The 52,700-nt window shown below is 35.4% G+C and overlaps 2 long non-coding RNA genes across 3 annotated transcripts; both read right to left on the reverse strand.

Annotated features, from left to right (window-relative positions):
- Positions 1–756: 756 nt before the first annotated feature.
- Positions 757–1,735, reverse strand: LOC145550567 (uncharacterized). The gene is made up of 2 exons (XR_014086446.1): positions 1,652–1,735; positions 757–1,583 (listed from the first exon to the last, which is right to left on the reverse strand). It is a non-coding gene; the product is annotated as an uncharacterized LOC145550567 (long non-coding RNA).
- A 4,129-nt stretch (positions 1,736–5,864) lies between these two features.
- Positions 5,865–25,740, reverse strand: LOC145550566 (uncharacterized). Of its 2 annotated transcripts, XR_014086445.1 has the most exons (4): positions 25,674–25,740; positions 14,697–20,173; positions 12,671–14,628; positions 5,865–7,074 (listed from the first exon to the last, which is right to left on the reverse strand). It is a non-coding gene; the product is annotated as an uncharacterized LOC145550566 (long non-coding RNA). The 2 variants fall into 2 exon arrangements; XR_014086444.1 differs by having other exon boundaries at positions 12,671–20,173.
- Between the last annotated feature and the right edge of the window lie 26,960 nt (positions 25,741–52,700).

Raw genomic sequence — 52,700 nt, forward strand, 5'->3', positions numbered from 1 at the left:
TTAAGGTCTGCTCACAGGTGTGTCACACAAGACTCTCTGCTTCTATTGTTCTATTGTCTACATTTATACATTCACATGAGCTCATGCTCGCCACCTAGTGGACATAAACATAATTCATTCAATCATGACACTCCTAAAATAAATAAAAATACTACAAAAAAACTACATACTCTGACGATCTCTGAAACAACTCTCTAATATCTAGCGTATTTTTATTCCTACTTAACTCTCTCTTTCCCGTACATATTTGTTGCATTCTAGGAAGATCGCAGCTGCAGGTGGTGGTGAACTTTTAAATTTTTCTCATTTGTCATTGTAAGGATTTATAGTTACACTGGGTTTCAAAGAATAATGTCTTTTTAAATGATCACACGCACAAAAAAAGAAATAAGTGAATGAAACTCTCAGTATGTTGTTACTTTACCAGATTGAATAAGTTAAATTCTGCTAAGATTCTCGTCAAGCACTTTTCACCAGGAAGAGGCAAATGCAGGCGGAAAAAAGATAAAACTGAGATTGTTTGGGTTTTTTCATCAACTGCCTCTTGTTTACATGCATAAGATCCTGCTAATAAGGTTTGTTTCTAAAGTGTTTCGGTCAAAACAGGTGTAACCCACAAGAAGGGTTACTTTAAATACCTTTTAATAGTAGATGGCAATACCAACACTACAAAAGTATAAGTAAGTTGGGCCTGATCAGGAGATTCTAAATTCGGGGGAGCCTAGGTGTGAACAACACAGGAGAGCACACAATGTATATAAAAAAGTAGAATTTAATTTTAAAAAAGTAGAATTTAATATAAACATTTGTGGATCCACATTGTACAAATAAACAAAAAATTGCACGCTTTAAAAAAAAATTAAATAAAAAAATAACCCAGTCTTTTATGTGTCTGTCAAATGTTCTTTCAAAGTTTGTTTAGTCTTTCCAATATGTCTGTGAAATATTTTTTTTATGTTTCACGGCTGGTGACCAGTCGGGTCACTGTCTACCAGTTCACTTGGTCCTCTGGGCTGGGGCTCGCCATCCAAGTTCTTGTAAGGTTGATCTTGATGTATCTGGCGCAATGTTTCAAAAGTGCACCATAAGAAAAAAAAACCTGACCTGGAAGAAGGTCACAGTAAAGCATCTTAAAACTCAGGATGCTAATATCAACAAAGCAATTCAACAATTCAAATTTCAATCTAAAAGTGCCAAAGTACATCTATAACATTAAATCTATATTCAAAATGTGGATTAGAAACCCGCATTAGCTCTGACCTACAGAGAACAGAAAGTTCCTAAGTAATAAGAACACATCACAGCACCATCACATTAACAACGTTGAAATATTAAAACATGTACTAATAGAAGAAGAAGTAAATTTACATGGAAAAAATACAACATACACAATAATAATGATATAAAATTTATAATACACTTTTATTTTTTATTAAATTTGAACAGTTATTAGGTATTTTAGCCAATTTTTTGTGAATTTACTGGGCCAACGGCTGAGCGCGTGCGATTACTCACCGATGCTTCAATGCTATATAACTACCAGGGATTTTTCCGGACGTCAGCTGTTAGAAGCTTTTGGAGATCTAATTTAAAAAACAGATTCACTATTTTGAATTATGAATTCTGAGATAATAATTTAACATTGTCTTACCAATTTCCAGGATTCTTCGTAGAATTTAACAGAATCTTACAGGGGATTCACGGAACAACCGTCAGCTCTCACGGGAGTTAGACGGAAGCTAAATCTCAGAGCTGCAGTTAAAAGGGCGGAACAATCAACCTGATTGGCTGAAGTGAAATCAGACGGTGCCAGTTATTGGTTGTTTAAAATGTCACTAAAAGCAATCATTAAAGGGATATTTCACAGGTTTAAAAGATTTTTAGCACTTTTTTATCAATATTTAAGAACATATTTACAAACATTATTATTTTTTTTAACTTAAATACTTTTTAATCTCGTTGTGGAATGAGATATTAAATCAACATCTATTCATTTTACTTGTGTTTTTAACACTGGGTTACACTGGTCTTTAATAGAGTGGTGGTAATATTTTAAATTGTATAAAAATATAATTTGAGGGACAAATTGCTTTGCACGTTTGTAGAGCTGTAATTAGACCTTCTCTGACTGGGTTTCTGCCAAATGTTTATATTTTGTTGGCACTGAGTATGCAGAGTAAATATAAATATTTCTGACCCTGAGAGATAATAATGAGTTTTCCAAAGCAGCTGTCATAGAACGTCAAAGAACATTAGCTCATATTTGTACACATTGCATTGCTTTTTTAATTTCAAGAAGCATTTGTTTACATTTCCAAAACACTATGTTTATATTAATGTCCGTCTGAAACCGTTGCGTTTTGTGCAAAGAGTGTAAGCACTGAAAGGAAATATTGCTGTACATCACAGACGGCTGATGATGCAGATGTTTTTCTGAACAGCAGCTAATAATTCAGTGCTACGTCAGAGATCTGATGTTGGTGCAATCTTAGATATTTGTTTTCCTGTAATTCTGGTCATTTTTATATTAAAATGTCTTCTGGGGGACTTTTTCCAGGGACTGACTTGGGTTATGTAATAAATGGTAAACACAAGCTATCCAAGAAATTATTAAAGTAAAAGTAAAACACTATAAAGAAAATCTGCTTGGTTTTTCAGTAACAAATCATTACGTTTTATTTCATTTAAAAATTATGTCATCAAACAAACAAAACTATAAACTTATGAACAAATTCTGACATTTTAAAGACTAATATGAAAGTAACATAATTACAATTTTAAGAACAAGAAAGACTTTTAGATCAAATGTTTTATGGTTAAAATGTATAAAACCAATATTTACAGTCAGCGCTTGATCTCCAAATACAACAGGCAATGAAAATTAGTACAAGGTTTGTGTATAGATAAAAAGTCTCGTTTTAGCATAAACTCAATGTGTCATTTTGGTAAAAACATGTTTATTCCTCTGATAGAGATTTTTTGGTATTATCATTTTGTTGTTACTTTAGTTCATATTCAGTCTAATGTTAGTCAGTTTAAAGTGTTCTCTTCTTTAGTGTGTGTATGAACTGACCTGGAGGTCACAACTGCCTGTTCATCTTCATGTGAAACAGTTTGACCGAGATTTGAACCGGGCTCAGACCGTAGATCAGAGATCACATCTGGAACTGGGTTGCTAGTTGTTTAGGTAAATTGTTTTACGACCTTTGCTGTGTTTAGGTAAATGTTTTACGACCTCTGCTGTCTATCTTGCCTATCCTCCCTCTTTGAAGTTTGATAATAAAAGACAAGCTGTACCCAAAGATCTTCAGAACGCTCTGTGAACAGTTGGAGCAGTTGACAGAGTTTTCTCCTTTTGCAACAGCTTCGTCATAAAATTCATATACGTTGTCTGTGGTTCTTTTATGTAGGTTCTAGAAAAATACCTATCATCTTCATTTAGTGAAGTAACTCAAAGTGTGTAGTAAGTAGCCAGAAATATTTAAGAAAGAGTAACAGTATTCATAATATTACTCAGGTAAAAAAAAAAATTCTCTGTAGTATTTTTTTTCAACTAAATGTAACTGAGCAAATGTAATAGTCACAGCCTAAAAACATAACATCTTTTTATAGTCATAATAGAAGACAGCTGCAGCTGTAAAGAAAAAAATACAACAAAGACAAAAGACACCAAATTATTGAAGACAATAATAATCAACCATGCATTCTTACATTTTCCATAAACTTATTAATTCACAAAACTTTTACATAGGGAGAGTTAAAGTGGTTAATATAATCTGAAACAAATAACAGCATCATTTACAAGGTCATTTTGTTTTGAAGAGAAACCTTAGAGATTTTTGTTGTATGTTGATTTCATTTCATTTATTTATTTATTTCGAACAGACATTAAAAACAGTCAAAAAAAGAACAAGAAAACCAAATAGAATGAGACAAACTTAAGAAATAAAATGTGAAACAAATTATTTTGCCCATCTGACATGCAATTTTATATTTTCTGTTCGAAAAAGAGCAGGTAGAAGATACATCTTATAATATCCTGCCCCTTTCATACTTGTCAATGTATTATCAATTAACTTTCAGAACATCAACAAGAGACAACTTGTTTCCATTTTTCATTATGTTTAACTATGTACAATTATTTTAAGTACTATTTATATAATCATTTACATTATAAACTATTAAACATGTTATGTAGCATATTTTGAAATGAGTTCTGCTTTAATCGATTTTTTAAATTGGTTTACATTTGTAATTTTTTAAATCTCATCATTCAATCCATTCCAAACATTTACTCCACACACAGATAAACAAAAACTCTTCCTGGTTGTTCTGTTGTTTTTTAAAATACCCTTCACCTCTTAAATCATAACCACCCTCTCTGTCACCAAACATTTCCTGTATATTGTGTGGAAGTTTTTGATTTCGGACCTTAAACATGAATTGTGTAGTTTTAAATTTGACCAGGTCCCAGAATTTCAGTGTATTTGATTTGATAAATAACTGGTTTGTGTGTTCCCAGTATCCCACTTTATGTAGTATACGGATTGATTTTTTTTGTAAGACGTATAATGGCTGTAAATTTGTTTTGTATGTATTCCCCCAAACGTCCACACAATATGTTAACTGTGGCACAATGAGTGTATTATATAGAATAAACAAAGAGTTATAGTCCAGGACGAAACAAATTTTTCTTATAACAGCTACACTTTTGGCTATTTTAGATTTTACTAGGCTGATCTGTGGTTTCCAGTTGAATTTGTCGTCAAACATGACACACAAGAATTTTCCTTCATGTACTTGTTCTAAATAAACACTTTCAATTGATATTTTAATTTGATTATTTTCCCTGTTTTTTATTGTTTCCGAATATCATGAATTTAGTCTTATCTAAATTTACAGCTACTTTATTATTTTTGAGCCAGTGCTGTAATTTTTCCATTTCTGTGTTGACCACTTCTGAAAGTTGTTGAATGTTTTCTCCAGCACAGAAGATACTGATGTCGTCTGCAAATATAATGTATTTTATAAGGTGTGATATGTTGATATATCTGAGAATGCACAATAGTGCATAACAGCACATTGTATTTTTTATTATAAGTGTATTGAGGTCAATAACACCCACCCACTCTTTCTCTATACAGGATAGAATAATACAAATCAATCCCTCAAGTCCAATCTTGTGAGAATGTTCTGGAAGGGAGTCCATGTCCGGTCAAACTCTGTTAGTGCATGAAATAGTCAGTGGGCTCCAAAGCCACTCCAGCTATCAGCATCAGTAATGGCTCTCCTCAGGGCTGTGTGCTGAGCCCTCTGCTCTTCACATTGTACAGAAACAGAATGCTAATACAGTAACAGAGTTTATCAGTATTGTTTTTTGATACAGAAAATGCCAGGAAAAAAACCCCCAAGCATCTCTGAAGAAAAATGTGTCGTGGTTGCACATCTCCAAAAATCCAAATGTGAAGATACAAATGATCAGATTTAACAAATACAACAACTTTCAGCTTTATAGACATGAAACCCCTTGCAGTCTTTCATTCTAGTGTTAAACCAGATCAACTGAATAGTGAACTTCAACAGAGGACATGTATGGAAAATACTTCTATGGCTTTTCACCTGTGTGATGCCTCATGTGGTGAGTTAAACTAACTTTGTGACGAAAACTTTTTCCACAGCTCCCACATGAAAACGGCTTTTCAACAAGGTGAATCATCATGTGCCGAGCTAAATGCTGTTTTTTAATAAAACTTTTTCCACAGCTCCCACAAGAAAACGGCTTTTCACCAGTGTGAATCATCATGTGCTGAGTTAAATTCTGTTTTCGATAAAAACTTTTTCCACAGCTCCACAAGAAAACGGCTTTTCACAGTGTGAATCATCATGTGCTGAGTTAAATTCTGTTTTCGATAAAAACTTTTTCCACAGCTCCCACAAGAAAACGGCTTTTCACCAGTGTGAATCATCATGTGCAGAGTTAAATTCTGTTTTCCCCTAAAACTTTTTCCACAGCTTCCACACGAAATGGCTTTTCACCAGTGTGAATCATCAAGTGATGAGTTAAACTAACGTTGTTACAAAAACTTTTTCCACAACTCACACATGAAAACGGTTTTTCACTAGTGTGAATCATCATGTGCTGAGTTAATTCCCGTTTTCCCCTAAACTTTTCCACAGCTTACACACGAAAATGGCTTTTCACCAGTGTGAATCATCATGTGCTGAGTTAAATGCATTTTTTGAATAAAACTTTTTCCACAACTCCACATGAAAACGGATTTTCACCAGTGTGAATCATCATGTGCTGAGTTAAATTCTCTTTTCGACTAAAACTATTTCCACAGCTCCCACATGAAAACGGCTTTTCACCAGTGTGAATCATCATGTGCCGAGTTAAACTCTGTTTTCGACTAAAACTATTTCCACAGCTCACACATGAAAACGGATTTTCACCAGTGTGAATCATCATGTGCAGAGTTAAATTCTCTTTTCGACTAAAACTATTTCCACAGCTCCCACATGAAAACGGCTTTTCACCAGTGTGAATCATCATGTGTCTAGTTAAATTCTCTTTTCGACTAAAACTATTTCCACAGCTCCCACATGAAAACGGCTTTTCACCAGTGTGAATCATCATGTGCCGAGTTAAATGTTTTTTTTGACTAAAACTTTTTCCACAGCTCACACATGAAAACAGATTTTGAAACGTATGAGTTCTCATGTGAGCATCAAAAACTGATTTTAAAGTGAAACACTTTTTACAGATGACACATGAGAAAGGTTTTCTTCTTTCCTGATTTTGCTTCTCAGCTTCAGCAGCTTCCTTTAAGAGGACTTGGTTCCTGTTTGGTTCTGATTCAGTTTGGTGTGTTTGCTCATCAACAGGAACCAACATGCAGGTATACGTCTCCTGTTTTAGTTCAATCTGTTCTTCACCCTGACTGCAGTAAACTTCTTTCTCTTCCACTTTTATCTGATGATCTTCTTTCTCTTCCTGGTCTTGTTTTCCCTGCAGAGGTTCTAACTCCTCCTGGTCCAGAGTGGATCTTCTCTCTTGGTTACACTGCAGGGAACCTGGAGAAGAAAACAGAGAAAAAGAGTTATTGTTAACTTTATTGAAGTAAGTAGGAGAAATCTTTCATCGTTTAAACAGAAATCAACAAAAAAACACTTGAAAATTCAAAAGAGTAGACAGAGATGCAGATCAGTCGTCACATCCAGCTGACATTTGGAGAATTCTCAAATAAACTGATTTAAAAAATATTTTTTATCACACATTAATTGTAGTAGGGATTATTGTTGATATTTAACAGTAAATAGCATTATGTCAAGATGTCATTTATATTACTCTGAATTATATAAAAAATAAATTTTAGTCCACTTTATATCTTTGGGGTTTCATTTACAAAAATGAGTTTATTTCTAGGTTAATAGTTTAGTTTTTGTTCCTTTGTTATTTATTTTTCTAAGTTAAACAGGAAGAACTGTGGGTCCATTTTCCGTCAGTATAGGTACTGGTATCGGACCAGCATGCACTGGATTGGGCCTGTAGGTTTTGACCAGAGCAGCAGAGGAACAATGAAAAGTAGTGATGAGATGAAGCTTCATGAAGCCCTGAGGAACTCCATCCAATCACTGGACTCATGAGCCGATGCACCGCGGTGCTTCAAATGCTCCACTGTGACATCAAGTAGACAATATATGTGAAATAGGCAAAACAACATGAAGCCTTACAATGAATAAACAAGTAAAAAATGTTTGTGATTCTGATACATAAATTCTGATTAATCTGGTTGTATGAAACAATGGCTGGATCAAAAGAAAACGGGAAAAACAGGAGAGAGGGTTGTGATTGGCTTGTTATTCGCTATGTCAACAGAGACAACAATTTATGACAAAACAATAAAAACTAACTGCTCGGGTTTGGGTGAGTTCTTCATTTTTCGTGCTTCATAAAAATGATCCTGGATTATTCGACACACCACTAATGAAAAGTTTGACCTTTTTTATTTGCTTGTCAAACAAAAAACAGCAGGCGCAAATCGTGACACCGCACCTACTGTGGCACTGGAAGTGACACCTACTGTGGCACTCACGGCTGCCACTGTTTTCGGAGCTAGCTGTCAGTGTTGCCACTGACTTCGGCTGACTTCGACACCTCATACTGGCACTTCCGCTGACACCTGCCATTATGCGTCACAAGTGCCACTGTTTTCGGGGCTGGCTGTCAGTGTTGCCACTGATTTCTACAGATTTCTACAAACTTCAGCACCTTTCAAGGGTTGCCACGACCTCATACTGGCACCACTTACGCCTCACGGACCGCTCCCCTATTGTCGCTGACGAGATTTAGAGTGGCCATCTTAGAGCGGTCGACCGCTCCACTCAACGATATACGTTTGGCAGGCACAATGACGTATTTGCGCATTTAATCTTTCATAACACGCTGTTTTGTTACTAGAAACCTTATACAAACAGCTACATTTATAAACAATTGTATTTTTAAAGTATTTTTTAATTGTATAGTTCAGCATATTTAAATATGCTTAGTGGGGAAAACAATAGAATAGGAATAGAATATTCTTTGGTGACATCTTCAGTGTCAGATTTACTATGAATGAATTTATAATTCAAAAAAACACCGGTGGATGTGGCACAAAGTATTGCATTTCCTGTTAAGTGTTGTGTTCCCTCAAAAAAGCAAATACGTCCTGGTCTATTTTGGATACAGTCTCAAATTTCAGCTTCCAATAAAGAGCCTCAGTGAAAACATGTTGACATCTGCCGTAAGGTGCCACTTGTGCCACCTTACTCTGAGGTTAGGTGGCACACTTACTTCTATCTGTTTGAACTAAAGTTATTCATATGCTACATTCTATCCGAGACAGATAGAATGAGGTCACAACAGCCCGTGGCACCCATGGCCACCAGCTGTTGTGCCACCTTACCTGGTGCCGCCTTACTACCGGATAAAGTGGCACAAGTAAGGTGGCACAAGTGGCCATGGGTGCCACGGGCTGCTGTGACCTCATTCTGTCTGTTTCAGACAGAATGTAGCATATGAATAACTTTAGTTCAAACGAATATTAATAAAATATATCTTAATTAAAACATAATTCTCATACATATTTAAATATACAGCCGGTGTTCCGACTTAGCAGAGAAAGACAACACCTGCACTGAATGCATGTCAGATGGGACCTCTTCTGCAACAGCTGATAATAGCTACCACTAGGTGCCACTACGACTGACACTAGGTGGCCATGGTAAGTCAGTGCTGACAAGCTCCTGTCAGTTCCGGATTATAATTATTTTCATACAATTACCTTAATATAATGCTATTGATTATAAAACCGGGTAAGTTCACTAATATTGACTTATTAGTTAATATTAGTGACAGTGGCAACATGAGATATTGACAATTCCAGAGTGACATTATGTTCGGCATGGTTCCATGACAGCTCACAGGATGTCATAAGTTCCCAAAAAAGTAATAGACCAGGCAGCCACTATAACTTTAAGAGTTTTTTTAAGATAACATGTTTTCCAAAAACTTTGCATTATCATAATTTTCCAAAATTGCCTGTTAACCAGTTATTATTTAATAAATTTAATATCTGCTATTTTTCACTAATTGTGAAGTTCATTCCAGATTTGTGCACCATAAATGAAGGTTGCTTCTCCATGTTTGTTTCTGGTTCTGGACATTGTCTTTAAAGTTTTCTTATTCAAAGATGAGACAATGAATAAAATCTGAACTACAAAATGCATTTCAATAGCATTTTCAAGGCAGCAGCAGGACTTTCACTTTAAAGTTAAACCACCATAAATTTTTTTACACTGAAGTAAAACAAAACAAAGTATGTACACCTCAAGAACTTTGACAAAAGGGGGAATCCTAAGCAGCATTAAGAACAAGATTGTTACATATTTTTGGAAATAAAAATTACTTTGGGTTATACTTAAGATACAAATGCTTTTTTAAATGAAAATTGTGCTGTTTACATATTTTATTTGGTAGATATGTTTCAATAAGTTTAAACATGCAAAGTATATGCATAGTAATTGATTTGTCAATATTTATTGGCCATTATATGTAAATACTTTAAATAGCAATAACATATCATTTAAGTTTTCAATGGTCAAGAACTAAAATCTTTGTGTATTATAAAATCCCTCTTTGAAATCATTTGAAGTCTTCTGTAAAATTCATGCTTAGTCAACATGTGAATTTACTACATCAGGATCAAATAACATATTATTCCTCCATGAGAAATTATAATATTTCATTACGTAAAAAAGAAAATTTTTCAAACTTTATTAATTTCTACAATATACGTTTTACACAACTACTACGTATTTTCCATCTTGGCCAAAAGCCTATCTGGCAACCCAACGGGGTTCCTAGGTTCCACTGTAGTAGTGACACTTAGTGGTAGATTCAATTACTTTGGCCATCTTCCTTCAATTAAATTAAGTCAAAAATATTCAAGGTGTTAAACGGATAATTAACCAATACAATTACCATTGAAAAAAAATATTATAAACAAGCAATATAACTAACACGTTTTCCAAAAACTGGCATTGCCATCCCCCAAAACATCGATCGGCACCAGTTGTGACAGCTCTGAAACATTCTGGACACCTAACGGCAGCTCTAGTGGAAGCCAGACTCAGCTGCTGCAAAGGTGCCGAAACCAATGGCATCCCTGATACCTGTTGTGTATTCGATTAATTCAAAGACGAAAGGAGTCGGCTGAATTATTCAGATGAACTTTTGTGAATAAATAGGACGAACGAATCATACATAATAATATACGAAAAAGTGTAGGAATTCAGCTAACATAAGTCTTTCTGCGAAAGAAAACCCTATAAAATTATTTCTTCTTCTGTCTTCAAGTTCTTCTTCTACTAGTTATAAAGCATCATGGGATATGTAGTCCATATCCCGAAGTCATTGACAACGCTGACAGCTAGCCCCGAAAACAGTGGCAGTTGTATCGCCTAATGACAAGAGGTGGTGAGGTATTTCCGTTTGAATTTATGCCACATAGATTGGTTCCTGGTCCTGCTTGCTCCTATTGTTCTTGGCCAAAGCTGCAAGACTTGTACCATGAAAAAGACGCAAAACTTAAAATATCTGTGAGCTACTGGTACAACAATCGAGTTTTGTGGTGTGCCGTTGTGTCCAGTAATTAGCCGGTACCATCCAGTGCTTAGTTTTTTCATTTTCCTGCTGATATCAAGGCGACAGCGGAATGTAGCCAAAACTTAGCTACTACAGCTAACACATGGTTTGTAGCTGCCTGCTATTTTAAATCTTGAGGATGTTGAAGCTCCAGCTTCAGAAATGGGAAGACGGAGGTTAAAAGGAAGCTGTACGTGCTTCGTTCACTGCAATAATTTGTTGGAGGAAAATAATGCCGGAGGAAATCCACTGCTATGGGAACAGGCTGAGAACAGAGGCAGCGATTCGGAACAAGTTTGCGTTTGTGTTATACAGAGTATGAAATTATTTTTAGGCAACTCCTTAGTTTTTGTTTATATGACAATTATATAAAAATACATTTAACATGCAGTCGGAGCGACGAGACCCTCAAATACCGAGCAGGTAATTTAAGAACAGCCGAGAGCAGCAACGCTTCAGCCCGATCCGAACCACACAAGTTGTCAGTCAGATTAAGGTCCAAAACCTTCGCTTTACAGCCGTTTAAGTGGCACCGACCCACATAAAAACCCCACAGAACAAATGGTACAAATCACGTATTTCCCGAAAATATGACATCTACCTTTGCTCTTTCATAATTATAATCCACGTTAGAGTGAATTTTTCCACTTGGCTGCTATAATCTGTTCTTGCGTTACACAACGTAATTTCTCTTTTTTTCACTCTGAGATTCTGCTTAGAAAGAGGTTATGAAGTTACATCCTCCCACTGCTTTTTGTTTTTAAAATGGTAAATTTAGGTTTGCCTCGACTTTTATAAACTAATGCCTCTTATATGCATTATTTTTTGTATTACTGTTGGTGCAAATATTAGGCGAACACTGTGCTTTGCCTGCTAGTAGTTAAATTAATTTCAGCTGCACACTTTCAAAAGAGTATTCAGATTTTAACATGCATTTTCTAAGTAGTAAATATTTAAGTTCACTCTTTACTGAGTAACTTCAGTGTTTTTACACCTCTGAAACATTTTTGCAGTTTGTGATACCAGAACTATTTCACTTAAACATTAAATTTTCTGAGATATTGTCAATTTATCTTCAAGCAAAACTCTCAAAAAGAGCTGAGGATTTATTAGTTTTGATTACGTTGTGCAGCTAAATATGGACGCTTATTAGTTTGTTTTTTAATTTTTCAGGTTTGCATCGTAATACAATTTTACAGCTACCAACACTGCTATTAATATTTTATATTGCTTGCTTTACTAACCTTGCGCTGCATTGGTCACATTTTTCCTGTTTTCTGAAGTAAGTCTCAGTAGTTAAAGGAGAGGCCTAAAAAAGGTCATTTTCTCTCTACATAAAAATGCCATTGTCACAGCGTAATTGTGACGTCTGCGTTCATTTACCTGTTAACAAAATATTTATACGGGAAAGAAAAGAACATAATGATCCTCATACAGAAAGGTCCAGACATTAACCTTCGTCCAAACGCTGCTGTTTCCTACCTAATCGGTGTAAGATTATAGGGGGGGTCCGGGAGAAATCCAGCAGTCTGCGCTGATCATCCATCTCTTCCTCTGACTTGACGATTATTTCTTTAATCTCTGAATGTTGCTTCAGCAGCAGATAGTTTTCAAAGAAACACTCAAACATTCAACACAACAGACCACATGCAGTCCTTAGTCGTCGTCTTCTTCTTCCTCTTCTTCTATGGCGGTTGACAAACAACTTTTAGGCGCATTACCGCCACCTTCCAGGTTTGAGTATGGATCAGATGCTTATAATCTTCCCATAATACCCGTTCTCCTTGTTATATTCGTGCTTGATAAAGACCAGACATTGAGTAATGCTCAGATACTTTTATTGAAGCATCTTTTCTAAGGTCTGCTCACAGGTGTGTCACACAAGACTCTCTGCTTCTATTGTTCTATTCTCTACATTTATACATTCACATGAGCTCATGCTCGCCACCTAGTGGACATAAACAATTCATTCAATCATGACACTCCTAAAATAAACAAAAATACTACAAAAAAACTACATACTCTGACGATCTCTGAAACAACTCTCTAATATCTAGCGTATTTTTATTCCTACTTAACTCTCTGAGTAATACCTCTCTTTCCCGTACATATTTGTTGCATTCTAGGAAGATCGCAGCTGCAGGTGGTGGGGAACTTTTACATTTTTTTCTCATTTGTCATTGTCAGGATTTATAGTTACACTGGGTTTCAAAGAATAATGTCTTTTTAAATGATCACACGCACAAAAAAAGAAATAAATAAGTGAATAAAATTCTCAGTATGTTGTTACTTTACCAGATTGAATAAGTTAAATTCTGCTAAGATTCTCGTCAAGCACTTTTCACCAGGAAGAGGCAAATGCAGGCGGAAAAAAGATAAAACTGAGATTGTTTGGGTTTTTTCATCAACTGCCTCTAATATCCTGCTAATAAGGTTTGTTTCTAAAGTGTTTCGGTCAAAACAGGTGTAACCCACAAGAAGGGTTACTTTAAATACCTTTTAATAGTAGATGGCAATACCAACACTACAAAAGTATAAGTAAGTTGGGCCTGATCAGGAGATTCTAAATTCGGGGGAGCCTAGGTGTGAACAACACAGGAGAGCACACAATGTATATAAAAAAGTAGAATTTAATTTTAAAAAAGTAGAATTTAATATAAACATTTGTGGATCCACATTGTACAAATAAACAAAAAATTGCACGCTTTAAAAAAAAATTTAAATAAAAAAATAACCCAGTCTTTTATGTGTCTGTCAAATGTTCTTTCAAAGTTTGTTTAGTCTTTCCAATATGTCTGTGAAATATTTTTTTTTATGTTTCACGGCTGGTGACCAGTCGGGTCACTGTCTACCAGTTCACTTGGTCCTCTGGGCTGGGGCTCGCCATCCAAGTTCTTGTAAGGTTGATCTTGATGTATCTGGCGCAATGTTTCAAAAGTGCACCATAAGAAAAAAAAACCTGACCTGGAAGAAGGTCACAGTAAAGCATCTTAAAACTCAGGATGCTAATATCAACAAAGCAATTCAACAATTCAAATTTCAATCTAAAAGTGCCAAAGTACATCTATAACATTAAATCTATATTCAAAATGTGGATTAGAAACCCGCATTAGCTCTGACCTACAGAGAACAGAAAGTTCCTAAGTAATAAGAACACATCACAGCACCATCACATTAACAACGTTGAAATATTAAAACATGTACTAATAGAAGAAGTAAATTTACATGGAAAAAATACAACATACACAATAATAATGATATAAAATTTATAATACACTTTTATTTTTTATTAAATTTGAACAGTTATTAGGTATTTTAGCCAATTTTTTGTGAATTTACTGGGCCAACGGCTGAGCGCGTGCGATTACTCACCGATGCTTCAATGCTATATAACTACCAGGGATTTTTCCGGACGTCAGCTGTTAGAAGCTTTTGGAGATCTAATTTAAAAAACAGATTCACTATTTTGAATTATGAATTCTGAGATACTAATTTAACATTGTCTTACCAATTTCCAGGATTCTTCGTAGAATTTAACAGAATCTTACAGGGGATTCACGGAACAACCGTCAGCTCTCACGGGAGTTAGACGGGAAGCTAAATCTCAGAGCTGCAGTTAAAAGGGCGGAACAATCAACCTGATTGGCTGAAGTGAAATCAGACGGTGCCAGTTATTGGTTGTTTAAAATGTCACTAAAAGCAATCATTAAAGGGATATTTCACAGGTTTAAAATATTTTTAGCACTTTTTTTTATCAATATTTAAGAACATATTTACAAACATTATTATTTTTTTTAACTTAAATACTTTTTAATCTCGTTGTGGAATGAGATATTAAATCAACATCTATTCATTTTACTTGTGTTTTTAACACTGGGTTTCACTGGTCTTTAATAGAGTGGTGGTAATATTTTAAATTGTATAAAAATATAATTTGAGGGAGAAAATTGCTTTGCACGTTTGTAGAGCTGTAATTAGACCTTCTCTGACTGGGTTTCTGCCAAATGTTTATATTTTGTTGGCACTGATTATGCAGAGTAAATATAAATATTTCTGACCCTGAGAGATAATAATGAGTTTTCCAAAGCAGCTGTCATAGAACGTCAAAGAACATTAGCTCATATTTGTACACATTGCATTGCTTTTTTAATTTCAAGAAGCATTTGTTTACATTTCCAAAACACTATGTTTATATTAATGTCCGTCTGAAACCGTTGCGTTTTGTGCAAAGAGTGTAAGCACTGAAAGGAAATATTGCTGTACATCACAGACGGCTGATGATGCAGATGTTTTTCTGAACAGCAGCTAATAATTCAGTGCTACGTCAGAGATCTGATGTTGGTGCAATCTTAGATATTTGTTTTCCTGTAATTCTGGTCATTTTTATATTAAAATGTCTTCTGGGGGACTTTTTCCAGGGACTGACTTGGGTTATGTATTAAATGGTAAACACAAGCTGTCCAAGAAATTATTAAAGTAAGAGTAAAACACTATATAAAGAGAAAATCTGCTTGGTTTTTCAGTAACAAATCATTACGTTTTATTTCATTTAAAAATTATGTCATCAAACAAACAAAACTATAAACTTATGAACAAATTCTGACATTTTAAAGACTAATATGAAAGTAACATAATTACAATTTTAAGAATAAGAAAGACTTTTAGATCAAATGTTTTATGGTTAAAATGTATAAAACCAATATTTACAGTCAGCGCTTGATCTCCAAATACAACAGGCAATGAAAATTAGTACAAGGTTTGTGTATAGATAAAAAGTCTCGTTTTAGCATAAACTCAATGTGTCATTTTGGTAAAAACATGTTTATTCCTCTGATAGAGATTTTTTTGGTATTATCATTTTGTTGTTACTTTAGTTCATATTCAGTCTAATGTTAGTCAGTTTAAAGTGTTATCTTCTTTAGTGTGTGTATGAACTGACCTGGAGGTCACAACTGCCTGTTCATCTTCATGTGAAACAGTTTGACCGAGATTTGAACCGGGCTCAGACCGTAGATCAGAGATCACATCTGGAACTGGGTTGCTAGTTGTTTAGGTAAATTGTTTTACGACCTCTGCTGTTTTTTCTCTGCTGTCTATCTTGCCTATCCTCCCTCTTTGAAGTTTGATAATAAAAGACAAGCTGTACCCAAAGATCTTCAGAACGCTCTGTGAACAGTTGGAGCAGTTGACAGAGTTTTCTCCTTTTGCAACAGCTTCGTCATAAAATTCATATACGTTGTCTGTGGTTCTTTTATGTAGGTTCTAGAAAAATACCTATCATCTTCATTTAGTGAAGTAACTCAAAGTGTGTAGTAAGTAGCCAGAAATATTTAAGAAAGAGTAACAGTATTCATAATATTACTCAGGTAAAAAAAAAAATTCTCTGTAGTATTTTTTTTCAACTAAATGTAACTGAGCAAATGTAATAGTCACAGCCTAAAAACATAACATCTTTTTATAGTCATAATAGAAGACAGCTGCAGCTGTAAAGAAAAAAATACAACAAAGACAAAAGACACCAAATTATTGAAGACAATAATAATCAACCATGCATTCTTACATTTTCCATAAACTTATTTATTCACAAAACCTTTACATAGGGAGAGTTAAAGTGGTTAATATAATCTGAAACAAATAACAGCATCATTTACAAGGTCATTTTGTTTTGAAGAGAAACCTTAGAGATTTTTGTTGTATGTAGATTTCATTTCATTTATTTATTTATTTCGAACAGACATTAAAAACAGTCAAAAAAAGAACAAGAAAACAAAATAGAATGAGAAAGGCACGGCCTCCATGAGCTCCACGTGCCTTTCCGCCACCCCAAGTACAAGACTGAGCTTTGTCGCAACTACCACACCACAGGCTACTGCTTCTATCTTATTTCTATCTTATTTCTTTGTCTTATTTCTTAAGACAAACTTAAGAAATAAAATGTAAAACAAATTATTTTGCCCATGTGACATGCAATTTTATATTTTCTGTTCGAAAAGGAGCAGGTAGAAGATACATCTTATAATATCCTGCCCCTTTCATACTTGTCAATGTATTATCAATTAACTTTCAGAACATCAACAAGAGACAACTTGTTTCCATTTTTCATTATGTTTAACTATGTACAATTATTTTAAGTACTATTTATATAATCATTTACATTATAAACTATTAAACATGTTATGTAGCATATTTTGAAATGAGTTCTGCTTTAATCGATTTTTTAAATTGGTTTACATTTGTAATTTTTTTAATCTCATCATTCAATCCATTCCAAACATTTACTCCACACACAGATAAACAAAAACTCTTCCTGGTTGTTCTAATATGTTGTTTTTTAAAATACCCTTCACCTCTTAAATCATAACCACCCTCTCTGTCACCAAACATTTCCTGTATATTGTGTGGAAGTTTTTGATTTCGGACCTTAAACATGAATTGTGTAGTTTTAAATTTGACCAGGTCCCAGAATTTCAGTGTATTTGATTTGATAAATAACTGGTTTGTGTGTTCCCAGTATCCCACTTTATGTAGTATACGGATTGATTTTTTTTGTAAGACGTATAATGGCTGTAAATTTGTTTTGTATGTATTCCCCCAAACTTCCACACAATATGTTAACTGTGGTACAATGAGTGTATTATATAGAATAAACAAAGAGTTATAGTCCAGGACGAAACTAATTTTTCTTAGAACAGCTACACTTTTGGCTATTTTAGATTTTACTAGGCTGATCTGTGGTTTCCAGTTGAATTTATCGTCTAACATGACACCCAAGAATTTTCCTTTATGTACTTGTTCTAAATAAACACTTTCAATTGATATTTTAATTTGATTATTTTCCTGTTTTTTATTGTTTCCGAATATCATGAATTTAGTCTTATCTAAATTTACAGCTACTTTATTATTTTTGAGCCAGTGCTGTAATTTTTCCATTTCTGTGTTGACCACTTCTGAAAGTTGTTGAATGTTCTCTCCAGCACAGAAGATACTGATGTCGTCTGCAAATATAATGTATTTTATAAGGTGTGATATGTTGATATATCTGAGAATGCACAATTAGTGCATAAGAGCACATTGTATTTTTTATTATAAGTGTATTGAGGTCAATAACACCCACCCACTCTTTCTCTATACAGGATAGAATAATACAAATCAATCCCTCAAGTCCAATCTTGTGAGAATGTTCTGGAAGGGAGTCCATGTCCGGTCAAACTCTGTTAGTGCATGAAATAGTCAGTGGGCTCCAAAGCCACTCCAGCTATCAGCATCAGTAATGGCTCTCCTCAGGGCTGTGTGCTGAGCCCTCTGCTCTTCACATTGTACAGAAACAGAATGTTAATACAGTAACAGAGTTTATCAGTATTGTTTTTTGATACAGAAAATGCCAGGAAAAAAAAAACCCAAGCATCTCTGAAGAAAAATGTGTCGTGTTTGCACATCTACAAAAATCCAAATGTGAAAATACAAATGATCAGATTTAACAAATACAACAACTTTCAGCTTTATAGACATGAAACCCCTGCAGTCTTTCATTCTAGTGTTAAACCAGATCAACTGAATAGTGAACCTCAACAGAGGACATGTATGGAAAATACTTCTACTGCTTTTCATCTGTGTGATGCCTCATGTGGTGAGTTAAACTAACTTTGTGACGAAAACTTTTTCCACAGCTCCCACATGAAAACGGCTTTTCACCTGTGTGAATCATCATGTGCTGAGTTAAAAACTGTTTTTGACGAAAACATTTTGAACAGCTCCCACATGAAAACGGCTTTTCACCAGTGTGAATCATCATGTGCCGAGTTAACTCCCGTTTTCCACTAAAACTTGTTCCACAGCTCCCACATGAAAACGGCTTTTCACCAGTGTGAATCATCATGTGCAGAGTTAAATTCTGTTTTCGACTAAAACTTTTTCCACAGCTCCCACATGAAAACGGTTTTTCACCAGTGTGAATCATCATGTGCTGAGTTAAATTTTTTTTTTGACTAAAACTTTTTCCACAGCTCCCACATGAAAACGGCTTTTCACCAGTGTGAATCATCATGTGCTGAGTTAAATTTTTTTTTTGACTAAAACTTTTTCCACAGCTCCCACATGAAAACGGCTTTTCACCAGTGTGAATCATCATGTGCCGAGTTAAATTCTGTTTTCCCCTAAAACTTTTTCCACATCTTCCACACGAAAATGGTTTTTCACCAGTGTGAATCATCAAGTGATGAGTTAAACTAACGTTGTTACAAAAACTTTTTCCACAGCTCACACCTGAAAACGGTTTTTCACCAGTGTGAATCAACATGTGCCGAGTTAATTCCCGTTTTCCCCTAAAACTTTTTCCACAGCTTACACACGAAAATGGCTTTTCACCACTGTGAATCATCATGTGCTGAGTTAAATGCATTTTTTGACTAAAACTATTTCCACAGCTCACACATGAAAACGGCTTTTCACCAGTGTGAATCATCATGTGCTGAGTTAAACTCTGTTTTCGACTAAAACTATTTCCACAGCTCACACATGAAAACGGCTTTTCACCAGTGTGAATCATCATGTGCTGAGTTAAATTCTGTTTTCGACTAAAACTTTTTCCACAGCTCACACATGAAAACAGGTTTTGAAACGTATGAGTTCTCATGTGAGCATCAAAAACTGATTTTAAAGCGAAACACTTTTTACAGATGACACATGAGAAAGGTTTTCTTCTTTCCTGATTTTGCTTCTCAGCTTCAGCAGCTTCCTTTAAGAGGACTTGGTTCCTGTTTGGTTCTGATTCAGTTTGGTGTGTTTGCTCATCAACAGGAACCAACATGCAGGTATACGTCTCCTGTTTTAGTTCAATCTGTTCTTCACCCTGACTGCAGTAAATTTCTTTCTCTTCCACTTTTATCTGATGATCTTCTTTCTCTTCCTGGTCTTGTTTTCCCTGCAGAGGTTCTAACTCCTCCTGGTCCGGAGAGGATCTTCTCTCTTGGTTACACTGCAGGGAACCTGGAGAAGAAAACAGAGAAAAAGAGTTATTGTTAACTTTATTGAAGTAAGTAGGAGAAATCTTTCATCGTTTAAAACAGAAATCAACAAAAAAACACTTGAAAATTCAAGAGTAGACAGAGATGCAGATCAGTCGTCACATCCAGCTGACATTTGGAGAATTCTCAAATAAACTGATTTAAAAAATATTTTTTATCACACAATTAATTGTAGTAGGGATTATTGTTGATATTTAACAGTAAATAGCATTATGTCAAGATGTCATTTATATTACTCTGAATTATATAAAAAATAAATTTTAGTCCACTTTATATCTTTGGGGTTTCATTTACAAAAATGAGTTTATTTCTAGGTTAATAGTTTAGTTTTTGTTCCTTTGTTATTTACTTTTCTAAGTTAAACAGGAAGAACTGTGGGTCCATTTTCCGTCAGTATAGGTACTGGTATCGGACCAGCATGCACTGGGTTGGGCCTGTAGGTTTTGACCAGAGCAGCAGAGGAAACAATGAAAAGTAGTGATGAGATGAAGCTTCATGAAGCCCTGAGGAACTCCATCCAATCACTGGACTCATGAGCCGATGCACCGCGGTGCTTCAAATGCTCCACTGTGACATCAAGTAGACAATATATGTGAAATAGGCAAAACAAAAGTTTTGCCTTACAATGAATAAACAAGCAAAAAAAAAATGTGATTCTGATACATAAATTCTGATTAATCTGGTTGTATGAAACAATGGCTGGATCAAAAAGAAAACGGGAAAAACAGGAGAGAGGGTTGTGATTGGCTTGTTATTCGCTATGTCAACAGAGACAACAATTTATGACAAAACAATAAAAACTAACTGCTCGGGTTTGGGTGAGTTCTTCATTTTACGTGCTTCATAAAAATTATCCTGGATTATTCGACACACCACTAATGAAAAGTTTGACCTTTTTTATTTGCTTGTCAAACAAGAAACAGCAGGCACAAATCGTGACACCGCACCTACTGTGGCACTGGAAGTGGCACCTACTGTGGCACTCACGGCTGCCACTGTTTTCGGGGCTAGCTGTCAGTGTTGCCACTGATTTCTACAGACTTCGGCACCTTCCAAGGGTTGCCACGACCTCATACTGGCACCACTTACGCCTCACGGACCGCTCCCCTATTGTCGCTGACGAGATTTAGGGTGGCCATCTTAGAGCGGTCGACCGCTCCACTCAGCGTTATACGTTTGGCAGGCACAATGACGTATTTGCGTATTTAATCTTTCATAACACGCTGTTTTGTTACTAGAGACCTTATACAAACAGCTACATTTATAAACAATTGTATTTTTAAAGTATTTTTTAATTGTATAGTTCAGCATATTTAAATATGCTTATTGGGGAAAACAATAGAATAGGAATAGAATATTCTTTGGTGACAGCTTCAGTGTCAGATTTACTATGAATGAATTTATAATAAATAAAAAAACCGGTGGATGTGGCACAAAGTATTGCATTTCCTGTTAAGTGTTGTGTTCCCTCAAAAAAGCAAATACGTCCAGGTCTATTTTGGATACAGTCTCAAATTTCAGCTTCCAATAAAGAGCCTCAGTGAAAACATGTTGACATCTGCCATAAGGTGCCACTTGTGCCACGAGCTTCCGGGTAAGGTGCCACTTGTGCCACCTTACTCTGAGGTTAGGTGGCACACTTACTTCTATCTGTTTGAACTAAAGTTATTCATATGCTACATTCTATCCGAGACAGATAGAATGAGGTCACAACAGCCCGTGGCACCCATGGCCACGAGCTGTTGTGCCACCTTACCTGGTGCCGCCTTACTACCGGGTAAGGTGGCACAAGTAAGGTGGCACAAAAGGCCATGGGTGCCACGGGCTGCTGTGACCTCATTCTATCTGTCTCAGATAGAATGTAGCATATGAATAACTTTAGTTCAAACGAATATTAATAAAATATATCTTAATTAAAACATAATTCTCATACATATTTAAATATACAGCCGGTGTTCCGACTTAGCAGAGAAAGACAACACCTGCACTGAATGCATGTCAGATGGGACCTTTCTGCAACAGCTGATAATAGCTACCACTAGGTGCCACTACGACTGACACTAGGTGGCCATGGTAAGTCAGTGCTGACAAGCTCCTGTCAGTTCCGGATTATAATTATTTTCATACAATTACCTTAATATAATGCTATTGATTATAAAACCGGGTAAGTTCACTAATATTGACTTATTAGTTAATATTAGTGACAGTGGCAACATGAGATATTGACAATTCCAGAGTGACATTATGTTCGGCATGGTTCCATGACAGCTCACAGGATGTCATAAGTTCCCAAAAAAGTAATAGACCAGGCAGCCACTATAACTTTAAGAGTTTTTTTAAGATAACATGTTTTCCAAAAACTTTGCATTATCATAATTTTCCAAAATTGCCTGTTAACCAGTTATTATTTAATAAATTTAATATCTGCTATTTTTCACTAATTGTGAAGTTCATTCCAGATTTGTGCACCATAAATGAAGGTTGCTTCTCCATGTTTGTTTCTGGTTCTGGACATTGTCTTTAAAGTTTTCTTATTCAAAGATGAGACAATGAATAAAATCTGAACTACAAAATGCATTTCAATAGCATTTTCAAGGCAGCAGGAGGACTTTCACTTTCAAGTTAAACCACCATCAAATTTTTTACACTGAAGTAAAACAAAACAAAGTATGTACACCTCAAGACCTTTGACAAAAGGGGGAATCCTAAGCAGCATTAAGAACAAGATTGTTACATATTTTTGGAAATAAAAATTACTTTGGGTTATACTTAAGATACAAATGCTTTTTTAAATGAAAATTGTGCTGTTTACATATTTTATTTGGTAGATATGTTTCAATAAGTTTAAACATGCAAAGTATATGCATAGTAATTGATTTGTCAATATTTATTGGCCATTATATGTAAATACTTTAAATAGCAATAACATATCATTTAAGTTTTCAATGGTCAAGAACTAAAATCTTTGTGTATTATAAAATCCCTCTTTGAAATCATTTGAAGTCTTCTGTAAAATTCATGCTTAGTCAACGTGTGAATTTACTACATCAGGATCAAATAACATATTATTCCTCCATGAGAAATTATAATATTTCATTACGTAAAAAATAAACTTTTTCAAACTTTATTAATTTCTACAATATACGTTTTACACAACTACTACGTATTTCCATCTTGGCCAAAAGCCTATCTGGCAACCCAACGGGGTTCCCAGGTTCCACTGTAGTAGTGACACTTAGTGGTAGATTCAATTACTTTGGCCATCTTCCTTCAATTAAATTAAGTCAAAAATATTCAAGGTGTTAAACGGATAATTAACCAATACAATTACCATTGAAAAAAAGATATTATAAACAAGCAATATAAGTAACACGTTTTCCAAAAACTGGCATTGCCATCCCAAAACATCGGCACCAGTTGTGACAGCTCTGAAACATTCTAGACACCTAACGGGAGCTCTAGTGGAAGCCAGACTCAGTTGTTGCAAAGGTGAAGAAACCAATGACATCCCTGATACCTGTTGCGTATTCGATTAATTCAAAGACGAAAGGAGTCGGCTGAATTATTCAGATGAACTTTTGTGAATAAATAGAATGAACGAATCATACATAATAATATACGAAAAAGTGTAGAAATTCAGCTAACATAAGTCTTTCTGCGAAAGAAAACCCTACAAAATTATTTCTTCTTCTGTCTTCAAGTTCTTCTTCTCCTAGTTATAAAGCATCATGGGATATGTAGTCCATTTTCCGAAGTCATTGATAACGCTGACAGCTAGCCCCGAAAACAGTGGCAGTTGTATCGCCTAATGACAAGAGGTGGTGAGGTATTTCCGTTTGAATTTATGCCACATAGATTGGTTCCTGGTCCTGCTTGCTCCTATTGTTCTTGGCCAAAGCTGCAAGACTTGTACCATGAAAAAGACGCAAAACTTAAAATATCTGTGAGCTACTGGTACAACAATCGAGTTTTGTGGTGTGCCGTTGTGTCCAGTAATTAGCCGGTACCATCCAGTGCTTAGTTTTTCATTTCCTGCTGATATCAAGGCGACAGCGGAATGTAGCCAAAACTTAGCTACTACAGCTAACACATGGTTTGTAGCTGCCTGCTATTTTAAAGCTTGAGGATGTTGAAGCTCCAGCTTCAGAAATGGGAAGACGGAGGTTAAAAGGAAGCTGTACGTGCTTCGTTCACTGCAATAATTTGTTGGAGGAAAATAATGCCGGAGGAAATCCACTGCTATGGGAACAGGCTGAGAACAGAGGCAGCGATTCGGAACAAGTTTGCGTTTGTGTTATACAGAGTATGAAATTATTTTTAGGCAACTCCTTAGTTTTTGTTTATATGACAATTATATAAAAATACATTTAACATGCAGTCGGAGCGACGAGACCCTCAAATACCGAGCAGGTAATTTAAGAACAGCCGAGAGCAGCAACGCTTCAGCCCGATCCGAACCACACAAGTTGTCAGTCAGATTAAGGTCCAAAACCTTCGCTTTACAGCCGTTTAAGTGGCACCGACCCACATAAAAACCCCACAGAACAAATGGTACAAATCACGTATTTCCCGAAAATATGACATCTACCTTTGCTCTTTCATAATTATAATCCACGTTAGAGTGAATTTTTCCACTTGGCTGCTATAATCTGTTCTTGCGTTACACAACGTAATTTCTCTTTTTTTCCCTCTGAGATTCTGCTTAGAAAGAGGTTATGAAGTTACATCCTCCCACTGCTTTTTGTTTTTAAAATGGTACATTTAGGTTGCCTCGACTTTTATAAACTAATGCCTCTAATATGCATTATTTTTGTATTACTGTTGGTGCAGATATTAGGCGAACACTGTGCTTTGTCTGCTAGTAGTTAAATTAATTTCAGCTGCACTTTCAAAAGAGTATTCAGATTTTAACATGCATTTTCTAAGTAGTAAATATTTAAGTTCACTCTTTACTGAGTAACTTCAGTGTTGTTACACCTCTGAAATATTTTTTGCAGTTTGTGATACCAGAACTATTTCACTTAAACATTAAATTTTCTGAGATATTGTCAATTTATCTTCAAGCAAAACTCTCAAAAAAGAGCTGAGGATTTATTAGTTTTGATTACGTTGTGCAGCTAAATATGGACGCTTATTAGTTTGTTTTTAATTTTCAGGTTTGCATCGTAATACAATTTTACAGCTACCAACACTGCTATTAATATTTTATATTGCTTGCTTTACTAACCTTGCGCTGCATTGGTCACATTTTTCCTGTTTTCTGTCGTAAGTCTCAGTAGTTAAAGGAGAGGCCTAAAAAAGGTCATTTCTCTCTACATAAAAATGCCATTGTCACAGCGTAATTGTGACGTCTGCGTTCATTTACCTGTTAACAAATATTTATACGGGAAAGAAAAGAACATAATGATCCTCATACAGAAAGGTCCAGACATTAACCTTCGTCCAAACGCTGCTGTTCCTACCTAATCGGTGTAAGATTATCGGGGGGTCCGGGAGAAATCCAGCAGTCTGCGCTGATCATCCATCTCTTCCTCTGACTTGACGATTATTCTTTAATCTCTGAATGTTGCTTCAGCAGCAGATAGTTTCAAAGAAACACTCAAACATTCAACACAACAGACCACATGCAGTCCTTAGTCGTCGTCTTCTTCTTCCTCTTCTTCTATGGCGGTTGACAAACAACTTTAGGCGCATTACCGCCACCTTCCAGGTTGAGTATGGATCAGATGCTTATAATCTTCCCATAATACCCGTTCTCCTTGTTATATTCATGCTTGATAAAGACCAGACGTTGAGTAATGCTCAGATACTTTTATTGAAGCATCTTTTCTAAGGTCTGCTCACAGGTGTGTCACACAAGACTCTCTGCTTCTATTGTTCTATTGTCTACATTTATACATTCACATGAGCTCATGCTCGCCACCTAGTGGACATAAACATAATTCATTCAATCATGACACTCCTAAAATAAATAAAAATACTACAAAAAAACTACATACTCTGACGATCTCTGAAACAACTCTCTAATATCTAGCGTATTTTTATTCCTACTTAACTCTCTCTTTCCCGTACATATTTGTTGCATTCTAGGAAGATCGCAGCTGCAGGTGGTGGTGAACTTTTACATCACCCTATGTTTCTCATTTGTCATTGTCAGGATTTATAGTTACACTGGGTTTCAAAGAATAATGTCTTTTTAAATGATCACACGCACAAAAAAAGAAATAAATAAGTGAATAAAATTCTCAGTATGTTGTTACTTTACCAGATTGAATAAGTTAAATTCTGCTAAGATTCTCGTCAAGCACTTTTCACCAGGAAGAGAAGCAAATGCAGGCGGAGAAAAGATAAAACTGAGATTGTTTGGGTTTTTTCATCAACTGCCTCTTGTTTACATGCATAAGATCCTGCTAATAAGGTTTGTTTCTAAAGTGTTTCGGTCAAAACAGGTGTAACCCACAAGAAGGGTTACTTTAAATACCTTTTAATAGTAGATGGCAATACCAACACTACAAAAGTATAAGTAAGTTGGGCCTGATCAGGAGATTCTAAATTCGGGGGAGCCTAGGTGTGAACAACACAGGAGAGCACACAATGTATATAAAAAAGTAGAATTTAATATAAACATTTGTGGATCCACATTGTACAAATAAACAAAAAATTGCACGCTTTAAAAAAAAAATTAAATAAAAAATTAACCCAGTCTTTTATGTGTCTGTCAAATGTTCTTTCAAAGTTTGTTTAGTCTTTCCAATATGTCTGTGAAATATTTTTTTTATGTTTCACGGCTGGTGACCAGTCGGGTCACTGTCTACCAGTTCACTTGGTCCTCTGGGCTGGGGCTCGCCATCCAAGTTCTTGTAAGGTTGATCTTGATGTATCTGGCGCAATGTTTCAAAAGTGCACCATAAGAAAAAAAAACCTGACCTGGAAGAAGGTCACAGTAAAGCATCTTAAAACTCAGGATGCTAATATCAACAAAGCAATTCAACAATTCAAATTTCAATCTAAAAGTGCCAAAGTACATCTATAACATTAAATCTATATTCAAAATGTGGATTAGAAACCCGCATTAGCTCTGACCTACAGAGAACAGAAAGTTCCTAAGTAATAAGAACACATCACAGCACCATCACATTAACAACGTTGAAATATTAAAACATGTACTAATAGAAGAAGAAGTAAATTTACATGGAAAAAATACAACATACACAATAATAATGATATAAAATTTATAATACACTTTTATTTTTATTAAATTTGAACAGTTATTAGGTATTTAGCCAATTTTTGTGAATTTACTGGGCCAACGGCTGAGCGCGTGCGATTACTCACCGATGCTTCAATGCTATATAACTACCAGGGATTTTTCCGGACGTCAGCTGTTAGAAGCTTTGGAGATCTAATTTAAAAAACAGATTCACTATTTTGAATTATGAATTCTGAGATAATAATTTAACATTGTCTTACCAATTTCCAGGATTCTTCGTAGAATTAACAGAATCTTACAGGGGATTCACGGAACAACCGTCAGCTCTCACGGGAGTTAGACGCGAAGCTGAATCTCAGAGCTGCAGTTAAAAGGGCGGAACAATCAACCTGATTGGCTGAAGTGAAATCAGACGGTGCCAGTTATTGGTTGTTTAAAATGTCACTAAAAGCAATCATTAAAGGGATATTTCACAGGTTTAAAATATTTTAGCACTTTTTTTATCAATATTTAAGAACATATTTACAAACATTATTATTTTTTTAACTTAAATACTTTTTAATCTCGTTGTGGAATGAGATATTAAATCAACATCTATTCATTTTACTTGTGTTTTAACACTGGGTTACACTGGTCTTTAATAGAGTGGTGGTAATATTTAAATTGTATAAAAATATAATTGAGGGAGAAAATTGCTTTGCACGTTTGTAGAGCTGTAATTAGACCTTCTCTGACTGGGTTTCTGCCAAATGTTTATATTTGTTGGCACTGATTATGCAGAGTAAATATAAATATTTCTGACCCTGAGAGATAATAATGAGTTTTCCAAAGCAGCTGTCATAGAACGTCAAAGAACATTAGCTCATATTTGTACACATTGCATTGCTTTTTAATTTCAAGAAGCATTTGTTTACATTCCAAAACACTATGTTTATATTAATGTCCGTCTGAAACCGTTGCGTTTGTGCAAAGAGTGTAAGCACTGAAAGGAAATATTGCTGTACATCACAGACGGCTGATGATGCAGATGTTTTCTGAACAGCAGCTAATAATTCAGTGCTACGTCAGAGATCTGATGTTGGTGCAATCTTAGATATTTGTTTCCTGTAATTCTGGTCATTTTTATATTAAAATGTCTTCTGGGGACTTTTTCCAGGGACTGACTTGGGTTATGTATTAAATGGTAAACACAAGCTGTCCAAGAAATTATTAAAGTAAGAGTAAAACACTATATAAAGAGAAAATCTGCTTGGTTTTTCAGTAACAAATCATTACGTTTATTTCATTTAAAAATTATGTCATCAAACAAACAAAACTATAAACTTATGAACAAATTCTGACATTTAAAGACTAATATGAAAGTAACATAATTACAATTTAAGAATAAGAAAGACTTTTAGATCAAATGTTTTATGGTTAAAATGTATAAAACCAATATTTACAGTCAGCGCTTGATCTCCAAATACAACAGGCAATGAAAATTAGTACAAGGTTTGTGTATAGATAAAAAGTCTCGTTTTAGCATAAACTCAATGTGTCATTTTGGTAAAAACATGTTTATTCCTCTGATAGAGATTTTTTTGGTATTATCATTTTGTTGTTACTTTAGTTCATATTCAGTCTAATGTTAGTCAGTTTAAAGTGTTCTCTTCTTTAGTGTGTGTATGAACTGACCTGGAGGTCACAACTGCCTGCTCATCTTCATGTGAAACAGTTTGACCGAGATTTGAACCGGGCTCAGACCGTAGATCAGATATCACATCTGGAACTGGGTTGCTAGTTGTTTAGGTAAAATGTTTTACGACCTCTGCTGTTTTTTCTCTGCTGTCTATCTTGCCTATCCTCCCTCTTTGAAGTTTGATAATAAAAGACAAGCTGTACCCAAAGATCTTCAGAACGCTCTGTGAACGGCTCGGAGGAGCAGTTGACAGAGTTTTCTCCTTTTGCAACAGCTTCGTCATAAAATTCATATACGTTGTCTGTGGTTCTTTTATGTAGGTTCTAGAAAAATACCTATCATCTTCATTTAGTGAAGTAACTCAAAGTGTGTAGTAAGTAGCCAGAAATATTTAAGAAAGAGTAACAGTATTCATAATATTACTCAGGTAAAAAAAAAAAAATTCTCTGTAGTATTTTTTTTTCAACTAAATGTAACTGAGCAAATGTAATAGTCACAGCCTAAAAACATAACATCTTTTTATAGTCATAATAGAAGACAGCTGCAGCTGTAAAGAAAAAAATACAACAAAGACAAAAGACACCAAATTATTGAAGACAATAATAATCAACCATGCATTCTTACATTTTCCATAAACTTATTAATTCACAAAACTTTTACATAGGGAGAGTTAAAGTGGTTAATATAATCTGAAACAAATAACAGCATCATTTACAAGGTCATTTTGTTTTGAAGAGAAACCTTAGAGATTTTTGTTGTATGTTGATTTCATTTCATTTATTTATTTATTTCGAACAGACATTAAAAACAGTCAAAAAAGAACAAAAAAACAAAATAGAATGAGACAAACTTAAGAAATAAAATATAAAACAAATTATTTGCCCATGTGACATGCAATTTAATATTTTCTGTTCGAAAAGGAGCAGGTAGAAGATACATCTTATAATATCCTGCCCCTTTCATACTTGTCAATGTATTATCAATTAACTTTCAGAACATCAACAAGAGACAACTTGTTTCCATTTTTCCTTATGTTTAACTATGTACAATTATTTTAAGTACTATTTATTAATAATTTACATTATAAACTATAAACATGTTATGTAGCATATTTTGAAATGAGTTCTGCTTAATCGATTTTTTAAATTGGTTTACATTTGTAATTTTTAATCTCATCATTCAATCCATTCCAAACATTTACTCCACACACAGATAAACAAAAACTCTTCCTGGTTGTTCTGTTGTTTTTTAAAATACCCTTCACCTCTTAAATCATAACCACCCTCTCTGTCACCAAACATTTCCTGTATATTGTGTGGAAGTTTTGATTTCGGACCTTAAACATGAATTGTGTAGTTTTAAATTTGACCAGGTCCCAGAATTTCAGTGTATTTGATTTGATAAATAACTGGTTTGTGTGTTCCCAGTATCCCACTTTATGTAGTATACGGATTGATTTTTTTGTAAGACGTATAATGGCTGTAAATTTGTTTTGTATGTATTCCCCAAACTTCCACACAATATGTTAACTGTGGTACAATGAGTGTATTATATAGAATAAACAAAGAGTTATAGTCCAGGACGAAACTAATTTTTCTTATAACAGCTACACTTTTGGCTATTTTAGATTTTACTAGGCTGATCTGTGGTTTCCAGTTGAATTTATCGTCTAACATGACACCCAAGAATTTTCCTTCATGTACTTGTTCTAAATAAACACTTTCAATTGATATTTTAATTTGATTATTTCCTGTTTTTATTGTTTCCGAATATCATGAATTTAGTCTTATCTAAATTTACAGCTACTTTATTATTTTTGAGCCAGTGCTGTAATTTTTCCATTCTGTGTTGACCACTTCTGAAAGTTGTTGAATGTTTTCTCCAGCACAGAAGATACTGATGTCGTCTGCAAATATAATGTATTTTATAAGGTGTGATATGTTGATATATCTGAGAATGCACAATTAGTGCATAACAGCACATTGTATTTTTTATTATAAGTGTATTGAGGTCAATAACACCCACCCACTCTTTCTCTATACAGGATAGAATAATACAAATCAATCCCTCAAGTCCAATCTTGTGAGAATGTTCTGGAAGGGAGTCCATGTCCGGTCAAACTCTGTTAGTGCATGAAATAGTCAGTGGGATCCAAAGCCACTCCAGCTATCAGCATCAGTAATGGCTCTCCTCAGGGCTGTGTGCTGAGCCCTCTGCTCTTCACATTGTACAGAAACAGAATGTTAATACAGTAACAGAGTTTATCAGTATTGTTTTTTGATACAGAAAATGCCAGGAAAAAAAAAACCAAGCATCTCTGAAGAAAAATGTGTCGTGTTTGCACATCTACAAAAATCCAAATGTGAAAATACAAATGATCAGATTTAACAAATACAACAACTTTCAGCTTTATAGACATGAAACCCCTTGCAGTCTTTCAGTCTAGTGTTAAACCAGATCAACTGAATAGTGAACTTCAACAGAGGACATGTATGGAAAATACTTCTACTGCTTTCATCTGTGTGATGCCTCATGTGGTGAGTTAAACTAACGTTGTGACGAAAACTTTTTCCACAGCTCACACATGAAAACGGCTTTTCACCAGTGTGAATCAACATGTGCTGAGTTAAAAACTGTTTTTGACGAAAACATTTGAACAGCTCCCACATGAAAACGGCTTTTCACCAGTGTGAATCATCATGTGTCGAGTTAAATCCCGTTTTCCACTAAAACTTGTTCCACAGCTCCCACATGAAAACGGCTTTTCACCAGTGTGAATCATCATGTGCTGAGTTAAATTCTGTTTTCGATCAAAACTTTTTCCACAGCTCCCACATGAAAACGGCTTTTCACCAGTGTGAATCATCATGTGCCGAGTTAAATTCTGTTTTCCCCTAAAACTTTTTCCACAGCTTCCACACGAAAATGGTTTTTCACCAGTGTGAATCATCAAGTGATGAGTTAAACTAACGTTGTTACAAAAACTTTTTCCACAGCTCACACATGAAAACGGTTTTTCACCAGTGTGAATCAACATGTGCTGAGTTAATTCCCGTTTTCCCCTAAAACTTTTTCCACAGCTTACACACGAAAATGGCTTTTCACCAGTGTGAATCATCATGTGCTGAGTTAAATGCATTTTTTGAATAAAACTTTTTCCACAACTCCTACATGAAAATGGCTTTTCACCACTGTGAATCATCATGTGCTGAGTTAAATGGTGTTTTCGACTAAAACTATTTCCACAGCTCCCACATGAAAACGGCTTTTCACCAGTGTGAATCATCATGTGCTGAGTTAAATGCATTTTTTGACTAAAACTATTTCCACAGCTCACACATGAAAACGGCTTTTCACCAGTGTGAATCATCATGTGCTGAGTTAAATTCTGTTTTCGACTAAAACTTTTCCACAGCTCACACATGAAAACAGGTTTTGAAACGTATGAGTTCTCATGTGAGCATCAAAAACTGATTTTAAAGCGAAACACTTTTTACAGATGACACATGAGAAAGGTTTTCTTCTTTCCTGATTTTGCTTCTCAGCTTCAGCAGCTTCCTTTAAGAGGACTTGGTTCCTGTTTGGTTCTGATTCAGTTTGGTGTGTTTGCTCGTCAACAGGAACCAACATGCAGGTATCAGTCTCCTGTTTTAGTTCAATCTGTTCTTCACCCTGACTACAGTAAACTTCTTTCTCTTCCACTTTTATCTGATGATCTTCTTTCTCTTCCTGGTCTTGTTTTCCCTGCAGAGGTTCTAACTCCTCCTGGTCCGGAGAGGATCTTCTCTCTTGGTTACACTGCAGGGAACCTGGAGAAGAAAACAGAGAAAAAGAGTTATTGTTAACTTTATTGAAGTAAGTAGGAGAAATCTTTCATCGTTTAAAACAGAAATCAACAAAAAAACACTTGAAAATTCAAAAGAGTAGACAGAGATGCAGATCAGTCGTCACATCCAGCTGACATTTGGAGAATTCTCAAATAAACTGATTTAAAAAATATTTTTTATCACACAATTAATTGTAGTAGGGATTATTGTTGATATTTAACAGTAAATAGCATTATGTCAAGATGTCATTTATATTACTCTGAATTATATAAAAAATAAATTTTAGTCCACTTTATATCTTTGGGGTTTCATTTACAAAAATGAGTTTATTTCTAGGTTAATAGTTTAGTTTTTGTTCCTTTGTTATTTATTTTTCTAAGTTAAACAGGAAGAACTGTGGGTCCATTTTCCGTCAGTATAGGTACTGGTATCGGACCAGCATGCACTGGATTGGGCCTGTAGGTTTTGACCAGAGCAGCAGAGGAAACAATGAAAAGTAGTGATGAGATGAAGCTTCATGAAGCCCTGAGGAACTCCATCCAATCACTGGACTCATGAGCCGATGCACCGCGGTGCTTCAAATGCTCCACTGTGACATCAAGTAGACAATATATATCCGAAATAGGCAAAACAAAAGTTTTGCCTTACAATGAATAAACAAGCAAAAAAAAAATGTGATTCTGATACATAAATTCTGATTAATCTGGTTGTATGAAACAATGGCTGGATCAAAAAGAAAACGGGAAAAACAGGAGAGAGGGTTGTGATTGGCTTGTTATTCGCTATGTCAACAGAGACAACAATTTATGACAAAACAATAAAAACTAACTGCTCGGGTTTGGGTGAGTTCTTCATTTTTCGTGCTTCATAAAAATGATCCTGGATTATTCGACACACCACTAATGAAAAGTTTGACCTTTTTTATTTGCTTGTCAAACAAGAAACAGCAGGCGCAAATCGTGACACCGCACCTACTGTGGCACTGGAAGTGACACCTACTGTGGCACTCACGGCTGCCACTGTTTTCGGGCTAGCTGTCAGTGTTGCCACTGATTTCTACAGACTTCGGCACCTTCCAAGGGTTGCCACGACCTCATACTGGCACCACTTACGCCTCACGGACCGCTCCCCTATTGTCGCTGACGAGATTTAGGGTGGCCATCTTAGAGCGGTCGACCGCTCCACTCAGCGTTATACGTTTGGCAGGCACAATGACGTATTTGCGTATTTAATCTTTCATAACACGCTGTTTTGTTACTAGAGACCTTATACAAACAGCTACATTTATAAACAATTGTATTTTTAAAGTATTTTTTAATTGTATAGTTCAGCATATTTAAATATGCTTATTGGGGAAAACAATAGAATAGGAATAGAATATTCTTTGGTGACAGCTTCAGTGTTAGATTTACTATGAATGAATTTATAATTCAAAAAAACACCGGTGGATGTGGCACAAAGTATTGCATTTCCTGTTAAGTGTTGTGTTCCCTCAAAAAAGCAAATACGTCCTGGTCTATTTTGGATACAGTCTCAAATTTCAGCTTCCAATAAAGAGCCTCAGTGAAAACATGTTGACATCTGCCATAAGGTGCCACTTGTGCCACGAGCTTCCGGGTAAGGTGCCACTTGTGCCACCTTACTCTGAGGTTAGGTGGCACACTTACTTCTATCTGTTTGAACTAAAGTTATTCATATGCTACATTCTATCTGAGACAGATAGAATGAGGTCACAACAGCCCGTGGCACCCATGGCCACGAGCTGTTGTGCCACCTTACCTGGTGCCGCCTTACTACCGGGTAAGGTGGCACAAGTAAGGTGGCACAAGTGGCCATGGGTGCCACGGGCTGCTGTGACCTCATTCTATCTGTCTCAGATAGAATGTAGCATATGAATAACTTTAGTTCAAACGAATATTAATAAAATATATCTTAATTAAAACATAATTCTCATACATATTTAAATATACAGCCGGTGTTCCGACTTAGCAGAGAAAGACAACACCTGCACTGAATGCATGTCAGATGGGACCTCTTCTGCAACAGCTGATAATAGCTACCACTAGGTGCCACTACGACTGACACTAGGTGGCCATGGTAAGTCAGTGCTGACAAGCTCCTGTCAGTTCCGGATTATAATTATTTTCATACAATTACCTTAATATAATGCTATTGATTATTAAACCGGGTAAGTTCACTAATATTGACTTATTAGTTAATATTAGTGACAGTGGCAACATGAGATATTGACAATTCCAGAGTGACATTATGTTCGGCATGGTTCCATGACAGCTCACAGGATGTCATAAGTTCCCAAAAAAGTAATAGACCAGGCAGCCACTATAACTTTAAGAGTTTTTTTAAGATAACATGTTTCCAAAACTTTGCATTATCATAATTTTCCAAAAATGCCTGTTAACCAGTTATTATTTAATAAATTTAATATCTGCTATTTTTCACTAATTGTGAAGTTCATTCCAGATTTGTGCGCCATAAAAGAAGGTTGCTTCTCCATGTTTGTTTCTGGTTCTGGACATTGTCTTTAAAGTTTTCTTATTCAAAGATGAGACAATGAATAAAATCTGAACTACAAAATGCATTTCAATAGCATTTTCAAGGCAGCAGCAGGACTTTCACTTTAAAGTTAAACCACCATAAATTTTTTTACACTGAAGTAAAACAAAACAAAGTATGTACACCTCAAGACCTTTGACAAAAGGGGGAATCCTAAGCAGCATTAAGAACAAGATTGTTACATATTTTTGGAAATAAAAATTACTTTGGGTTATACTTAAGATACAAATGCTTTTTTAAATGAAAATTGTGCTGTTTACATATTTTATTTGGTAGATATGTTTCAATAAGTTTAAACATGCAAAGTATATGCATAGTAATTGATTTGTCAATATTTATTGGCCATTATATGTAAATACTTTAAATAGCAATAACATATCATTTAAGTTTTCAATGGTCAAGAACTAAAATCTTTGTGTATTATAAAATCCCTCTTTGAAATCATTTGAAGTCTTCTGTAAAATTCATGCTTAGTCAACATGTGAATTTACTACATCAGGATCAAATAACATATTATTCCTCCATGAGAAATTATAATATTTCATTACGTAAAAAAGAAAATTTTTCAAACTTTATTAATTTCTACAATATACGTTTTACACAACTACTACGTATTTTCCATCTTGGCCAAAAGCCTATCTGGCAACCCAACGGGGTTCCTAGGTTCCACTGTAGTAGTGACACTTAGTGGTAGATTCAATTACTTTGGCCATCTTCCTTCAATTAAATTAAGTCAAAAATATTCAAGGTGTTAAACGGATAATTAACCAATACAATTACCATTGAAAAAAAAATATTATAAACAAGCAATATAACTAACACGTTTTCCAAAAACTGGCATTGCCATCCCCCAAAACATCGATCGGCACCAGTTGTGACAGCTCTGAAACATTCTGGACACCTAACGGCAGCTCTAGTGGAAGCCAGACTCAGCTGCTGCAAAGGTGCCGAAACCAATGGCATCCCTGATACCTGTTATGTATTCGATTAATTCAAAGACGAAAGGAGTCGGCTGAATTATTCAGATGAACTTTTGTGAATAAATAGAATGAACGAATCATACATAATAATATACGAAAAAGTGTAGGAATTCAGCTAACATAAGTCTTTCTGCGAAAGAAAACCCTACAAAATTATTTCTTCTTCTGTCTTCAAGTTCTTCTTCTCCTAGTTATAAAGCATCATGGGATATGTAGTCCATTTTCCGAAGTCATTGATAACGCTGATAGCTAGCCCCGAAAACAGTGGCAGTTGTATCGCCTAATGACAAGAGGTGGTGAGGTATTTCCGTTTGAATTTATGCCACATAGATTGGTTCCTGGTCCTGCTTGCTCCTATTGTTCTTGGCCAAAGCATTGGCCAAGAACAATGCTTGGCCAATGCATTGTGAGCTACCAGTAGCTCACAATATCTGTGAGCTACTGGTACAACAATCGAGTTTTGTGGTGTGCCGTTGTGTCCAGTAATTAGCCGGTACCATCCAGTGCTTAGTTTTTTCATTTTCCTGCTGATATCAAGGCGACAGCGGAATGTAGCCAAAACTTAGCTACTACAGCTAACACATGGTTTGTAGCTGCCTGCTATTTTAAAGCTTGAGGATGTTGAAGCTCCAGCTTCAGAAATGGGAAGACGGAGGTTAAAAGGAAGCTGTACGTGCTTCGTTCACTGCAATAATTTGTTGGAGGAAAATAATGCCGGAGGAAATCCACTGCTATGGGAACAGGCTGAGAACAGAGGCAGCGATTCGGAACAAGTTTGCGTTTGTGTTATACAGAGTATGAAATTATTTTTAGGCAACTCCTTAGTTTTTGTTTATATGACAATTATATAAAAATACATTTAACATGCAGTCGGAGCGACGAGCCCCTCAAATACCGAGAAGGTAATTTAAGAACAGCCGAGAGCAGCAACGCTTCAGTCCGATCCGAACCACACAAGTTGTCAGTCAGATTAAGGTCCAAAACCTTCGCTTTACAGCCGTTTAAGTGGCACCGACCCACATAAAAACCCCACAGAACAAATGGTACAAATCACGTATTTCCCGAAAATATGACATCTACCTTTGCTCTTTCATAATTATAATCCACGTTAGAGTGAATTTTTCCACTTGGCTGCTATAATCTGTTCTTGCGTTACACAACGTAATTTCTCTTTTTTTCCCTCTGAGATTCTGCTTAGAAAGAGGTTATGAAGTTACATCCTCCCACTGCTTTTTGTTTTTAAAATGGTAAATTTAGGTTTGCCTCGACTTTTATAAACTAATGCCTCTTATATGCATTATTTTTTGTATTACTGTTGGTGCAAATATTAGGCGAACACTGTGCTTTGCCTGCTAGTAGTTAAATTAATTTTAGCTGCACACTTTCAAAAGAGTATTCAGATTTTAACATGCATTTTCTAAGTAGTAAATATTTAAGTTCACTCTTTACTGAGTAACTTCAGTGTTTTTACACCTCTGAAACATTTTTGCAGTTTGTGATACCAGAACTATTTCACTTAAACATTAAATTTTCTGAGATATTGTCAATTTATCTTCAAGCAAAACTCTCAAAAAGAGCCGAGGATTTATTAGTTTTGATTACGTTGTGCAGCTAAATATGGACGCTTATTAGTTTGTTTTTTAATTTTCAGGTTTGCATCGTAATACAATTTTACAGCTACCAACACTGCTATTAATATTTTATATTGCTTGCTTTACTAACCTTGCGCTGCATTGGTCACATTTTTCCTGTTTTCTGAAGTAAGTCTCAGTAGTTAAAGGAGAGGCATAAAAAAGGTCATTTTCTCTCTACATAAAAATGCCATTGTCACAGCGTAATTGTGACGTCTGCGTTCATTTACCTGTTAACAAAATATTTATACGGGAAAGAAAAGAACATAATGATCCTCATACAGAAAGGTCCAGACATTAACCTTCGTCCAAACGCTGCTGTTTCCTACCTAATCGGTGTAAGATTATAGGGGGGGTCCGGGAGAAATCCAGCAGTCTGCGCTGATCATCCATCTCTTCCTCTGACTTGACGATTATTTCTTTAATCTCTGAATGTTGCTTCAGCAGCAGATAGTTTTCAAAGAAACACTCAAACATTCAACACAACAGACCACATGCAGTCCTTAGTCGTCGTCTTCTTCTTCCTCTTCTTCTATGGCGGTTGACAAACAACTTTTAGGCGCATTACCGCCACCTTCCAGGTTTGAGTATGGATCAGATGCTTATAATCTTCCCATAATACCCGTTCTCCTTGTTATATTCGTGCTTGATAAAGACCAGACGTTGAGTAATGCTCAGATACTTTTATTGAAGCATCTTTCTAAGGTCTGCTCACAGGTGTGTCACACAAGACTCTCTGCTTCTATTGTTCTATTCTCTACATTTATACATTCACATGAGCTCATGCTCGCCACCTAGTGGACATAACATAATTCATTCAATCATGACACTCCTAAAATAAATAAAAATACTACAAAAAACTACATACTCTGACGATCTCTGAAACAACTCTCTAATATCTAGCGTATTTTTATTCCTACTTAACTCTCTGAGTAATACCTCTCTTTCCCGTACATATTTGTTGCATTCTAGGAAGATCGCAGCTGCAGGTGGTGGTGAACTTTACATCACCCTATGTTTCTCATTTGTCATTGTCAGGATTTATAGTTACACTGGGTTTCAAAGAATAATGTCTTTTAAATGATCACACGCACAAAAAAAGAAATAAATAAGTGAATAAAATTCTCAGTATGTTGTTACTTTACCAGATTGAATAAGTTAAATTCTGCTAAGATTCTCGTCAAGCACTTTTCACCAGGAAGAGGCAAATGCAGGCGGAGAAAAGATAAAACTGAGATTGTTTGGGTTTTTCATCAACTGCCTCTTGTTTACATGCATAAGATCCTGCTAATAAGGTTTGTTTCTAAAGTGTTTCGGTCAAAACAGGTGTAACCCACAAGAAGGGTTACTTTAAATACCTTTTAATAGTAGATGGCAATACCAACACTACAAAAGTATAAGTAAGTTGGGCCTGATCAGGAGATTCTAAATTCGGGGGAGCCTAGGTGTGAACAACACAGGAGAGCACACAATGTATATAAAAAAGTATAATTTAATATAAACATTTGTGGATCACATTGTACAAATAAACAAAAATTGCACGCTTTAAAAAAAAAATTAAATAAAAAATTAACCCAGTCTTTTATGTGTCTGTCAAATGTTCTTTCAAAGTTTGTTTAGTCTTTCCAATATGTCTGTGAAATATTTTTTTATGTTTCACGGCTGGTGACCAGTCGGGTCACTGTCTACCAGTTCACTTGGTCCTCTCTCTGGGCTGGGGCTCGCCATCCAAGTTCTTGTAAGGTTGATCTTAATGTCTCTGGCACAAAAGTGCACCATAAGAAAAAAAAACCTGACCTGGAAGAAGGTCAAAGTAAAGCATCTTAAAACTCAAGATGCTAATATCAACAAAGCAATTCGACAATTCAAATTTCAATCTAAAAGTGCCAAAGTACATTTATAACACTAAATCTCACATTCAAAATGTGGATTAGAAACCGCATTAGCTCTGACCTACAGAGAACAGAAAGTTCCTAAGTAATAAGAACACATCACAGCACCATCACATTAACAACGTTGAAATATTAAACATGTACTAATAGAAAAAGAAGTAAATTTACATGGAAAAAATACAACATACACAATAATAATGATATAAAATTTATAATACACTTTTATTTTTTATTAAATTTGAACAGTTATTAGGTATTTTAGCCAATTTTTTGTGAAATTACTGGGCCAACGGCTGAGCGCGTGCGATTACTCACCGATGCTTCAATGCTATATAACTACCAGGGATTTTCCGGACGTCAGCTGTTAGAACTTTTGGAGATCTAATTTAAAAACAGATTCACTATTTTGAATTATGAATTCTGAGATACTAATTTAACATTGTCTTACCAATTTCCAGGATTCTTCGTAGAATTTAACAGAATCTTACAGGGGATTCACGGAACAACCGTCAGCTCTCACGGGAGTTAGACGGGAAGCTAAATCTCAGAGCTGCAGTTAAAAGGGCGGAACAATCAACCTGATTGGCTGAAGTGAAATCAGACGGTGCCAGTTATTGGTTGTTTAAAATGTCACTAAAGCAATCATTAAAGGGATATTTCACAGGTTTAAAATATTTTTAGCACTTTTTTATCAATATTTAAGAACATATTTACAAACATTATTATTTTTTTAACTTAATACTTTTTAATCTCGTTGTGGAATGAGATATTAAATCAACATCTATTCATTTTACTTGTGTTTTTAACACTGGGTTACACTGGTCTTTAATAGATGGTGGTAATATTTTAAATTGTATAAAATATAATTTGAGGGAGAAAATTGCTTTGCACGTTTGTAGAGCTGTAATTAGACCTTCTCTGACTGGGTTTCTGCCAAATGTTTATATTTGTTGGCACTGATTATGCAGAGTAAATATAAATATTTCTGACCCTGAGAGATAATAATGAGTTTTCCAAAGCAGCTGTCATAGAACGTCAAAGAACATTAGCTCATATTTGTACACATTGCATTGCTTTTTAATTTCAAGAAGCATTTGTTTACATTTCCAAAACACTATGTTTATATTAATGTCCGTCTGAAACCGTTGCGTTTTGTGCAAAGAGTGTAAGCACTGAAAGGAAATATTGCTGTACATCACAGACGGCTGATGATGCAGATGTTTTTCTGAACAGCAGCTAATAATTCAGTGCTACGTCAGAGATCTGATGTTGGTGCAATCTTAGATATTTGTTTTCCTGTAATTCTGGTCATTTTATATTAAAATGTCTTCTGGGGGACTTTTTCCAGGGACTGACTTGGGTTATGTATTAAATGGTAAACACAAGCTGTCCAAGAAATTATTAAAGTAAGAGTAAAACACTATATAAAGAGAAAATCTGCTTGGTTTTTCAGTAACAAATCATTACGTTTTATTTCATTTAAAATATGTCATCAAACAACAAAACTATAAACTTATGAACAAATTCTGACATTTAAAGACTAATATGAAAGTAACATAATTACAATTTTAAGAATAAGAAAGACTTTTAGATCAAATGTTTTATGGTTAAAATGTATAAAACCAATATTTACAGTCAGCGCTTGATCTCAAATACAACAGGCAATGAAAATAGTACAAGGTTGTGTATAGATAAAAAGTCTCGTTTTAGCATAAACTCAATGTGTCATTTGGTAAAAACATGTTTATTCCTCTGATAGAGATTTTTTTGGTATATCATTTTGTTGTTACTTTAGTTCATATTCAGTCTAATGTTAGTCAGTTTAAAGTGTTCTCTCTTTAGTGTGTGTATGAACTGACCTGGAGTCACAACTGCCTGCTCATCTTCATGTGAAACAGTTTGACCGAGATTTGAACCGGGCTCAGACCGTAGATCAGAGATCACATCTGGAACTGGGTTGCTAGTTTTTAGGTAAATGTTTTACGACCTGCTGTGTTAGGTAAATGTACGACCTCTGCTGTTTTTTCTCTGCTGTCTATCTGCTATCCTCCCTTTGAAGTTTGATAATAAAGACAAGCTCTACCAAAGATCATCAGAACGCTCTGTGAACGTCGGAGGACAGTTGACAGAGTTTCTCCTTTGCAACAGCTTCGTCATAAAATTCATAACGTTGTCTGTGGTTCTTTTATGTAGGTTCTAGAAAAATACCTATCATCTTCATTTAGTGAAGTAACTCAAAGTGTGTAGTAAGTAGCCAGAAATATTAAGAAAGAGTAACAGTATTCATAATATTACTCAGGTAAAAAAAAAAAATTCTCTGTAGTATTTTTTTTCAACTAAATGTAACTGAGCAAATGTAATAGTCACAGCCTAAAACATAACATCTTTTTATAGCATAATAGAAGACAGCTGCAGCTGTAAAGAAAAAAATACAACAAAGACAAAAGACACCAAATATTGAAGACAATAATATCAACCATGCATCTTACATTTTCCATAAACTATTAATCACAAACTTTTACATAGGGAGAGTTAAAGTGGTAATAAATCTGAAACAAATAACAGCATCATTACAAGGTCATTTTTTGAAGAGAAACCTTAGAGATTTTGTTGTATGTGATTTCATTCATTTATTATTTATTCGAACAGACATTAAAAACAGTCAAAAAGAACAAGAAACAAAATAGAATGAGACAAACTTAAGAAATAAAATATAAAACAAATTATTTGCCCATGTGACATGCAATTTAATATTTCTGTTCGAAAAGGAGCAGGTAGAAGATACATCTTATAATATCCTGCCCCTTTCATACTTGTCAATGTATTATCATTAACTTTCAGAACATCAACAAGAGACAACTTGTTCCATTTTCCTTATGTTAACTAGTACAATTATTTTAAGTACATTATTTAATAATTACATTATAAACTATTAAACATGTTATGTAGCATATTTTGAAATGATCTGCTTTTAATCGATTTTAAATTGGTTACATTTGTAATTTTTTAATCTCATCATTCAATCCATTCCAAACATTACTCCACACACAGATAAACAAAAACCTTCCTGGTGTTCTGTTGTTTTAAATACCCTTCACCTCTAAATCATAACCACCCTCTGTCACCAAACATTCCTGTATATGTGTGGAAGTTTTTGATTTCGGACCTTAAACATGAATTGTGTAGTTTTAATTTGACCAGGTCCAGAATTCAGTGTATTTGATTTGATAAATAACTGTTTGTGTGTTCCCATATCCCACTTTATGTAGTATACGGATTGATTTTTTTGTAAGACGTATAATGGCTGTAATTTTTTGTATGTATCCCCCAAACTTCCCACACAATATGTTAACTGTGGTACAATGAGTGTATTATAAGAAAAACAAAGAGTTATAGTCCAGGACGAAACTAATTTTCTTATAACAGCTACACTTTTGGCTATTTTAGATTTTACTAGGCTGATCTGTGTTTCCAGTTGAATTATCGTCTAACATGACACCCCAAGAATTCCTTCATGTACTTTCTAAATAAAACACTTTCAATTGATATTTTAATTTGATTATTTTCTGTTTTTATGTTTCCGAATATCATGAATTTAGTTTATTAAATTACAGCTACTTATTATTTTTGAGCCAGTGCTGTAATTTTTCCATTTCGTGTTGACCATTCTGAAAGTTGTTGAATGTTTCTCTCCAGCACAGAAGATACTGATGTCGTCTGCAAATAAATATTTATAAGTGTGATATGTTGATATACTGAGATGCACAATTAGTGGCATAAAGCACATTGTATTTATTATAAGTGTATTGAGGTAATAACACCACCCACCTTTCTCTATACAGGATAGAATAATACAAATCAATCCCTCAAGTCCAATCTTGTGAGAATGTTCTGGAAGGGAGTCATGTCCGGTCAACCTGTTAGTGCATGAAATAGTCAGTGGGATCCAAAGCCACCAGTATCAGCATCAGTAATGGCTTCCTCAGGGCGTGTGCTGAGCCCTCTGCTCTTCACATGTACAGAAACAGAATGTTAATACAGTAACAGAGTTATCAGTATGTTTTTGATACAGAAAATGCCAGGAAAAAAAAAACCAAGCATCTCTGAAGAAAAATGTGTCGTGTTTGCACATCTACAAAAAATCCAAATGTGAAAATACAAATGACAGATTTAACAAATACAACAATTCAGCTTTATAGACATGAAACCCCTTGCAGTCTTTCATTCTAGTGTTAAACCAGATCAACTGAATAGTGAACTTCACAGAGGACATGTATGGAAAATACTCTACTGCTTTCATCTGTGTGATGCCTCATGGGTGAGTTAAACTAACTTTGTGACGAAAACTTTTTCCACAGCTCCACATGAAAACGGCTTTTCACCTGTGTGAATCATCATGTGCTGAGTTAAAAACTGTTTTTGACGAAAACATTTTGAACAGCTCCCACATGAAAACGGCTTTTCACAGTGTGAATCATCATGTGTCGAGTTAAATCCCGTTTCCACTAAAACTTGTTCCCACAGCTCCCACATGAAAACGGCTTTTCACCAGTGTGAATCATCATGTGCTGAGTTAAATTCTGTTTTCGAATAAAACTTTTTCCACAGCTCCCACATGAAAATGGCTTTTCACCAGTGTGAATCATCATGTGCCGAGTAAATTCTGTTTCCCCTAAACTTTTCCACAGCTTACACACGAAAATGGTTTTTCACCAGTGTGAATCATCAAGTGATGAGTTAAACTAACGTTGTTACAAAAACTTTTTCCACAGCTCACACATGAAAACGGTTTTTCACCAGTGTGAATCAACATGTGCTGAGTTAATTCCCGTTTTCCCCTAAAACTTTTTCCACAGCTTACACACGAAAATGGCTTTTCACCAGTGTGAATCATCATGTGCTGAGTTAAATGCATTTTTTGAATAAAACTTTTTCCACAACTCCTACATGAAAATGGCTTTTCACCACTGTGAATCATCATGTGCTGAGTTAAATGGTGTTTTCGACTAAAACTATTTCCACAGCTCCCACATGAAAACGGCTTTTCACCAGTGTGAATCATCATGTGCTGAGTTAAATGCATTTTTTGACTAAAACTATTTCCACAGCTCACACATGAAAACGGCTTTTCACCAGTGTGAATCATCATGTGCTGAGTTAAATTCTGTTTTCGACTAAAACTTTTTCCACAGCTCACACATGAAAACAGGTTTTGAAACGTATGAGTTCTCATGTGAGCATCAAAAACTGATTTTAAAGCGAAACACTTTTTACAGATGACACATGAGAAAGGTTTTCTTCTTTCCTGATTTTGCTTCTCAGCTTCAGCAGCTTCCTTTAAGAGGACTTGGTTCCTGTTTGGTTCTGATTCAGTTTGGTGTGTTTGCTCGTCAACAGGAACCAACATGCAGGTATCAGTCTCCTGTTTTAGTTCAATCTGTTCTTCACCCTGACTACAGTAAACTTCTTTCTCTTCCACTTTTATCTGATGATCTTCTTTCTCTTCCTGGTCTTGTTTTCCCTGCAGAGGTTCTAACTCCTCCTGGTCCGGAGAGGATCTTCTCTCTTGGTTACACTGCAGGGAACCTGGAGAAGAAAACAGAGAAAAAGAGTTATTGTTAACTTTATTGAAGTAAGTAGGAGAAATCTTTCATCGTTTAAAAAGAAATCAACAAAAAAACACTTGAAAATTCAAAAGAGTAGACAGAGATGCAGATCAGTCGTCACATCCAGCTGACATTTGGAGAATTCTCAAATAAACTGATTTAAAAAATATTTTTTATCACACAATTAATTGTAGTAGGGATTATTGTTGATATTTAACAGTAAATAGCATTATGTCAAGATGTCATTTATATTACTCTGAATTATATAAAAAAAAATTTTAGTCCACTTTATATCTTTGGGGTTTCATTTACAAAAATGAGTTTATTTCTAGGTTAATAGTTTAGTTTTTGTTCCTTTGTTATTTTTTTCTAAGTTAAACAGGAAGAACTGTGGGTCCATTTTCCGTCAGTATAGGTACTGGTATCGGACCAGCATGCACTGGATTGGGCCTGTAGGTTTTGACCAGAGCAGCAGAGGAAACAATGAAAAGTAGTGATGAGATGAAGCTTCATGAAGCCCTGAGGAACTCCATCCAATCACTGGACTCATGAGCCGATGCACCGCGGTGCTTCAAATGCTCCACTGTGACATCAAGTAGACAATATATGTGAAATAGGCAAAACAAAAGTTTTGCCTTACAATGAATAAACAAGCAAAAAAAAATGTGATTCTGATACATAAATTCTGATTAATCTGGTTGTATGAAACAATGGCTGGATCAAAAAGAAAACGGGAAAAACAGGAGAGAGGGTTGTGATTGGCTTGTTATTCGCTATGTCAACAGAGACAACAATTTCTGACAAAACAATAAAAACTAACTGCTCGGGTTTGGGTGAGTTCTTCATTTTTCGTGCTTCATAAAAATGATCCTGGATTATTCGACACACCACTAATGAAAAGTTTGACCTTTTTTATTTGCTTGTCAAACAAGAAACAGCAGGCGCAAATCGTGACACCGCACCTACTGTGGCACTGGAAGTGACACCTACTGTGGCACTCACGGCTGCCACTGTTTTCGGGGCTAGCTGTCAGTGTTGCCACTGATTTCTACAGACTTCGGCACCTTCCAAGGGTTGCCACGACCTCATACTGGCACCACTTACGCCTCACGGACCGCTCCCCTATTGTCGCTGACGAGATTTAGGGTGGCCATCTTAGAGCGGTCGACCGCTCCACTCAGCGTTATACGTTTGGCAGGCACAATGACGTATTTGCGTATTTAATCTTTCATAACACGCTGTTTTGTTACTAGAGACCTTATACAAACAGCTACATTTATAAACAATTGTATTTTTAAAGTATTTTTTAATTGTATAGTTCAGCATATTTAAATATGCTTATTGGGGAAAACAATAGAATAGGAATAGAATATTCTTTGGTGACAGCTTCAGTGTTAGATTTACTATGAATGAATTTATAATTCAAAAAAACACCGGTGGATGTGGCACAAAGTATTGCATTTCCTGTTAAGTGTTGTGTTCCCTCAAAAAAGCAAATACGTCCTGGTCTATTTTGGATACAGTCTCAAATTTCAGCTTCCAATAAAGAGCCTCAGTGAAAACATGTTGACATCTGCCATAAGGTGCCACTTGTGCCACGAGCTTCCGGGTAAGGTGCCACTTGTGCCACCTTACTCTGAGGTTAGGTGGCACACTTACTTCTATCTGTTTGAACTAAAGTTATTCATATGCTACATTCTATCTGAGACAGATAGAATGAGGTCACAACAGCCCGTGGCACCCATGGCCGCGAGCTGTTGTGCCACCTTACCTGGTGCCGCCTTACTACCGGGTAAGGTGGCACAAGTAAGGTGGCACAAGTGGCCATGGGTGCCACGGGCTGCTGTGACCTCATTCTATCTGTCTCAGATAGAATGTAGCATATGAATAACTTTAGTTCAAACGAATATTAATAAAATATATCTTAATTAAAACATAATTCTCATACATATTTAAATATACAGCCGGTGTTCCGACTTAGCAGAGAAAGACAACACCTGCACTGAATGCATGTCAGATGGGACCTCTTCTGCAACAGCTGATAATAGCTACCACTAGGTGCCACTACGACTGACACTAGGTGGCCATGGTAAGTCAGTGCTGACAAGCTCCTGTCAGTTCCGGATTATAATTATTTTCATACAATTACCTTAATATAATGCTATTGATTATTAAACCGGGTAAGTTCACTAATATTGACTTATTAGTTAATATTAGTGACAGTGGCAACATGAGATATTGACAATTCCAGAGTGACATTATGTTCGGCATGGTTCCATGACAGCTCACAGGATGTCATAAGTTCCCAAAAAAGTAATAGACCAGGCAGCCACTATAACTTTAAGAGTTTTTTTAAGATAACATGTTTTCCAAAAACTTTGCATTATCATAATTTTCCAAAAATGCCTGTTAACCAGTTATTATTTAATAAATTTAATATCTGCTATTTTTCACTAATTGTGAAGTTCATTCCAGATTTGTGCGCCATAAAAGAAGGTTGCTTCTCCATGTTTGTTTCTGGTTCTGGACATTGTCTTTAAAGTTTTCTTATTCAAAGATGAGACAATGAATAAAATCTGAACTACAAAATGCATTTCAATAGCATTTTCAAGGCAGCAGCAGGACTTTCACTTTAAAGTTAAACCACCATAAATTTTTTACACTGAAGTAAAACAAAACAAAGTATGTACACCTCAAGACCTTTGACAAAAGGGGGAATCCTAAGCAGCATTAAGAACAAGATTGTTACATATTTTTGGAAATAAAAATTACTTTGGGTTATACTTAAGATACAAATGCTTTTTTAAATGAAAATTGTGCTGTTTACATATTTTATTTGGTAGATATGTTTCAATAAGTTTAAACATGCAAAGTATATGCATAGTAATTGATTTGTCAATATTTATTGGCCATTATATGTAAATACTTTAAATAGCAATAACATATCATTTAAGTTTTCAATGGTCAAGAACTAAAATCTTTGTGTATTATAAAATCCCTCTTTGAAATCATTTGAAGTCTTCTGTAAAATTCATGCTTAGTCAACATGTGAATTTACTACATCAGGATCAAATAACATATTATTCCTCCATGAGAAATTATAATATTTCATTACGTAAAAAAGAAAATTTTTCAAACTTTATTAATTTCTACAATATACGTTTTACACAACTACTACGTATTTTCCATCTTGGCCAAAAGCCTATCTGGCAACCCAACGGGGTTCCTAGGTTCCACTGTAGTAGTGACACTTAGTGGTAGATTCAATTACTTTGGCCATCTTCCTTCAATTAAATTAAGTCAAAAATATTCAAGGTGTTAAACGGATAATTAACCAATACAATTACCATTGAAAAAAATTTATAAACAAGCAATATAAGTAACACGTTTTCCAAAAACTGGCATTGCCATCCCCAAAACATCGATCGGCACCAGTTGTGACAGCTCTGAAACATTCTGGACACCTAACGGCAGCTCTAGTGGAAGCCAGACTCAGCTGCTGCAAAGGTGCCGAAACCAATGGCATCCCTGATACCTGTTATGTATTCGATTAATTCAAAGACGAAAGGAGTCGGCTGAATTATTCAGATGAACTTTTGTGAATAAATAGGACGAACGAATCATACATAATAATATACGAAAAAGTGTAGGAATTCAGCTAACATAAGTCTTTCTGCGAAAGAAAACCCTATAAAATTATTTCTTCTTCTGTCTTCAAGTTCTTCTTCTCCTAGTTATAAAGCATCATGGGATATGTAGTCCATTTTCCGAAGTCATTGACAACGCTGACAGCTAGCCCCGAAAACAGTGGCAGTTGTATCGCCTAATGACAAGAGGTGGTGAGGTATTTCCGTTTGAATTTATGCCACATAGATTGGTTCCTGGTCCTGCTTGCTCCTATTGTTCTTGGCCAAAGCTGCAAGACTGCTTGACATGAAAAGAGCAAAATAAATCTGTGAGCTACTGGTACAACAATCGAGTTTTGTGGTGTGCCGTTGTGCCCAGTAATTAGCCGGTACCATCCAGTGCTTAGTTTTTTCATTTTCCTGCTGATATCAAGGCGACAGCGGAATGTAGCCAAAACTTAGCTACTACAGCTAACACATGGTTTGTAGCTGCCTGCTATTTTAAAGCTTGAGGATGTTGAAGCTCCAGCTTCAGAAATGGGAAGACGGAGGTTAAAAGGAAGCTGTACGTGCTTCGTTCACTGCAATAATTTGTTGGAGGAAAATAATGCCGGAGGAAATCCACTGCTATGGGAACAGGCTGAGAACAGAGGCAGCGATTCGGAACAAGTTTGCGTTTGTGTTATACAGAGTATGAAATTATTTTTAGGCAACTCCTTAGTTTTTGTTTATATGACAATTATATAAAAATACATTTAACATGCAGTCGGAGCGACGAGCCCTCAAATACCGAGAGGTAATTTAAGAACAGCCGAGAGCAGCAACGCTTCAGCCCGATCCGAACCACACAAGTTGTCAGTCAGATTAAGGTCCAAAACCTTCGCTTTACAGCCGTTTAAGTGGCACCGACCCACATAAAAACCCCACAGAACAAATGGTACAAATCACGTATTTCCCGAAAATATGACATCTACCTTTGCTCTTTCATAATTATAATCCACGTTAGAGTGAATTTTTCCACTTGGCTGCTATAATCTGTTCTTGCGTTACACAACGTAATTTCTCTTTTTTTCCCTCTGAGATTCTGCTTAGAAAGAGGTTATGAAGTTACATCCTCCCACTGCTTTTTGTTTTTAAAATGGTACATTTAGGTTTGCCTCGACTTTTATAAACTAATGCCTCTTATATGCATTATTTTTTGTATTACTGTTGGTGCAATATTAGGCGAACACTGTGCTTTGCCTGCTAGTAGTTAAATTAATTTCAGCTGCACACTTTCAAAAGAGTATTCAGATTTTAACATGCATTTTCTAAGTAGTAAATATTTAAGTTCACTCTTTACTGAGTAACTTCAGTGTTTTACACCTCTGAAATATTTTTGCAGTTTGTGATACCAGAACTATTTCACTTAAACATTAATTTTCTGAGATATTGTCAATTTATCTTCAAGCAAAACTCTCAAAAAAGAGCTGAGGATTTATTAGTTTTGATTACGTTGTGCAGCTAAATATGGACGCTTATTAGTTTGTTTTTTAATTTTTCAGGTTTGCATCGTAATACAATTTTACAGCTACCAACACTGCTATTAATATTTTATATTGCTTGCTTTACTAACCTTGCGCTGCATTGGTCACATTTTTCCTGTTTTCTGAAGTAAGTCTCAGTAGTTAAAGGAGAGGCCTAAAAAATGTCATTTTCTCTCTACATAAAAATGCCATTGTCACAGCGTAATTGTGACGTCTGCGTTCATTTACCTGTTAACAAAATATTTATACGGGAAAGAAAAGAACATAATGATCCTCATACAGAAAGGTCCAGACATTAACCTTCGTCCAAACGCTGCTGTTTCCTACCTAATCGGTGTAAGATTATCGGGGGGGTCCGGGAGAAATCCAGCAGTCTGCGCTGATCATCCATCTCTTCCTCTGACTTGACGATTATTTCTTTAATCTCTGAATGTTGCTTCAGCAGCAGATAGTTTTCAAAGAAACACTCAAACATTCAACACAACAGACCACATGCAGTCCTTAGTCGTCGTCTTCTTCTTCCTCTTCTTCTATGGCGGTTGACAACAACTTTTAGGCGCATTACCGCCACCTTCCAGGTTTGAGTATGGATCAGATGCTTATAATCTTCCCATAATACCCGTTCTCCTTGTTATATTCGTGCTTGATAAAGACCAGACGTTGAGTAATGCTCAGATACTTTTATTGAAGCATCTTTTCTAAGGTCTGCTCACAGGTGTGTCACACAAGACTCTCTGCTTCTATTGTTCTATTCTACATTTATACATTCACATGAGCTCATGCTCGCCACCTAGTGGACATAAACATTCATTCAATCATGACACTCCTAAAATAAATAAAAATACTACAAAAAAACTACATACTCTGACGATCTCTGAAACAACTCTCTAATATCTAGCGTATTTTTATTCCTACTTAACTCTCTCTTTCCCGTACATATTTGTTGCATTCTAGGAAGATCGCAGCTGCAGGTGGTGGTGAACTTTTACATCACCCTATGTTTCTCATTTGTCATTGTCAGGATTTATAGTTACACTGGGTTTCAAAGAATAATGTCTTTTTAAATGATCACACGCACAAAAAAAGAAATAAATAAGTGAATAAAATTCTCAGTATGTTGTTACTTTACCAGATTGAATAAGTTAAATTCTGCTAAGATTCTCGTCAAGCACTTTTCACCAGGAAGAGAAGCAAATGCAGGCGGAGAAAAGATAAAACTGAGATTGTTTGGGTTTTTTCATCAACTGCCTCTTGTTTACATGCATAAGATCCTGCTAATAAGGTTTGTTTCTAAAGTGTTTCGGTCAAAACAGGTGTAACCCACAAGAAGGGTTACTTTAAATACCTTTTAATAGTAGATGGCAATACCAACACTACAAAAGTATAAGTAAGTTGGGCCTGATCAGGAGATTCTAAATTCGGGGGAGCCTAGGTGTGAACAACACAGGAGAGCACACAATGTATATAAAAAAGTAGAATTTAATATAAACATTTGTGGATCCACATTGTACAAATAAACAAAAAATTGCACGCTTTAAAAAAAAAATTTAATAAAAAATTAACCCAGTCTTTTATGTGTCTGTCAAATGTTCTTTCAAAGTTTGTTTAGTCTTTCCAATATGTCTGTGAAATATTTTTTTTATGTTTCACGGCTGGTGACCAGTCGGGTCACTGTCTACCAGTTCACTTGGTCCTCTGGGCTGGGGCTCGCCATCCAAGTTCTTGTAAGGTTGATCTTGATGTATCTGGCGCAATGTTTCAAAAGTGCACCATAAGAAAAAAAAACCTGACCTGGAAGAAGGTCACAGTAAAGCATCTTAAAACTCAGGATGCTAATATCAACAAAGCAATTCAACAATTCAAATTTCAATCTAAAAGTGCCAAAGTACATCTATAACATTAAATCTATATTCAAAATGTGGATTAGAAACCCGCATTA

The sequence above is a fragment of the Poecilia reticulata genome, unplaced genomic scaffold (assembly GCF_904066995.2).
Source record: "Poecilia reticulata unplaced genomic scaffold, P_reticulata-male-v2 Scaffold_88, whole genome shotgun sequence".
NCBI lineage: Eukaryota > Metazoa > Chordata > Actinopteri > Cyprinodontiformes > Poeciliidae > Poecilia > Poecilia reticulata.